Source organism: Schistosoma haematobium, chromosome 2 (genome assembly GCF_000699445.3).
Source record: "Schistosoma haematobium chromosome 2, whole genome shotgun sequence".
Taxonomy (NCBI): Eukaryota; Metazoa; Platyhelminthes; class Trematoda; order Strigeidida; family Schistosomatidae; genus Schistosoma; species Schistosoma haematobium.
This window is the reverse complement of record NC_067197.1, coordinates 4,662-76,750: the sequence shown is the minus strand read 5'-3', so window position 1 is coordinate 76,750 and position 72,089 is coordinate 4,662. Positions and strand designations below refer to the sequence as shown.

The 72,089-nt window shown below is 38.0% G+C and overlaps 3 protein-coding genes across 3 annotated transcripts; 2 read left to right on the top strand and 1 right to left on the bottom strand.

The window, feature by feature from the left end:
- The first annotated feature begins 12,443 nt into the window (after positions 1-12,443).
- MS3_00005977 (uncharacterized protein) lies at positions 12,444-26,024 on the top strand. The gene is made up of 4 exons (XM_051214059.1): positions 12,444-12,596; positions 14,658-17,508; positions 18,173-18,396; positions 21,124-26,024. The coding sequence occupies exons 3-4, from the start codon at positions 18,181-18,183 to the stop codon at positions 21,715-21,717; spliced, it is 810 nt and encodes a 269-aa protein (XP_051067180.1). The 5' UTR covers positions 12,444-12,596; positions 14,658-17,508; positions 18,173-18,180; the 3' UTR covers positions 21,718-26,024.
- A 5,453-nt stretch (positions 26,025-31,477) lies between these two features.
- Positions 31,478-42,996, bottom strand: MS3_00005976 (uncharacterized protein). The gene is made up of 5 exons (XM_051214058.1): positions 41,597-42,996; positions 41,347-41,553; positions 41,054-41,312; positions 40,110-40,225; positions 31,478-32,386 (listed from the first exon to the last, which is right to left on the bottom strand). The coding sequence occupies exons 1-5, from the start codon at positions 41,810-41,812 to the stop codon at positions 32,024-32,026; spliced, it is 1,161 nt and encodes a 386-aa protein (XP_051067179.1). The 5' UTR covers positions 41,813-42,996; the 3' UTR covers positions 31,478-32,023.
- Positions 42,997-52,933: 9,937 nt separating this feature from the next.
- On the top strand, positions 52,934-63,417 carry MS3_00005975 (uncharacterized protein). Its single transcript, XM_051214057.1, has 5 exons — positions 52,934-53,182; positions 60,839-60,951; positions 61,007-61,286; positions 61,356-61,511; positions 61,569-63,417. The coding sequence occupies exons 1-5, from the start codon at positions 53,089-53,091 to the stop codon at positions 61,715-61,717; spliced, it is 792 nt and encodes a 263-aa protein (XP_051067178.1). The 5' UTR covers positions 52,934-53,088; the 3' UTR covers positions 61,718-63,417.
- The last annotated feature ends 8,672 nt before the right edge of the window (positions 63,418-72,089 follow it).

Sequence of the window (72,089 nt, the reverse complement as noted above, 5' to 3'; positions counted from 1 at the left end):
ACTGGGATTGGTTCTGAATCATTAAATGGTTTTTCGTTAGTTAGTGAGAAACAAAAGTGTTCATTAAATAATTCTGTGATAAGTTTGGGATCTTCGTATACTTGTTTGCCTTTAAGGAATATACTCCCTCTCAATTCAGAGCGTTTAAGTTTATTTTGGAGTAGTATGGTGAGTGCAGGGGGGTTATTATTAAGTTCAACTGCACGTTTTTCCTGTGCTACTGCTTTTTGTTTACTTATTGCCTCTGTTCGGACAAGTATTTCTGTCATCGTTACTAAAGAGGAAAAGTCATTTAAGTTGTGGAATCGAGTACAATGTCTTTGAAGACGTCTCCTTGTACTGACCGGTATATAGAGATCTTTGGAGAACGTAGGTTTCCAGTATTCTAAAGGTGCGATGTTGTTGATGATACTTTTGATGTTGTGATAAAATATATTGGTTAATGTGTCGGTATTGTTTGAGGTGAAGAAAGTTCTCCAATCAGTGCTTCTTAGGTAATTGTGGAAGTTATTGTGAAGACTTATTTAGGTAAATATATCTTGAAGCACTACATCACTTATAATGGCGGTACACAAGCTTAATTGATTGACAAAACTCTTATGGGTTTATGCAATAGTGGGTAATGGCGGTTGTGATACTTTTTACAATACACACAGCACGTCCTTTACAATCCACTGATCTGTGGCCTCTTCTAAGACAAGAAAAACAAAGGCCTTTTCTCTAACCTTCGCTCACCTTTTGTCAACTGCCAACGTTGAGGATTGGGCGTATTAATCAATTATGTGACTTTCTCCGCATATAGCACATAATGACTTGACACCAAATTTACTGAACAACAGCTCCTGAGTGAACGAGGTTACCAGGCTCGAAATTTATTTGCTACTTGTTCCGATTTACCCGAAAGTACTGAATAATATTCCTGAGGTAGATTATATGAGTTCTGTTTTCTTGATAAATGTAGGCTCTTTACCACCTGCCGTCACCATTTCGACCATTTCAGCTCATTCCATCTGTAACGACGAAAGCACCTTCTTTACCACGCTTCCTAATGTTCCCGGAGAGCTGTGATCCGCTGAGTAATCCATTTGTTCTTAGGCTATGAAATATTTTATTTTTATTGCTGCTCTAAACAGAGTTCCTCCGTCATTGTTCCCTAAATTGGAACCTTCAGTCCAGGCGAGGTTAACTTCATGTAGTTCTTCATTTCAGTATATCTCATGTTTACGATAACCGTACGATGGTGTAGGCGTGATGCATTCTTCTGTGGCCTCTCGAGCCCTCCTCTTACGATGATGTAACAAGAATTAGAGCTGCTGACCAGCATCTTAGACCCTGGATGCAACATAAAACTCAGCCTGTCCGACAAATATCCAGTACTTTACTGGTTGACCATCAAAACTACTCGGTTCTAACTTCTAGAAATCAAAATCCACACTAAGCGATGAAAAGGTCACTTCTCTATTCTTTCTTCCTGGATAGTCGAACGCCTATGAATTTTCTTGAGCGAACTTCTCTCCAAGGTCATGATAAGAATGGTCAAAGAACGGCAAACATTTTCATGCTGTCCATCATCACAAGTGAAGGCAGAAGACACTTCACCGCTCGTGTTTTCGTTTAGCCTCAAATACCCAAGGTATTTGTTTACTCTGTCCGCCCTTCAACTCTAATTTCTAACATTTGCCTTTCTTGCAACTCTGCTAAGGTGATCCTAGAACGGACTCTGATATATAGATTAACTAAACTAACATTAGAGACGTGACATGAAAATGCATCAAAAGGGACTTGACGTATGTCTGGAGGTGTATCTGATTTCATTTTGTCTCGATCCATTACCGACATTACGGTGATCTTGCCGCGCTTGTCAGACATTCCGATGTTTATCAGCTGGTGGTTATTGCTCGTTTGGGAACTGTTAAAACTGAAATACCAGCATTCGGTTTGAAGGCAGAACTAACGAATCAAGGTTTATTCAACTATGCCAGACTACGTTCTTCTATATAGCGTGCGAAGCGTTTTTGAGTTACTTTTAAATTAAGCAATTTATGTTTTCAAATAGTTTGATATGTGTCCTTTCGTTTACAACTCCTGTCTTGCTTTCACTCTTTCAAACTCTAGCCTTAGAATTCCCTGAATTACGGCCAGTCAGTCTACTGCTCTGTAGCGTGATGAATGCCGGTTTTAGAAATCCATCTGCCTTGCAAAGCATGCAATCATTTATGGTCATAACATCACAACCGCTAGATTACTACCAAACTCAATTAAACTAGTGCAGTCGAGTCGCTATATTATCCATATTGCTTGTGCGGTTATTTGTATAGATTGAACGATAAACCTAATCATATGTGTGATTGAATCACGAAGTAACATGACAGAATGACATACGCTACTGTATAAAACTTCTCTGAACTTTGGATGTTTCCCTGTTACTTTGTTAAGGTGTATGTATACGTGTCTATCTCCATTGTATGTTTCATTCCTTGTTTGTTTTCATGTATGCTTGAGAGTAAACAAAGATAAGGGACAAAGTGGCTTTGTAATTCTTTGACAATAGTGCTAACTTTATTAGTTTTGCTCTACACGCCCCCAGCCACAGACGCTCGACTGATGCGTCGTGCTGCACACCCACAAATTCCAATCGGCTAAGATCATTTGTAAATGGACACAGTAATACATCTACAAGTGTATCCTTACATCTCTCCATTCCAAATTTCCGATTTGATTGACTTCGGGATAATATGTAAAAAGATATTTCAAACAGTAGGTTTATCTGACAGAGAATGTTTGCGATCTCATTTATCAATGGGGCCAGACGTATTAAAAACATGCAATCCTGTTTAAAATAGCACTTGAACTCGAAACTGAAGGGCTATTGGGCTAGTGAAATGCCATTGAGCTCTAGCCAAGTCATCCATCAGGCCGAAGAGAGTCTTCCTTACGCAGCGACGACAACATTTAGGACATGTAATACAAAACCATCAGGGTGAAATATGACTAACGCTGATTAATTAGTTATATACCATAGAGTTAACTTCATGACATTGGCTTCACTCTGTACTTCTGTGGTAGTTTCTTGCAATCCACTACTCCGTTAAGATTTCCTTCGCTCTATTGAGTTGCGAATATAGCATCAGTACATGAATACCATAGCACGGTAATCCTGTGGTGGACGTGAAATTGAGTGGTGACAACCAATTTATTGTTTGGTGCAAAATTACAGAATGCTTTAAAAATATGAAAGTCATACATCAAATACTTTATTTTCAAGTCCCGCGGCAACTGTCTGTAACAAACTTCATCGTTCCTCCATTCCTGTCATTATCATAGTTGTTCTGTGTTTGCATTCATGTCCACTTCAGTTGAACCTTCACAAACTTTAGGGTTTTTGATTTTGGTGGTTTATTTACCAATACAGATCACTCTATTACTGGTGGGGTAGTGAAGACCCTAAGACGTGGCCAGCCAGAAGTTTGGACCCGACGACTTTAACGTTGGTAAACACTTTTTGTGGCCAGCTACGTCTAGCAGACTCTAGTTGACTTTATGGAGCACTGCGGTACAATATGGCAATGAAATAATTCGATTCACCGTGAACGTCGTCCTTCTTTTCCGGCTATCCTGGAAAAAGAATATGTGGGAGATTGTTGAATTATACTCGTACGCGCCTAACGACACAAAAATGAAAATAAAAATAAGCTTATAACAGGAGTTTCGTAAACTTGCAATAGCGTCAAAACTATTTTCGCAAAATGTAGCCGTTTTTCATTCTTGAAAAAATAACAGTATTCACAGATAGGCAAGCATATCAGGAATAAAAATATTCTGTTTTTGTGGAATGAAAAAGATATATATATTAAAAATAGATTGTTTGTATTTCTTGACAAAATAATACAAAAACGTCGGTATGAAGCAACATGTTGTTTAAGCGTTATTTTCAGTTGCTTGTCAGATACAAACAAAGCATCATTGAGGTTGTTGATTATGAGAATCGTGTTATTCTATTGTACCAAAGAAAAATTGACGTGAATGGAATTTCCTTCTAAGTACGCTGCTTTGATGCGGTCGATGCTGTTGCTATCGTTAGTTCGTGCAGCAATTCTTAAGGCGAAATGTATGGGCAAACATTTGTAGAGACCGAAAGGAGTTGTGATTCCAGAAATTCAACGATGACGTTTTCCGAGGTCTCAACTTCGTACATGCGTATGTTGATGACAAGTCCGGACAGTGAATCTCATCTCCAGCATTTAAACATTGTCTTCGAACGACTGTAAACACACTGCATTACTACAAACGATCAGAAATATCAAATCGATACCGACTCTCTACGTTTTCCCTAGCATACTACTGATACTCAAAGCATTCGACATCTTAGAAGCAAAGTGGTGGTCATTCTGGATTGCTGAGAACCGACCACCATTAAGCATTTACGCACGTTTAACGGCCCTGTTAGTTTCTATAGACGGTCCATACCGAAATGAGCGTCCCTTATGAAGCCTCAAACTGACCAACTTCGTGTACATGCGAAATCCATTAATTTGGACGATATCGCGAGGAAAGCGTTCTCAAAAGTTAAAGAACTAATCACAAAAGCAATCATGCTTGCACATCAGGACACCGAGGCACTCATTAGTGTCGTGGTAGACGCACAAGATATGGCAATCGGGACAGTCTTACAACAATGGGTAGACCACATCTGACAATCATTAGCATTCCTCTCGAAACGATTGTAAGAGACTGAACTGAGTTATATCACTTTTGGTTGGGAATTCTTAGTCCCACATTTTGCAATATGACAACTAGACTATATTTTACAGTTTACTTCAGGTATATAACACCTTTACTGAACACGCAATGTGGTTATAGATGTTCTGTTTCGTATAATCTGCTTGAACAATTTCCAGGGAATCAAGTTTCTCAAATTCACCCAGCTTCAAAAAGTAGAAAATGATTTTCAGTATGACTTATCTTTGACTACCCTGAAACTGCGAACTGAATAGATGGGAAAAGGTGAGGAAACTTTACTGTGTAATACTATTTTAAGTAGGGGTCGTCCAATAGTGTCACACCAAAGTCAACGCAGCGTCTTTATTATGTGGCACAATCCTTCTCATATGGGTGTTCGAGTAACTATCAAGCTATTTGCAGGACGATTTCACTGGCCTGGTGCGAATAAAGATGTGGAGGAGTGGGCACGCTCCTGTGCAAGTTGATAAAAATCTGGGGCGATTAGACATAAAAAATGTACAAATATATTATTTATTTATAAATGTACCTTACGCTCTTTCACAACTCTCGATTCTTGCTTTGAACATGTTCATCTGGATTAAGTAGTATTCTTACCAGATTCACATGGATACTCCTATCTCTTAACTTGCGCTGACCGTTTCATGTGATGGTCAGAAGCAGCACCCATCAAGGATATTATTGATGGAGTAGTGGCCCGCGCGTTCGTTGAACGGTAGGTAGCAAACTTTGGTTGACCTCTACAGACCACTACAGACCGTGGACGCCAGTTCGAATTTACACTGTTCCGTTGTCTGACTACACTATTAGGAATCACACGATTTCAAACTACCTCCTACCACCCACAAACAAACGGGTTGGTGGAAAGCATTCACCGACAGCTTGTGGCCTCACTCCCATCTGCAAACGTTTCACAGTAGGCAGACGCTCTTTCACTCGTCTTACGAGTTATTTGCAACGCAGTAAAAGCTAACATTGGATACACTGCTGGCCAACTGGTTTACGGAACGAACCTCCGATATTCTGGGAGAATTTTTCGATTCTCCATCTTGTTTGATGAATATAGATCTAACCCTAACACGAGCAGGCTTACAAACTCAGTGCATTCAGTTAAATTTGTTTCCACTCGACCGCATTCAACTGATATTTTCGTTCAACCTGACAAACAATATAGTACACACGTCTTTGTACGTCGAGAATCACATCGGCGGCCTCTAGGATCACCATAAAAAGGACTCTTCAAAGTTCTTCGGCGCGAATTTCAAATACTATATAGTCAATAAGAACGGAACTAGCGATAGAAATAGCATCGACCGCATGAAAGCATCGTACTTAGAAGGAAATTCCATTCATGTTGATTTTTCTTCAGTACAATCTGATAAGTCTTGCGAATTGAACGCTGTATTCGTTTCCTAAGCTATTCTGGAAACCCGCATGCTAGAACTACACAGCGACCTGAACACCAGAGAGAAGACGCAAAGTATGAGAGAAATACTTTTTTCCAAGATTCGTTTTTGTACAGAAAACATGGGTATTTATAGATGTTAGCGTTTGTTAAATCAACATCATATTTCGGCCAATCCGTTAACGACATATTATGCTACTGACCAATAGTAGCACGCCACGTTGGAATTGTAGAATGCTCCACCGTCTTCCTTGTCCGAGGCTTCTTTTCAGTGTTTTCGGGTATGTGTGTCATTGGTGTATCTAAGATCAACTCTAACGAAAAATTCGGCAGGTTTTTTCGAGTCTGCATCGTTCTTTTATCCTTAAGGATTTGATTTGTGTGTCGTATACACGTTCCAAAAGTACCGCGGACTCGGTACAGAAATCTTACCAATTTTGCACAAAATCTCCCGGCTCCCATCGATTCTTCCCGATGTAGGATTTAATGGAAACTTTGTCACCAACATTAAAGTCCCGGATACTTGGATTGTAACCGCGCTCATCCACCAATTTTGATGGCAACACGGCGCTGAAGACGGTTCGAATACATCTTCCGAACATGGTTTCCGCAGGAGACTTCCCGTCTGGAACATTCTGGTTCGGAGTGGATTTGTAGGATGTTAAAAATTTTGTGATTACCTGCCCAGTCGTTCCTTCGCCTCCCCCTTTCAGTAATGCTCGTTTAAAGGTGTCCACAAAGCATTCTGCTTGTCCGTTTGGTTGCGGATGATAGGGTAGAGAACAAAGATGAATTATCTCGTTTGCTCTACAGAAATGCTTAAACGATTCTGCGGCGAATTGCCAGCTGTTATCCGTTACTAAGATCTCTGGTGCTCCGAAACAGCTAGACAGGGTAGACAACTTGTGGATTGTTTCTGATGTTGTACAATTTGGCATGGTATATGCTTCCGGCCATTTGGTAAATGCATCTACGGTAATTAGAAACATTTTTCCTTGGATTGGACCAGCAAAATCTGCGTGAAGTATTACCCAGAGTCCTGCAGGCGTAGGCCAATACTGAGGTTCGCATTTCAATGGATTTTTAGCGGCTTGAATGCACGGTGGACAGTTACGGCATTTATTCTCTATATCTTTGTCCATTGACGGTCAATAAGCATAACTACGAGTCAACGATTTCATTTTATTAATTCCAGGATAGCCACTGTGAAACTGCTTGAGAACCTTGTGACGTAAAAACTTCGGAATAACAATTCGACCACCGAACATAATACACGAGTCAACAACCATTAGTGAGTCCCGTCGACGAAAATATTGTAAACGTTCTCCGTCAAGGCGATTGTTTGGCCATTTTGTCGAGAGATAGCATTTAACTGTGCTCAATGTCCTATCACTTTCAGTGATCTTCTTGACATTTTCAAAGCAAAGGTTACTGAGAGTCCATTGATTGCATCATTCAATGCGCGATGAACTTCTTTCTCAGTTTTTATATTTGCTGCAAGAGTCTCCCCTGTGGTTTTTGATTGGGAGCCTATTAATCTTGACAATGCATCAGCTTGCCCGAAGGCGGTAGTAGACTGATACTTGATCTTGAAGTCGTAACCCAGAAGTGTGGTTGTCCATCGTTGGAGTCGATTAGCTGTATGAACAGGGATTCCTTTCTTTGACCCAAAAATGACTAGTAATGGTTTATGGTCAGTTGATAGTGTGAACTGACGCCTAGATATCATCTCGTGAAATTTCGTTACAGCGAAGATAATCGACAATGCTTCCTTCTCGATCTGACTGTAGTTACGTTCTGCTGACGTTAACGATCTGGCTGCATGTGATATCGCCTTCTCAGATCCATCTGGCATGATGTGAGAAATAATTGCTCCAATGCCGTAGTTTGAAGCGTTTGATGCTACTACAATGGGTAAAGATGAATCGCAATGGGTGAGCAGCAGATCCGAGACTAGTACTTTCTTGATTTCATCGAAAGCAGCTTGGCAAGTTGCAGACCAATTCCATTTTACATTCTTCGATAGAAGGTTATTTAAGAGGGCACGTAATTGATGAAGGTTCGGAATAAATGCTCCATAATGGCTAACTAGTCCCGAAAAAGATCGTAGTGCGAGGACCTCCGTCGATCTGGGCATAGTTTTCACTGCCTGGGTTTTCTCCGGATCTGGTCTTCTGCCATCTTTGTCAATTATAAACCCAAGGTAGCGTACTTTTTGCATACAGAAGTCACATTTCTCTGGACGAAGTCGAAGTCCATATTCAGCTATTCGCACCAGCATCTGGTCGAGCTTCTTTTCTAAATCTATTCTATCTACTCCCATAATTATTATATCATCTAGATAGGCTGCAGCACCTGTAACATCCTGTAGCATAGTATCCATTATTTGCTGAAATATGGATGGCGCCGTCCTGACTCCGAAGGGTAGTCGATTATACCGGAATAGACCCTCGTGTGTGTTTATGGTGAGCAGGGTTTTAGACTCGTCAGCAACAGGGATTTGTAAATAAGCTTCGGATAAATCCAACTTTGCGAAAAGCTTACCTCCGTTCAGTTTAGCAAAAAGATCTTCAGGTAAGGGTAATGGATAGTGATGAGTTTCTAAGGCTTCATTTAACCCAGTTGAGTAATCGGTACATAAACGAACGCTACCATTAGTCTTCTTTACTACTACTATCGGTGCGGCCCATTCTGAGAAATTCACTGGTTCAGTGACACCTAGTTTCTGAAGTCGTTCCACCTCTTGTTCAACCACTGGGAGAGCAGCATATGGTACGGGTCTTCTAGGTCGAAAAACGGGAGTAGCTGCAGGCTTTAAAGCTAACGATGCTTTGGTCTTTGTGCATTCCCCCAATCCTGTTTTAAACACTTGACTATATCTTTCTAATACAACCCCCTTCAGATCCTTTTCCGCTGGTTTATTGATTCTCACTGCGCTGCATATGTGGGGTGATTTGCTAATTGTAGTGTGTCTATTAAGTCTAGACTCAATAAATCTAGTCCTGGGTTCTCTGTGAGATATAAAGTTGCATTGGTCTTCGTTTTTCCTTTCGAAACTGTACAGCAGACTTCTCCAACAATATTTAGTTTTCCTCCAGATGCACTATGAGCTAACTGGGTTGTTGAGAGCACCTGTGGTTTTCCGATAAACTTCCAGGTTCTTCGACTAATAAGTGTGACGTCGGGCTGCAGTCGGGTGCGCTTTTTATTTATATTTAAGTTTACATACTTTCTTTGGCGATAAATTTGTGCCCGATTATGTGATACCAATACTTTGTTAGTTAGAGCACTATACCTGTATTTCTTTGAGTAAGGTTTCAAGGAATGTCGTTTGTGGTTTCTTTTCCTGCAGAGGTTTTTTTTATGCCCCTACCGATGACATTTGCTACAACAATGTTCTTTACATGGGCAGAACGTCTTATAGTGTCAACCTCCACATTCCCAGCATGGAGATGATTCGGCGCTGTTATTATGATAATTATGCGTGCTGGAACCGTGAGAGACTTTTCTCTTGACTGCATTGACGTTAGCGAAACAGTTACTGTTCTCTACCATTGAGGTATCATGCTTCAAGTTCACTGATTTTTGGCACTCGGTAGTTACTTCCTGCAGGGTCATGTTAGGGCAGTGTTCGAGTTTGCTTAGGATTCTGGTTCGGATATCAGCATCCTCGGAAGAACGAAGGCTGCAGATAAATACTAGCATTCAAACTGGTCTTCAGATATGAAGGACAGTTTGAACCACTCACATTCTCGGTTCACAATTCCTGCATGTTTCACCCAGTCATCTCCTGATTCTTTCGTTAACTTTGAACACTGGTAACGGATATTAAATAGATGATAGTTCTCCAAAGATTTGAGCCAGGGTTTTAACCGTTTCATCAAAACTAAAGTCTCGTGAATTCTTCGGAAGAATGAAGTTGCTGTTGCATTCATGTTCCATAGTTCCAAGTTTTCTCGGGAGTATTCTGACTTTTGATGCGTCATCCAGTTTGCAAAGATCAATATACAACAAATCTTCATACTTTTTAAACCAAGACTCAAAAGTTACACCTGCTACACCATCAAAATTAAATTCATGGATGGCGTTAATGACTGGATCAGTGTGAGATACTTGTGATTCACCAAAAGCAGGGTTTTACTGGAACAGGTAGAATTTTTGCATCAGGGCTTCCACGATTCTGATTTGGGACTCTTCAAACCTCTTTTCTTGACGCTCAGTATAAGCTTCTAGCTGCTCCAAAGAAATATTCATTGTAGTTTTCCCGTCGCCACTGATAAGTCTTGCGAATTGAACGCTGTATTCGTTTCCTAAGCTATTCTGGAAACCCGCATGCTAGAACTACACAGCGACCTGAACACCAGAGAGAAGACGCAAAGTATGAGAGAAATACTTTTTTCCAAGATTCGTTTTTGTACAGAAAACATGGGTATTTATAGATGTTAGCGTTTGTTAAATCAACATCATATTTCGGCCAATCCGTTAACGACATATTATGCTACTGACCAATAGTAGCACGCCACGTTGGAATTGTAGAATGCTCAACCGTGCTCTGATTGGCTGGGGCTCTTCGGCTCCTTTTGGGCCTCTGGAGGCTCCTTTGAAGTTCTCCGAAAGCCAAATCAACACAATCGAAAACGCAACTTCTGTTCCTACGATACCCCATCCGATAGCCAACACTCACGATGATACTTTGGGAGTATCTGAAAACAGACAAAAAACAACGGGTTCTGGAAGAAATTAAGTTTTTCAGAGCATTCGAAGGATTACTGCACGTAAGACACTAGTTAACATTTTGTTTCCATCTCAGTTTTCCTTTGTATTATATATAATATAAAAATCAGGTTCAATATGCTTATATTTATATATTTATTCCGAAAGAAACAAAATTTTTACTAATATGCTCGCCTTCATATGTATATTAAAAAACGTCTTTTAAAAAACAACAAAAAATGATTCAGTAAATATCTATTTTTAGGCTGTCGCATGTGCATTAGTTTATTATCCTTCTTTTGCCCATTTTATTTCTACGCACGTTCAAGTGTACTTCAACATGCACTTACATATCCTTTTTTCCTTTCCAGGATGGCTAGAAAAGCCAGAAAAGAACAATGAATCTAAATTTTTATTGTACTCTGTTTATTTAATAATATTTTGTACTACATGGTCCCTTACAGTAAGGAAAGATGACTAGACGCTGCTAAACATGGCACGCTATCAGAAGAGTGTTTACCAGTGACAAACTCGCTTGGTTTAAACTTCTGGCTGACCACGTCTTAGGGTCGTAGCTTCCCCACTAGAGGGAAAGTGATCTGTATCCGCACAAGGTCACTAGTCGGAGCGCAATGTTCAACATACCCTAGCAAGCCAGTCTAGACCAGTCGGTCCTCGATATATTGATAACCTGTCAAATATGTCCTCGAACCTTCTCGCTTCTGTCTTCTGGTTTCACTTATACTAGAAGGTGTTACTGGTTAAAGCGTTGTCAAATTCAAAATACCTGTGGCATCTTCAAGGTCAGCATTAGTGCAGAAAACTTATGGAGCTTTATTTTGGAGGACTTATTTACCTCTACTGGGATTTGTTTACCGCTACATATTTGTTAATTGTTCACTGATAGTTTTCAATATTTTTTAGCCGTTCTCACCTCAAGTATCTCTATCATCCAAACTATAGTCGTCATGGAGGAAGAATGTATTTGTAAAATCTCAGCGAAATAATTATTGATCATATTGATTAAATTTTCCTTGAAAAAGCTTGATTGCCAGATTGCCAGATTGCCAGGCGAAACGTTGGATTTACTTCAAATTCTTTAGCTGAGATTTTACAGCTACATTTTTCCCCTTTAATGTCTTACATTGACTCGGAGCCCAAATATTATGAAACTATTCGTTCAAATTTAGACGAAAGTTCTTACATGCATATTCACATATTATTCATCTTAAACATATATTCACCAAATAGATTATTGCAGTTCCTTCTGGATCCATTAGATTTACTTATTCGCCAAGAATGCCTGGAATATTCATGACCTAAATACAACGAGTATTCGGATTTTTCCTACATTCCGTAAACGTTGTTAATCGGCAAAAGACAGGCTGTTGTGTAGGATATATATATTTTATTAACGCCATTGTCGTCCGATCGTAATGGAGTCAAAAACGGTCACCAAAGATGATATCGAGCACCCAGAACCGTACTTTTACATCAAGAAGTGAGTTATAAAAAATTGGTCGGTCTATATTAGGCCGCTAAAAAGATATTGGATATTGAGCAAATTTGACCTTAAAGGGCAGTTACTGAAAAGACATACTTAAGGGGCTAAGTTCAAAGTTCCGCGCTGGCCTAGGGATCGAAGTGGGTTTTATGCTACCTGCTGCGGGTTACGTTCTCAAGATTGTCTTGATCGAAAGCTGTCGATTTCGGCAATTGTTTTTTTCTTGTAATAAATGTGAGTACATTGTGTGTACATGCTGTGTGGTCGATCCATTTTTCAGATTTCGGATTCAGATTTGTGTAGTAAGAATAGAAAACCTACGGTCTATATTATTCCTTTACTAGTATGCTTCTGTGAGCGTCTAGTCTTCTCTTGAATGAGCCGATTGAAGATGCGGACACTGCCGCTTCGGGTAGCATGTTCCAAGTATTGATGACTAGGTATGAAAACATATGCCATGGGTATTTTGTTCGTCCTTGGCATTTCTACTCGCCTGCTATGTCCTCTGTGATTTCCCGATCTAGTCGGTAGAGAAGAAAATATATATTTGGTCCAGATTTGTTTGGCATTCTATACATCAAAATCAGACAACCCCTCAATCTTTTGTAAGACAGAGTAAGGAGGTCTAGATTTTCAAGCCACTCTTTGTACGATAAACCCTGGAGTTCTGGAATTGCATAGGTAGCTGCTCTCCGTACGCTTTCCAGGATATCTGAGTCACCTCCTAGACAGGGGTTTTCAGCCTGAACTCAGTTCTCAAGCTTAATTCTCACTAAGATTGTGTATACTGTGGTGAACATGGTAGTATCTAATTTGGTGAGTGTCCGTTTTAGAGCCCAGAGGATTCTAAACCTCTTAGATGAAACCTCTCGGCAGTTGGCCGTGGTCTTAAGATCACGACTCACTGTCACCCCAAGATATTTGTGAGACCATATCACGGATACGGGCACTTCCCTTATGCTGTACCTATTTATCTTTGTATTCCTAAAGTGCATGTAGACACACTTGGCAATGTTGATAGACATCAGCAACTTTTTAGACCAGCTAATCAGAATATGAAAGTCTGTCTGAAGTGCACATGCATGTTATTTCTCGCCAGATATTTACACCAGCAGTGTATAGTAAGTAGCATTGGGGACTCAACCATACTTGAGAGTTCATTTATATACTATATGAAAAATATAGGACCTAGAACAGAACCTTGCGGTACCCCACTAAGTACTGGTTTCCAGGTGGAGCACTTGGAATTTGTTCTTACTCTCTGTCTACGACCTGCCAGGAAATCATTGGTCCATTTAAGAAGACGTCGGGCAATGACTATGTTTTCCAGCTTTGATAGTAGTCTATTTATTGGTACCCTATCAAATGCTGTGCTGAAGTTTATGTAAACAACATCTAGTTTACCATTTTTCAGGGTGTCTATGTAATGTTCTCTTGCTGTAAGGAGATTCGTTGTACAAGGTTAACCATGTTGTTCACTGCTTACCAAATTGTTGGTTTCCATGAATGTCATTATGGCCTTTTCGATTAACCCTTCCAGTATTTGAACCACGACATTGGTGAAGCTGTCAGGTCTGTAATTTGATGGAAGTTGTCTTGATCCTGTTTTATGTATCGGGGTGACAATTGCTTCCTTCCAGTCCGTAGGTAACTCAGCTTGGTCAGGTGACAATATTGTATATTATAGTCAATGGAGCTGCAATATATTATGCAATTAGTCTCAGGACTTTGATATATAGTTCATCCGGTCCTGTTGATTTTTCCGTGTCTAAAGTGCTGAGCGCTTTAAGTACTTCGTCTTGATCAAAGTCCACGGTGAGTAGGCAGTTTGTTGACTTTGTATTTGGGTCTATTTTTCCCCCCAGAAGAGGCTCCTGAGTGAAAACTGCCCCGAAATAGTTTACCATAGCCTCTGCTTTTTCCTGATCATCCTCTATGATTTTAGACCCGCTTCCTTAATTGGGTTGGGAATCCAATGCTGCATCCTTGTTCTGTGATTTGTGCATGAAAATAGTCTCTTAGAGTGCTTGATTACAGATTGCGCCAACCTTATATTTCCACTGAGCATCGTGGATTTTAATTATAAACTTATTTCGTCCCATAGTACTTACTGTGTCAAGGCTAATGGCAACGTTCTGACATTTCTTTCGTGTTAGTAAATGTCGAATATCCTGGCCTATCCAGGTATTGTCATGCTTCGTATTTGGGACTGTCCAGGGTATATATGGATGAGTTACCCAATTATATAAGTGACTGAAATAAGTCCATGCTTCTTTCTTTTGTTCTCTTTTACAGCCTTCCTCATTCGGTTTCAGTTTGGAAAGGACAGTAGGCTAGATGGCCTGTGTTAGTCCTGGTAGTGGTCTCAGTTGGTTCAACTTTCTTTTGAAAGTGTCGACAGATGAAGCTTCAACCACGTGTTGAGGTAATGAATTCCACTCGTTGATGATTCAATGGGAAAGTCGATGCTCAAGTAATTTGTTCTGGGCTTGTGAACTTTTTTGGAGTGTCCTCGTAAACTCTGTATTTTGGAAGTCACGAAAAATTAGGGCTATATCAGATCCGAATTTCTCTTTAAGTAATTTGAAGATTGTAATCAAGTCACCTCTGGTCCTTCGATATGACGATGGGAATAGGTTTAGTTTAGCCAGTCGAAAATGATACGGAAGCTTCGCTATTCCGGGAATCAGCTTAGTTACTGTTCTCTGAACCTTTTCCAAAAGCTCAATGTCTTTTTTTAAACAGGGGCTAGCCGCTTGTATGCAGTACTGAAGTCTAGGACGCACGAATACTGTGTACAAAGTCAGGAAAGTTTCATTGTCGATATGGTTAAAGGCCCTACGTACTGATCCCATAGGGTTGTAAAACCTTCGGCGGCTATTGCACGGCAGTGTGCAGTAGTTTTTAAGTCTTGGCTGACGATGACTCCTAAGTTATTTTGTGTCTGGATAACAGGTAGCTCAATGTTATTCATCATGCATGTATCTGTACCTTAATGACCAATATGCGTCACAATACACTTAGAAGTATTTGTCGGCAACTGCCAAATTTGAGACCGTCCAGATAATTTCTTCAGGTCATTCTGAAGCTCTAAGCTTTCACCTTTACTTTTTATTGCTCTTCACATCTTGACATCGTCAGCATATAGCAAAACCGGTGATGATAGGATACTGGGAAGGTCATTTACATACGAGAGGAATAATATTCGTCCCAAAACTGTACCCTGAGGCACTCCGTTAAGCACATTTCTCAGCAAGACAACTCCAATTTCAGCCGTACTCTTTTTTGATGGCTAACTAGGAAGTATTTTATCCACATTAATAGGTTGCCTCCAACCCCAACATTTCTTAACTTATATAACAGCAGGTTGTGAGGAACTTTGTCAAAAGCTTTGCTGAAGTTAATGTAGGCTATGTCTATAGGTAACTTTTGGTCTTTAAGACAGCACTAACTTTCATGAGCCGCTAATAAGTTAGTGAGGCAGGAATAATTTGCATGCGCCAGTAGTACACAAAGTACCTTCTGGCCAGACGTGATTTGCCACAGTACTGTAACGGATTCAAAGTCTTATCCTGTTGACTTCCAGTTTCGGTTTCCGACTGTCTTGACTACCCTTGTGCTGTGGCCATTTGTTGTGGGTCACTTTCACTACTAAATGTAAGTTCCGGCTCACCTATCTTTTCTCCTAAATTTCCCTGTTAGGGTTTCGGATTACAGTACTTATGTTGTCCTCAGTGATGCCAATCGAAGTTTCTGTACACATTATTTTGAAGCCCAATCTAATCAGTCATACATCTTAAGAATGTTATAAAATTTCTTGGATATTAATAGACAATTAGTGAGGTTTTGTAGGAAAACACCACATCTTTTAAGTAACCCTGGGAAGATGAACAAGTTCAGGGATTAGGAAAGTTGAAGACTTAACTACTCTTGCAAAGTTGAATGTATGTCTTTAATCCACTTGCTCTTGTTTACCTTTCGCTCTGTAGCCGATGTGGGTAAGCAAATATTCAGTACATCTACTCTAACCCGAAGATCTTCACTTTCTCACAGCCCACTCTAGAAGTTGTGGCTCCACAGATTGATAGTTCATCTTAGTTTGACAGCTTGGGTTTTGTGTTTCCTGTTATAACAACTAGAATAACACGTAGTGGTAGGGGCTACCTGTAAATGTGAATCAGATGTCTTAAATGGTCGAGATATTGAAAGTTTGATACTACATCAGTCGATTTTATTTTATATTTTATTTGAACACATAAATATTGTTACAAGAGGGCGCCGAATATGTATGCGTCACACATTTTCATTATCATTATATTTGTGTAGGCTATGATACTGCCGTAGCAGGTGGTTTTCTTAGGGCGCCACATCCCGAGCCTTTGACCTAAAGATCTGACGCACAAGGCAGTGGAGCATCGTGAGGAGATGCGATCCCATGGTAGCCGGTGGCCAAAAATTGGTTCATACGCCATTTGTTCTCGCAGGATACTGGAGCCCATGTACACCATTGGTTTGAGATCCGGTTAAAGCGCCGGACATTCGCTTTTCGTCCTCTCACTTTCGTAAACAACACCCTCGCCACGAGAAGGCAGTGAGTAGGACTTCCCTGTCAGAGGCTGTATACGCGTGGCCATGTGATAGCATTTGGAGAGAGAAAGTGGACTCTCCCCACTCTCGGCCATACCAGGGCATTTGGGGGCAACATCAGTCGATTTGCTACCTTTACCTCTGGCTCTTTGTCTAAAACCATTAATACTCCACTAGTCTGCTTCGGTTTGGGCACCCGGGCAGTATCACAGCCCTCACACATATCAAATAAGATTTGTGTGGCGCATGTATTTGGTGCCTCCTTGTACCAATATCTGTGTTAAAATAAAATAATACTCCACTAGGGGTCCCAACAAACGTAAATAATTCTTTGAAACACATGTGGTCGAAAATCGGTAAGGTACGTGGTGTTTTTGTTTGAAGAGTTGTATTTTTCCGTTATTAGAAAGCTTAGCGGACTGTGCTTTGTATGAAGTTCTACCTGCCTCTGTCCTTTAGAAAGTGAGGACGTTGTGTGTTTTTTTGAACCAGACGGTTATAAATCTGCTAACCTATGAAAGCTAAGCGGAAATGACAGACACTACGAGAACTATTACAAGTAATTATTTTTAATTTGATAGATTTGCTAGGTGTATATTATCCCGTGATCCGTTTTAATTTTATTTCCATTTCTCGTAAATACACCTACACAACCGTTTAACTGTAATATTACGTCGATATAACAAAATTATGATGTACGTTTGGACGAAATTGTTCACCAAAAAGAAGGGATAAGGATTAATTTGGAAGCAACTATGCAAGGTTATTTATTTTTGATTCATGAGTAATCTTTTGTCTAAGGAAATATTCAATGAGAAGTATTATATATATCTGATTAGAATACGTGGATCTGTATAGTCTAACAGGTGATAATGTCGCATAATCTATATTGTAGTAAAGGACATATAGATTCAAGTTTTGAAGTTAATACTGTATAATATTGTTTATATATATATATATATATATTCTGGAATTGCTATGATCTAAATAGGCTTATTATTTTATCGGTAATTTTCACAATCCTCGCTTCAGACTACCCTTTTCCCTCTTAAAGGAGCCCATGGTTTCCGTGCATTACATCTGTAGATTGGTAGTATTGTTTCAGAGTATATTAAAAGCTTATTGACCCTTCCTAAATGTCATTGAAGAATTACTTCTTAAAATAAACATGTGACTTCATAACTATCAATAAATATATGCTCACTTTTCGTCTCTCGTTTTAGATTCTTGAATGACTCTAGAAGAATCTCGTAACTTACATCAGTCACTGCCATCAGCAAGTTTTAGTGGTAGTTACCTGACCAATACCAATCAGATTAACAGTTCATATCATCAAAACAGTCAAAATCCTACGAATTATCCTCCATTATTCCATCCTGCAGCTGTAGCAGCTGTTGCCGCTGCAGCTGCAGCGGCTGGGTACACACAACAGTTCAATCCAGGTGTTGTAAGTATAACTTTTTATAAATTGTTGTATTCCGGTTTGATTAATGAGGAAATTATAGGGTATTGTTGTTTCTGAAGTCATCTAAGAAGGCTAGGGATTGGTGGTCACTAGGATGATGCAACGAAATCGCAGAGCAGGACTTCAATACGAAAATGTTTGCATTTGAATTCGTGTAACTTGGTTTGTATATGGTGATTTCTACAATATGCAGTATCTGACATAACAAAGCTACTGTAATTACATCATAATAGATCGACACTAACCAGTAACAGGTTATCTGTAAAGTGTGCTCCACAAATGAAAACTACGCGTTACAAATGACACCCTAGCTAAAAACAACAAGAAGTTATGCCTAACTGTAGCAGCTTTCCTTAAGGCTGGTCTTTCAACACGTAGACTGCCTTTAGGGACTGAATTGACTGGGCTTGTAAAATTTCTCGGATTCAGAAAGATCACTTAGTTATTACCAATTTACGTTTCTTTGTGATATGAGCGGTTTTTTCGTCTGACTATTAAAAGGTGACTATACTGCGTAACAGTTTGCTTTGTATTACTTAATGGCAAACATGGTTCATAAAAGTAGGAGCCATCTGTAGGACGCATGTCTTTGATCATAGGTGTCTTCGAAGCACTAATCCTGTACTGTAAAACAACTAATTGGGTAATTCCAAAGTTAAGCAGATGACAAGACTTTTGGTGAAATTATATGTCTTAACCGACTAATATGTCTGAGATATTTGACTAACTGTCGCTCACTTCGTTGAGGAACATTGGGTGGAGCAGGTATATGTTTAAGGACAACTGGTGATTGCCGAACATATTACGTATCGTCATTAACTGATGGACTGAGCTGTTTCCACGCGATAACCGCGATCAGTGACTAGATACGATGGTTGAAATGACTCAGAATCGGTCGTTTTGGTGCAGATGCATCCATTCATACATTTTGACCGTAAATATTATTTCGTGCTTGTTATTGTTGGAATTCATACCTTTATAAGCTATTCTGTACAATGTTAGTTTTTCTCATTATCATTCACATCGGTATTACTTCGACTCTTACTATTCATGTTAGTTTCGTCTCGTATTGTTGATTTGGTAATGAAAGATTGTGCTAACGCACACATATGTTAGACCATTTGGATTGGGCATGAGGTTAGCGACCCCATCCCGTAGAAAACGAACTCACTAAAAAACGCTAACCGGAAAAATAATTCAAACCGTTTATCCTCTGCCCTGGGAGTTAGAAGGTTTTCATTTAGAAGAGTTATGACGCCTCATAGTGAAGGCCGAGTTCCTTCGGAAGTCACGAGGCAGACGCTCCTTCTAACAACCAGAGCAACAATTTTTATAGGTACATGGAACGTCCGAACAATGTGGGAGACCGGGAAGACCAGTCAAATTCCAACGGAAATGAGGAGATACAATTTGGCAGTACTGGGAATCAGCGAAACGTACTGGACCCAAGCTGGACAACAAAGGCTAAATACGGAAGAGATGCTGCTATACTCCGGCCACGAAGAAGAAAATGCTCCACACACTCAGGGAGTCGCTCTAGTGCGGTCCAAAGTAGCACGAAATGCACTTGTAGAATGGGAATCTCACGGATCCGGAATCATCAAAGCATCATTCAAAACAAAGAAGGAGGGGATCTTAATGAATATTATCCAATGTTATGCACCCACCAATTATTGCAATGACGACAATAAAGATCAGTTCCATGAGAATCTGCAATCAATCATAGCGAAGTGCCCAAGAGAGGACCTCACCATTCTGATGGGAGATCTAAACGCCAAAGTCGGAATAGACATTACCGGATATGAAGGTATCATGGGACGACATAGACTAGGAGAGAGAAACGAAAATGAGGAAATGTTTAAAACTCTATGTGCATTCAAAAATTGGTTATAGGAGACACAGTATTTCCACACGAGGGTATACACAAAGCTACATGGATCTCATCGGACCAAACAATCTTCAATACGAACGTAAAGACAGTTCTATCGTAAGGAGCTGAAACGTGGAGAACTACTACAACTGTCATCAAAAATGTACAAGTATTTATAAGCAATATTATGTACAAGATATTGAATGTCCGTTGGTCCGATACCATCAGCAACAGCCTAGTGTGGGAGAAAACAAGCCAGCTTCTATTTGAAGAGGAAATTAGGAGAAAAACGATAGGGGTGGATATGACTTACATTGCGGAATTCATTAAACTGCATCACGATGCAAGCGCTAACTTGGAATTGCCCAGGACAGAGCCGGATTGAGAATCCTGATGGGTGGTCTTTGCTATTTTACGAACAGTAACAGGTGTAAGTTAGTCAGTTGACTTTATCGGAATGGTATATTTAAGTGATTTAAAGCAATTTTCATGTCCAGGGTAATGTCATACTGTTTCGGTTTAAGGATGATGTCTCTTAACCATATTCTCTTATAGACCTAGGAGGGATTCTGAGACGATCAACATTATCATACATATTTCTAGTGCCATCGGTTTGCTTTTGAATTTGTGTAGTTTAAATAACCAAGTAATCAAGTTATGCTTTCGGTTCTACCCTCATTTACTAGATTTATAGAGCTTTAAATTCTAATCACATTTAATTCTTACCTCTAATCTGAAATAATATGTTTTGCGATTAATATCAGCTGTTGTGAAAACCATCCATCTGATTGACGAGCTAAATCGTTTGTATTACACAATTCGTTCTTTCTTATTTACAGATAAGTCGTCCACTCAACCTGACTGCTAATCCAAATGGTTCGAATCCATATTTCTCTTCTGCAGACACAAGCAGAGCTTATTATGCCAGCTTTGCATTACAACAGTCTGGATTTTATCCTGGATCCCATACTTTCAATAATTTGGGAGGTATGAATATTCCTCAGGATTTTTCATTTCCGAATCCCACTACCTCCATTCATTTATCCAGCACTGGAGTAGAATTCCCTTCATGTTTATCAACTAGTACAGCGGAGTCTGAAAATGGTTCAAAGTTACAACGAGTTGCTGCCTCAACTAGGAATTCCAAAACTTCCACTAGTAGTATAAAAACACATACAAAATCGTCAGGCGTCCGTGGCAGGAAATCGATTTCGTCTGATGAGATGGCAAATCGCAAACGCCAGGAATTTAATGAACTTGTTAAAGCCCGCACTGAGAAGCTTATGTCCGATGGTCCCATCGCAAATGCAAGTATTTTATTTTTGCTCCACATTAATAATTTCTCATTAATAGCGCTTTCTTGCACCATAATGTTCTATGTCCTTATAGTTACTTTTATGCTTACTTCACACTTTCGAATTTCGTTGATATAAAGTGTTGCCTTGCTGTCCTGGGTTGCGCGTCAGCTCAGTCATTTTGTTGTTTCGAAAGTTTCCTACAGTACTAAGCAACCCCATTTTCATTTTTGGATCCCTATTAAAATTATTATTTCGATAATACAATGAGAAGACGAAGTTTATCCTCTCATTGCATTATCGAAATTTATCAAAAGGACTAATTGTTTTAAAACTATTATTCATAAACATATGTGGTGATTGTGTTCACGAGAATAATACGGTGACTTTTACTTGTTATGTTTCAGTAATTCATTTTGAGTGGTGTATAGGTAAAATCCTGAATGGTAAATGAAATGTACCCAGGTGATAGATACTCCTGTGACCGAAATATTGATGTAGCTCTTCAATAAGCTGATATCAAAAACCAAGACAACTGCCCACTAGAAGAGATATTTTTTTAAATAAAATAACACGTTGATGTACAAAGTATTGCCAGAAAAATAAGTATAATTCAATACTATAGGCGAGTAGAGTAAATCCATTTTGAAGGTGTTTAACTCTACAACGTATATAAGACCTTCCCTATCATATCAATACTCTTCAGAAATACACCTTACTCTTACATCTTTTCAACTTCTCTGCAAATCAAGTTTTCATCATGATTGATGTAGTGTTATCTGGTTTACTAAATATTATATTATGATTAGAAACAATCTGTAATCTTCACCAATCTTCTTCTATTAAACAACATAAATTCTTTCAGTATTTCCCCTAATTTTTAAACAGAATGATTCATCAAAACTATAACCACAACTATCGTAATACTTTTTCATTAATAATTAAATATTCATTTTATATTAAAAATGTACTGTATTCAGATTCAACGGAAATGTTTATTTACCACATTCATAGTCTTTTTAATGACACAATAGTATAGTCCATATTATTATTTTGACAACTGTTTCACAATGTTTTAGAAATTCTGTAGCGTTGCCAACTTCATTGATGTTTGTTCTGGGTACACTACTCGAAAACCGATACCATGCAGATAATATAATATAGTCATGTTAAACAGAAATTTAATTCTTCCGTACGGTCTACATGGTAATCCGAAAATATCTGGGCGATATCTTATACATCTAAACTCAGAATACTACTGCCTTGCAACTTGTTTATCTCAATGGTTAGGTCGACAGTTGCCAGTAAAGTTGAGTGTGTGTGTGTGTGTGTAGTTTTCGTCACTTGTGTTAAAAGTCTGTGCAACTTTGGTTATTTCATAGGTGGTGAAATCTTGTTATCGATTTCATTTTCATCAAGTTGATTCATCTTTCCCACAAGTGCTTGTAAAAAACAAAAACAGGTGTGCTGTTCAGTGTTTTGATCTGTACTGCATTACTAGTGTAGGGTGTTTTCTTGGAAGGTAAACTATGTTTGCATTACAAGAATCTGGTCAAAATTATCGTGAAATCACTACCCGCGCATGTTGGAACCACTGAAGTAGTTTCAAAGTTAAGCATACAATTCTAATAGGGTTTCCGAACTTCATCTACTGGGTTGGTTGAATTGTATGTTACCTATATCCTTATAATCGTGCGCGAAATCCCTGCTAGACCAGAATTTAAGGTGTGAAAAAGGTGAGACAGCGACTTACTGAGTAGGTTTTTTTTACGTTATTAGCGTGGATGATGTTCGAACACTACAGGTATTCAACCTGACAGAAACCACAACTTTTACAATGGAAGTTGTACTATTATCTCAGTTTGATAGATAAGTTACTTGTTACGCATGGAGTGTCATAATATTTTCCGGCTAATCAAATATGACATATGATTATTGTAATGAGATGAAAGATATGGTTATAGTAAAAGATTTAAATAATTTTGTTTGATGTTTTTATTTTTGTTTTATAGTCTTCAACAAATTCTGGTCCTTTATCATCTTCAAGTTCAGCTGGTTCTATAGGACCAGAATCTGGATCACCAAACTATCGCAAATTGATTCATGCTGTATTAGATGCTAAAAAGTCAGCTCTTCTTAGATCTCCATCTGTTATCCAATTCTTAGTTAGTCAACAGCGTTCACTAACTGAATATAAACGTCAAACAGAATTATTTTGTGTTACGATGAACAGATGAAAAAAACTAGTCTTATTTTTCTACTTATTCATGTTAATGTTTTTTACTATTCGATTATATATATATTTGTATTACAAGTTGTAAGTAGTCGATGAGAATGAAATGAAATAAAATGAGTTCATGTATATCCTGTTCAATTGTTTATTCTTGCTCTATATGTACATAGTCCTCTTAAAAATAAATTAGATCTCTCTTCATTAACTATTCCAAGCTAAGTCGATATATGTACTCATACAGTATGATATATGAGGGATAAATGATTTAAGAGATATGACTCAAAATCAATCAGTGAGTTACTTTCTCTAAATCTCAAATACATTATTTGTTTCATCTTCTTTATCTATTCAACCTAATTTTGTGTGTGCATAAGGTGTATTTACAAGTTTTATCTTCTACCTCATTGTCATTCAATCTTTCACCTTTAACTGATATATATCTTTATATTGATAGGAGTTACTATTGTAATGAACGAGAACACAATTGAGGATAATCGAATGTATCTGAACACAAAATTACAGATCAACATAGAACCATAGTGTAAATATATAATTTAAATAATGTCAATCAATGATTGTTCCTTTTGCAAATATCAATCTATCGTCTCAGACTTCATTGTTCTTTCGTTTCCATACCAATCATTGTTTGTTCTCGTTTTCTTTTCTTTAATCTCAACTTTCTGCCTCTAGGTATTTCATTTTCGATTGTTGGTACATACTACTTATATCTGTCGACATCTGTAGTACACACCACATTACTACTGATACTGTTACTACTTTTATGACTATGGGATGTGTTTTGATAATTTTATCTCGCTGGGCTAATGTGGTATGACAACTTGGACTGACATACTTGCGTCAAGTTCTTTGCTGCATTTGACTACGACGATGAGTCATCGTTATTATTGAAACACTACTTCTTACTATGTGTAGTCTGCCTTATCATTGGTTGTTTCACTTTTGCCTCATTTATATCCTAACTATGTAGCTTTCGCTTTAACCACTTATTTTGTGTTGTACGTTCGTTTGGCTGCTTACTGGCTGTTGTTGTAATCTCTGGATTACTGATTTGTATACTCAGGTACCAGACATTGTAAAATAGTTGCTTAACAGTCATAATTTCCTCGCAAAACTGATTTACATCACGAAAAACGAATGCATTGTACAATCTTACGGAGTTTCAAGCCAGGATGAAATATGCATCTGTTGCATTAATAATCAGAAGCCCATGTAAAAATATGTTATGCGAAGAAAATATTTATTGTAACTTAAATCATGAATTGGATTGGGAATAGAACTTGTATGTGTACAAAATATTTTTACGGATGCTGTTCCCGATCATTGCGTAGGTTTATCACCAGCCTGCGCTTAAGCTGAATCTGCTCTTTGTCATGTTCAGAGCCAGGTGGAGTGAGTTTTCGAGCATCTATCAGTGCGGTAGGTGCTGCTGAGATCCAGTGTTTCTCCCTAAACATGGTTTACTTTACTAGCATATACCACCACTGTTTTCACAGCTTTTCTGATGTCATTCCTCTCTGCCTCGGGGTGAGCATCACTTACATAGCTGCCTAATTGTATTCCTGGTTGTTCCTGAAGTATATTCTTAGCTTGACTATCACTAAGTAGAACCCTAACAGGCTTTCTTGCAGCATCTTTCCTACGTCCAGTAAGACGCATACAAATATGTGCTCGCACTAGAGCATGATGTGAATGCAAGCGTCAGTCTTCTATTGAGCCCCTCCATCGATGGCTGATAGCGATGGGATTTAGTTCGGTCCAACGTTGGGATGAATTCGGGGGTTGCCGTGTCAAAAGATGTTTTTCCTTATGTTTAAAGTTAGTATTTGCAAGAAACAAGTGGTTATCTGAGCATAGCTGCAACAGACGGTCGCCGTTATCTGTTCTCTGTGCCGTAACACCATAAGATCCACCCAGGTGTCTTTCCATTTCTTTTAGTTCAGCTAATTGGGCATTAAAGTCACGAGCCACTATTACTACATCACAGCGCCTAACTTTTTGGAGGAGGCCAGAAAGCTTTCTGCAAAACTCATCTTTTACATCATCTGAGCTGCAGTCAGTGGGAGAATAGGCAGAGATGACGAAGAGGCAACGACGAGTGTCCCTATCTTTCCGAGTCCTTATTGTTCCGTTTAGTTGGACTGTCTACTGGGATCCAGTCTAAGAGAGCTAGTTCTGCCCAAGGACTTAATGCTATACCTACAACAGCAAGACAATGTGGAGTAGCACAAGGGCTTCTAGAAACTCTAAGCATGAATCCACATGCTTTATCTTGATATGGTGAGGTCAAATAACGGAAACTACTCAGATCCTCTATGCTCGTCTCGGTGACGAAGTATACAAAGACGGCGCGATATTCTAAGGTCCTTACTTACTTACGCCTGTTACTCCTCGTGAAGGAGCATAGACCGCTCACCAGCATTCTCCATCCAACCCTGTCCTGGACAATCCTTTCTAGCTCCGTCCAGTTGTAATTCATCGTTTTCATATCTGCTTCTATTATCCGACGCAATGTGTTCTTTGGCCTTCCTCTTTTCCGCTTCCCTTCAGGATTCCAAGTTAGGGGTTGCCTCGTGATGCAGTTTGACGGTTTGCGTAATGTATGTCCTATCCATTTCCATCGTCTTTTCTTAATTTCTTCTTCAGCTGGAATTTGGTTTGTTCTCTCCCACAGAAGGCTATTGCTGATGGTATCCGGCCAATGGATGTTGAGTATCTTGCGTAGACAGCCATTTATAAATACTTGTACTTTCTTGATTGTGGTTGTTGTAGTTCTACAAGTTTCCGCTCCATACAGTAGAACTGTGTTGACGTTCGTATTGAAGATTCTTACTTTGATATTGGTTGAAAGTTGTTTTGAGTTCCATATGTTCTCCAATTGTAGGAATGCTGTCCTTGCTTTGCCAATCCTTGCCTTTACGTCTGCATCTGATCCTCCTTGTTCATCGATGATGCTTCCCAGGTATGCGAAGGATTCTACGTCTTCCAGAGTTTCGCCATCAACAGTGATTGGATTACTGTTCTCCGTGTTGTATTTGAGGACCTTGGTTTTCTCCTTGTGTTTGTTGAGGTCTACTGATGCAGAGACTGCTGCTACACTGGCTGTCTTTATCTGCATCTGTTCGTGTGTATGTGATAGGATGGCTGGGTCATCTGTGAATTCCAAACCACCTAATTAATCCTGAGTTGTGCATTGTATGCCGTGTTTTCCTTCAGATGTCGAGGTCTTCATAATCCAGTCGACCACCAGAAGAAAGAGGAAGGGAGAGAGTAAACAGCCTTGTCTGACTCCAGTCCTTACTTGGAATGCGTCTGTCATCTGTCCATCATACACGACTTTGCACTGCAGTCCGTCGTATGAGTTCCGGATAATATTGGCAATCTTCTCAGGAACTCCGTAGTGTGGAAGAAGTTCCCATAATATCCTCCTGTCTACACTATCAAACGCCTTTTCGTAATCAATGAAGTTGATGTATAGTGACGAGTTCCACTCAACTGATTGTTCGACGATGATCCGTAGTGTCGCAATTAGGTCTGTGCACGACCGATCCTTACGGAATCCAGTTTGTTGATCTCGAAGTTGGGCGTCTACTGCATCCTTCATCCGGTTCAACAACACCCTGTTGAAGACTTTCCCTGGTATTGACAGTAGTGTAATGCCTCTGTAGTTTTCACATTTGCTCAGATCTCTCTTCTTTGGAATCTTGACGAGGTGCCCTTCTTTCCAGTCCATCGGCACTTGTTCCTCTTCCCAAATCTTTTTGAATAGAAGGTAAAGCATGCTTGTGGTTGCTTCGATGTCTGATTTCAGTGCTTCAGCTGGTATGTTGTCGGGTCCTGCTGCTTTCTCGTTCTTGATTCGTCTGATGGCCATTCTGATTTCTTCCGTCGTTGGTGGATTGACATCTATAGAAGATCTGTGTGTGCTGCTTTGATGTCCGGTGGATTCATTGGAGCCGGCCTATTCAGGAGTTCCTCGAAGTATTCTACCCATCTGTTCCACTGTTGTTGAATTTCAGTGATTGGCTTGCCTTCTTTGTCCTTGACCGATCTTTCTGGTTTACTGTATTTCCCCGCTAATTTCTTCGTTGTATCGTAAAATGGCTTCATATTTCCTTCCCTGCCAGCTTTTTCCGCCGTCGTTGCTAGTTCTTCCACGTATAGCTTCTTGTCGGCTCTAATGCTACTCTTCACTTACTTGTTTGCTTCCATGTATTCAGCTTGTGCTTGGACTTTCTCTGTTCGTGTTCGGCTGTTGTTTATTGCTGCCTTCTTGTTCTTCCTTTCTTTGATCTTGTCCAATGTTTCTCTAGAGATCCATTCCTTATGATGGTGTTTCTTTAGGCCCAGAACTTCTTGACATATTGAAGTCAATGCTTCTTTGATACCTTTCCAGTTGTCCTCCATACTAGTTTGTTCTTCCTTCAGTAGATCTTGTAAGGCTTGGAACCTGTTGTTGAGAGCTATCTTGAATTCATTGAGTTTGTCAGTATCTCGAAGGAAGGCTGTATTAAACCTTTGTATTGCTGTTTGTCCAGTTCCTTTTTTAGCTTCAGTTTTAAATTGTCTACAACTAGGTGGTGATCTGAAGCTACGTCAGCACCTCTCCTGGTTCTCACATCTTCCATTGTCCTTCGGAATTTTTTGTTGATGCAAATATGATCTATTTGGTTCTCTGTAGTGTGGTCCGGTGAGATCCATGTAGCTTTGTGTATACCCTCGTGTGGAAATACTGTGTCTCCTATAACCAATTTTTGAATGCACATAGAGTTTTAAACATTTCCTCATTTTCGTTTCTCTCTCCTAGTCTATGTCGTCCCATGATACCTTCATATCCGGTAATGTCTATTCCGACTTTGGCGTTTAGATCTCCCATCAGAATGGTGAGGTCCTCTCTTGGGCACTTCGCTATGATTGATTGCAGATTCTCATGGAACTGATCTTTATTGTCGTCATTGCAATAATTGGTGGGTGCATAACATTGGATAATATTCATTAAGATCCCCTCCTTCTTTGTTTTGAATGATGCTTTGATGATTCCGGATCCGTGAGATTCCCATTCTACAAGTGCATTTCGTGCTACTTTGGACCGCACTAGAGCGACTCCCTGAGTGTGTGGAGCATTTTCTTCTTCGTGGCCGGAGTATAGCAGCATCTCTTCCGTATTTAGCCTTTGTTGTCCAGCTTGGGTCCAGTACGTTTCGCTGATTCCCAGTACTGCCAAATTGTATCTCCTCATTTCCGTTGGAATTTGACTGGTCTTCCCGGTCTCCCACATTGTTCGGACGTTCCATGTACCTATAAAAATTGTTGCTCTGGTTGTTAGAAGGAGCGTCTGCCTCGTGACTTCCGAAGGAACTCGGCCTTCACTATGAGGCGTCATAACTCTTCTAAATGAAAACCTTCTAACTCCCAGGGCAGAGGATAAACGGTTTGAATTATTTTTCCGGTTAGCGTTTTTTAGTGAGTTCGTTTTCTACGGGATGGGGTCGCTAACTCCATGCCCAACCCTCCTCCTTTTCCCGGGCTTGGCACCGGCAGTAACTTTAGAAGAGCTACAGGCGGAATTATTCTAAGGTACTAGCTAAGGAAATCTGTTGTCGAAATTTGTCCAGTACTCAACCCTTAAAATTACATCATGCAGTTTCGAGGGTAGCATCAACTAAACGTGGATAACATTCCGCGACCTCGAATCCTTTAACAAGAGACGACGGGTGATAAATCAGCGTGAGCAGGGTCAGCAGAAAAAACAAGAGTGTAAATAGATGTAGGACAAAGATGCATATGAGTGGAACAAAGTTAGTTTAAAGTGAAAAAAATGTTGAGACTGGTGAATTAGTTTTGTGCGTTTACTATCACTTTTGTTGTGGTTGAGTGGTGTAAGGCATTGGATCTGTGCTTCAGTGTTAATGGGCGTCGGATTGAGTCCCACTCACATCATAGCTGTTGACAGTCACTCGAGTCACACCATAACCACTAGGTGACACTGTGCATATTCTCACAGCGTTCCGTGTCACTTGAACACTTAGTGCAGTGCACAACACCGACCAGTGACAGTGGCTTACCTAGTCCCATTCACAGACAACATGGTCTCACAGTATGGAACTACTGTGATGCATGGTGATGAGTGATTAAGTGAGACAGTGAATGGATGAGTGAGTTAGTGAGTGATTGAGAGGGAGATGTTTTGGATCAGGTGTTGTTAGTGTGTGATCTGATTCCATGTTGATAGTGTGTACGCATATGCGAGTGTGTCTTTGTAGATTGCGTATAGTTTCAGTAAGCCCACTCAACTATGGTATTATTTGTCTACCCATTGTTATTTAGACACTTAATCCGCTAGGTAAACTTCTGTGTGAGTCTGATTGTGCGCGTGTCTGCACATCAACCTTCAATCTATTCTCCCATTGGTTGTAAGACACAGTTAATCAATAATTTACCCATATTGTATTAACACTCATTAATATATATGGATTTTTAACAGTCCTACTCATTTGGTTTCTCCGTGTGGATTGTATTTTGCTGATGTTTAATAATAAACTATATCTATAACTAACTGATGTTGTTCAGGCTTTTAAATAATCATCTTGAGTGAATTGATAATTCTACTATAAGATTTAGTCTGGATTAAATATTAAATTAACGGGATGATATTATTATTTATTGGGATCAGATTTAAAGGAAATTAGCTTGAACAAAGTTGGTTGATGAGCAGCAGCCAGATTTGTCTACAAAGTCTGCATATTTAAAGCCAAAATGACAGTTTTGTTATTCGGTGAGTCTCATATACGTATTTTTTGTTGTTATTTGTTAATTCCTCATATTGTATATTTCAATGCTGAGCTTATTGTTATTGGTGTTGTTATTATTTCTTTGTATCATGTTATTTGATAATTCACAAGTGATTGTAGAAAAAACAAGTGTTCTGTTCAGTGTTCCGATCTGTACTGCATTACTAGTGTAGGGTGTTTTCTTGGAAGGCAAACTATGTTTGCATTACAAGAATCTGGTCAAAATTATCGTGAAAACACTACCCGCGCATGTTGGAAACACTGAAGTAGTTTCGAAGTTAAGCAGATGCCACTGATGTTTCCACAGCTTTTCTAATATCACTCTATGCTGCCTCGGGGTGAGCATCACTTACATGGCTGCCTAATTGTTTTCACGAAAAGCGAATGTAGTGCACAATCTTACGGGGCTTCAAGCTAGGATGAAATAGGCATCTGTCGCATTAATAATCAGAAGCCCATGTGAAAATATGTTGTGCGAAAAAGATATTAAGTGTAACTTGAGTCATAAATTGGATTATGAATAGAACTTGTAAGTGAACAAACTATTTTTACGGATGCTGGATTAAAGCCTTGTACAAAACATCTATCAAAGTATCTTCTAAGCTTCCAAACTTCTGCTGAAGAACAGAATGTTGTTGAAGTACTTATTGTGAAATCCAAATCACTCTCTGATGTTGGACTTTCAATTTTTTCTTTATAAGACAAATCTTTTTCGATGTCAACAGATGACTGTTGTCTAAAGTTGATCTCTTTAAGATGTTCAGTTTGTATACATGTAGGCATGATTATTTTATATATTTGTCCAATGAAATGGTATATAACATAAACGTTGTAATAAGAGCAAGAAATAAACGTCTAAAAAGACAAAAACCCATTCTATTTAGTAGTAATGAACACATTCAGTGAGATAAAACCCACGGGCGCAGAAAAATTATACAATATACAATAAAACTACATAGCGCGGAGAAAAATAATAAACTACACTATCAGTTAACCAAAAGGAACATAATCATAAATGAATCTTTTCAAAGTTATTGCTTTTATTATCGTATCTAGAAATTGAAACTAACATCAATATTTAGGAAAGTAAAACAATTAACCGCACAAAAATAATATAGATAACTACAAAACTGATATCACAACGTTTAATGGTGTAAAAAATGTCAGGCTGAAGAGCGTATATTCGCAGAGGAGAGAGAGAAATAATATAATGGAGTACTTACATACAAATTCATTTCATTGTTTATCATTTCTAAAAAGAAAGTAACTAAAGAACATCAAACGATAACCTGTTATTCATTAAAAGTAAGTCACTCCAGTGGTAACGCATATTAATCCACGGTAATTTTTAAAATGTTAGCATCACAGAAAACAGCAGAGACATATCACAGTTACGTATACTTTACGATAAATTAATTACACCATGTTGTACAGAAGGTTCCTGCTTATTACCGTAATATCCATCCATCTCACCTTGTTCTCGAATATTATTTATTTCATACCGACGTTGTTCATCCTCCATATGTGCACAATATGAGTAGATGCCATACAACACGCGTAATACAGCACTGCTATCGCCTGCAACAATTTCTTCAGGTTTTGCTGGAGGTTCAACCATACCAGCTGCTTGAATAAGTTCAAAGGCTAGTTTAACATTTGATGTACACAATTCTTCTGTTGTTGGTGTTGGATGATATGCATGAAATGGTACAAAATAGCCATCAATAAGACCCATTAATAGGATAAGTAAGACACCATCTCTAAACTAATGATCGAAGAATGAATAAAATGGGAACATTTCCATCAGTTAATTATAAAACTAAAGAAAATAGATTTTACAAAACGGTGTAATTCGAAAACTAGCCAGAGGGTCGTACAATACACTCCCGACACACGTCGTTGCCTTTTTGTCGTTTCTGTCTACGCTCCCACCGACTGAAGCTCAGATGAAGTGAAAGATGAATTTTACAGAAAGCTATCTGAACTTCTTCAGAAAGCTAAACGTTCAGACATAGTACTCGTAGCAGGTGACTTTAATGCCCAGATAGGTAGTTTAAACCAAACAGAAAGGCATTTAGGTGGGTATTTTAGTATTCCGACACAACGAACAGATAATGGCGATCGTCTGCTGCAACTGTGCTCAGACAATCGTTTATTTTTAGCAAACACAAATTTTAGGCATAAGGATAGACATCGTCTAACATGGCGACCCCCTACACCAAACCAACGATGGACTCAAATAGACCATATTTCCATCATTCATCGTTGGAGAGGGTCGGTAGAAGATTGTCGCTCATTCTGGAGTACCTGCTTGAACTCCGACCATGCCCTATTACGGGCACGCATCTGCTCGCGTCTCAGTGGACGCAAAAAGGCCACACAAAAAGGATCCATTAGGACTGAATTGAGTAACGAGAAAACCAAAAGTAGGTTCCAGGAACAACTGTCACACATAGGTAGTTCTGAAAACGAGGCTGACCCAGATGTTGCTTGGAAAGCTATACAAACAGCAGTGACATCTATCAGTGATTTAAGCCACAGGGTTATTTATTTATTTAAATTTATTTATTTAAACATAAACATTGGTACAAGGAGGCACCAAATAGATATGCGCCACATAAATCATTCGATTTGTGTGAGGGATGGGATACTGCTCGGGTGCCCAGACCGAAGCAGGTGGTTTTCTTGGGGGACCACACCCCGAGCCTTCGACCTAAAGGTCTAACCCACAAGGCAGTGGAGCATCGTAAGGAGATGCAGCCCCATGGAAGCCGGTGACCGACGATTGGTTCATACGCCATTTGTTCCCGCAGGATACTGGAGCCCATGTGCACCATTGATTTGGAATCCGGTTAAAGCGCCGGACATTCGCTTTGCGTCCTCTCAATTTCGTAAACAACACAAAGAACCAACGGATTTCTTCAAGGTCTATTGCACTGATGGATTCTCGCAAACTCATCCCATCAGGTTCTGAACACGATGAAGAGCGACAACAAATCAGATCTAGGTTAAGCAAAAGTCTAAGGAACAACCGTGAGGAGTGGTGGGCAACGAAAGCAAAAGAGATGGAAAAGGTGGCGGCTATAGGGAACACAAGACAGCTCTAAAGACTAATAAAAGAAACTGGAATTAATAAGTCAAGTGTAAGTCAAACTATTTCGGAAAAAGAGGACACCCTCATCTGCTCCCAGTCCAGACGTTTAGAACGATGGGCGGAACATTTCAGAGAACAGTCCAAATGGCCTTCAGCTACTCTACAAATACCCTCCATCCCCAGACAGTGTGAATGGAACATTGAAGTAGATCCCCCAACTCTAGCAGAAGTTCAAAAGGCTATAGCTAATCTGAAACGAGGAAGGGCAGTTGGTCCAGATGGATTGACTCCAGAGGTTTTTAAGGATGGTGGTCCAATTTTAGCGATTAGGTCGACTAATATTTTAGCTAAGATCTGGGAGTTAGACGTTATCCCATCTGACTGGTCGCAATCACTTATCGTCCCAATATATAAGAAAGGGTCAAAATCATCCTGTGACAACCACAGAGGGATTAGTTTAACAAATATAGTATCTAAAATACTAGCCTCGATAATTATCAGACGCCTAACTAAGACTAGTGAACTGCAAACACGAGAGAACCAAGCTGGCTTCAGACCTGGTCGTGGCTGCATCGACCACATATTCACCATTCGTCAGGTTCTAGAACATAGGCATACTTATCGGCATCCGACAATGGTGGTCTTTCTTGACTTAAAAGCAGCATTTGACTCCGTAGACTGCGAGATTCTGTGGCAGTGTCTATCATTGAAAGGCGTACCTCAGAAGTACATAAGCCTTGTGAAGGCTCTTTACTCGAACAATACCAGTCAAGTCAGAGCTTATGGCGAACTGTCATCTGCTTTTGCAACCTCAAGTGGTGTCCATCAAGGCTGTCCACTTTCCCCATTTTTGTTTAACTTCATCATAGATCTACTGATGGAAATAACTTTCTCCTCGACTGAGTTCTCGGGTATTGATCTCCACCCAGGAGGTCCACTTATCGACTTAGAATACGCAGATGACATAGTCCTGTTTGGTGAAGACGCTGACAAAATGCAGAGTCTTCTGATAGCACTGAGCAACAATGCCAGAATGTTTGGAATGCGCTTCTCTCCCTCTAAATGCAAGCTGCTGCTTCAGGACTGGTCTGCGTCAACACCTGAACTAAGGATAGGGAGTGAAGTAGTCGAACGCGTTGACAACTTTACTTATCTTAGAAGTCTGATCAGTCCTAATGGTTGGTGTCTGACGAAATCTCAGCACGGATTCGAAAAGCTCGTTTTGCTTTTGCTAACTTACGTCACCTATGGTGAAGGCGAGATATCCGTCTATCATTAAAAGGACGAGTATACTGCGCGGCAGTCCGTTCTGTTTTACTTTACGGCAGCGAAACATGGCCATTAAGAGTAGAAGACACTCGTAAGCTACTAGTATTTGACCACAGATGCCTTAGAAATATTGCTGGCGTCTGCTGGGATCACAGGGTAAGTAATAGTGAGGTTAGACGCAGGGTATTAGGGAATGATGGTAAATCAGTTGATGAGGTTGTGAATCTTCATCGACTGAGATGGTTGGGCCACGTGTTACGTATGCTTGAACACCGATTACTACGACGTGCAATGCTAACCGGTGTTTGAGATGGTTTGAAGAAAGTTAGAGGCAGCCAAACCAAAACGTGGCATCAGTGCTTGAAGTCACTAACTTTTGGTGTGAGCCATGTTGGTGGATGCAGACTACTTGTTTGGGGTCCGCGTGACTATCGTAACCGATGGTTGGAGACTCTTGGTGACATGGCTCAGAATCGATCACAATGGCGTCGGTGTATACACCCTATCTTCCCTTAAACTAAGAGATTAAAATCGCTTCATATCTTTCTTTCTACGAACTAATTCTTTCTTCCTGTACTATAGCCTTATTGCAATCTTTCTTTTATATATTACCACCTCTGAATTAAACTCCGCCTGGAGTCCCTCCGGGGGCTACTGCCGGTCCCAAGCCCGGATAAAGGAGGAGGGTTGGGCATGGGGTTAGCGTCCCCATCCCGTAGAAAACTAACTCGCTAAAAAAACGCTAACCAGAAAAATTATTCAAACCTTTTAAACTCTGCCCTGGGAGTCAGAAGGTCTTCGTTTAGAAGAATTATGACGCCTCATGATGAAAGCCGGATTCCTTCGGAATTTACGAGGCCGATGCCCCTTCTGACAACCAGAGCAACCATTTATTTAGGCACATGGAATGTTCGTACAATGTGGGATACCGGAAGAGCCTTCCAAATTGCTGCAGAAATGAGAAGATACAACCTAGAGCTACTTGGGATCAGTGAAACACATTGAACACATGTTGGACAACAACGACTAACTACAGGAGAGCTCCTGTTATACTCCGGCCATGAAGAAGAAAATGCACCACATACACAAGGATTTGCATTGATGCTGTCCAAACAAGCACAAAATGTGCTTATAGGATGGGAATCTCATGGACCAAGGATCATCAAAGCCTCGTTCAAAACAAAGAAAGAGGGTATTTCAATGAACATCATCCAATGCTATGCGCCTACCAAAGACTACAATGAAGACGCTAAAGATCAATTCTACAATAGGCTGCAGTCAATCGTAGAGAAGTGCCCAACAAAGGACCTGACAATTCTCATGGGAGATTTCAATGCCAAGGTTGGAATGGACAACACTAGATATGAAGACATCATGGGACGACAAGGATTGGGAGAAAGGAACCAAAATGGTGAGTGATTTGCAAACCTATGTGCCTTCAATAAACTGGTCATAGGCGGCACCATATTCCCACATAAACGCATACACAAATCCACATGGACTTCACCGGATCACACCACGCAAAACCAAATCGACCATATTTGCATCAACAAAACATTCAGGAGGACTATAGAGGACGTGAGAACCAAGAGAGGAGCTGATATAGCATCAGATCATCACTTGCTGGTCGCCAAGATGAAATTGAAACTCAAGAAGCACTGGATAACGGAGCGGACAATATCACAAAAGGTCAATACGGCCTTTCTTCAGGATACTATCAAACTCAACAAATTCAAGATGGACCTCAGCAACAAGTTCCAGACCTTTCATGATCTACTCAATGGAGAAGGAACTACTGTGGAGAGCAACTGGAAGGGGATCAAAGAGGCAATCACTTCAACATGTCATGAGGTCCTGGGTCACAAGAAGCACCATCACAAGGAATGGGTCACTGTTGATACACTGGATAAGATTCAAGAAAGGAGGAACAAGAAGGCAGCAATCAATACCAGTCGAACAAGAGCAGAAAAAGCCAAGGCACAAGCTGAATACACAGAAGTAAACAAGCAAGTGAAGAGGAGCATCAGAACCGACAAACGTAAATATGTGGAAGATTTAGCAACGACGGCGGAAAAGGCTGCAAGAGAAGGAAACATGAGACAATTGTATGACACGACAAAGAAACTCTCTGGAAATCGCCGCAAACCAGAACGACCAGTGAAAAGCAAGGAAGGCGAGGTAATCACCAACATTGAAGAGCAACAAAACAGGTGGGTAGAACACTTCAAAGAACTCTTGAATCGACCAGCTCCACTGAACCCACCCAACATCGAAGCAGCACCCACGGACCTCCCAATCAATGTTGACCCACCAACAATTGAAGAAATCAGTATGGCCATCAGACAAATCAAGATTGGCAAAGCAGCAGAACCGGACAACATTCCAGCAGAGGCACTAAAGGCAGACGTAGCGGCAGCTGCAAGGATACTCCACATTCTCTTCAATAAGATTTGGGATGAGGAACAAGTACCAACAGACTGGAAAGAAGAACTTCTGATCAAAATACCGAAAGGCGATCTCAGCAAGTGTGATAACTACAGGGGCATCACTCTTCTCTCAATACCGGGAAAAGTTTTCAACAGGATATTGTTAAACAGGATGAAGGACTGCGTAGACGCCCAACTTCGTGACCAACAGGCAGGATTCTGTAAGGATAGATCGTGTACAGACCAAATCGCAACTCTACGGACCATTGTGGAACAATCAATTGAATGGAATTCATCACTCTACATCAACTTCATTGACTACGAAAAGGCATTTGATAGCGTGGACAGAACAATACTATGGAAACTTCTTGGACACTACGGCGTGCCTCAGAAGATAGTCAATATCATACAGAACTCATATGACGGATTACACTGCAAAATTGTGCATGGAGGACAGTTGACAAACTCGTTCGAAGTGAAGACCGGTGTTAGGCAAGGTTGCTTACTCTCACCCTTTCTCTTTCTCCTGGTGATCGACTGGATCATGAAGACGTCAACGTCTGAAGGGAAGCACGGGATACAATGGACATCTAGGATGCATTTGGACGATCTGGACTTTGCAGATGATCTGGCCCTTCTATCTCAAACGCAACAACAAATGCAGGAGAAGACGACCGGTGTAGCAGCAGCCTCAGCAGCAGGTCTCAATATACACAAAGGGAAAAGCGGGATTCTCCGATACAACACAGAATGTACCAATACCATCAAAATTGACGAAGATTTGGAAGATGTAAAAACCTTTACGTATTTGGGCAGCATCATTGATGAACAGGGTGTACCTGATGCAGATGTGAAGGCGCGGATCGGCAAAGCAAGAGCAGCATATTTACAACTGAAGAACATCCGGAACTCAAAACAACTGTCAAACAACATCAAAGTCAGAAGTTTCAATACAAATGCCAAAACAGTTCTACTGTATGGGGCGGAAAGTTGGAGAACTACGAAAGCCATCATCCAGAAAATACAGGGGTTTATCAACAGTTGTCTACGCAAAATACTTCAGATCCATTGGCCGGACACTATTAGCAACAACGTACTGTGGGAGAGAACAAACCAGATTCCAGCGGAGGAAGAAATCAGGAAGAAGCGCTGGAAGTGGATAGGACACACATTGAGGAAAGCACCCAACTGCGTCACAAGACAAGCCCTCACATGGAATCCTCAAGGCGAAAGGAAAAGAGGAAGACCAAAGAACACATTACGCCGGGAAATGGAGATAGACATGAGAAAAATGAACAAGAATTGGATGGAACTAGAAAAGAAGGCCCAGGACAGAGTGGGTTGGAGAATGCTGGTCAGCGACCTATGCTCTATTGGGAGTAACAGGCGTAAGTAAGTAAGTAAGTAACCTCTGAATTAACTACTTTTATGAATCCGATGTCCATCTTTGTTGTGTTAATGAGGTATGGCAATCTGGACCGATGCATATATGTGCCTGGTCCTACGTTGTACTGACTGACTGACAATACACTAAGTTAAATTTATTAGACCGGAGATACATGTATTATCTGTATTAAAAAAAACTTTGGTGTGAACCAATAACATCGGTCAGTTACAAAGTAGGACCAGGCACATATATGCATCGATCCAAGTTGCCATACCGCATTAGCACAGCACATTGCTTACTCCGTGGTTGCAAAGCGAAATACACGAACAATGCTTCGTAGACACCTATAACCAAATGTCAGTGACCCACAAATATCCACTACTCTTAATGGCAACGTTTCACATCCACAAACTATAACGGAGCAAACTGCTGCGCAGTGAACCCGCCCTTTGGTTGGAAGACGGATATTTCACCTACACCTGAATCCGTACCGAGATTTCGTCAGATATTAAACCGTCAGTACTGATGAGACTTCCAAGAAAAGTGGGGAAGTCAATACGTCCAACTACTATTCGGGTGATGACACAAGCCGATCCTGAAATAACATTTTACATTTAAAGTGAGAACGGGACCCCTAACATCCTGGGATTGTTGCCTAAAGGTGGTCAGAAAACTGCATTTTGTCAGTGTCTTCTGCGAACAGAATTATATTATCTCCGTATTCTAATTCAACAAGCGAATCTCCTGGTAAAAGATAAACCTCTGAAAAGTCAGACGATGAAAGTATCCTCTCTAAAAGCATGTCTGTCAAAGTTAAATTACAATGGGAAAAGCGGACAACTCAGACGAACACCATTTGAAGTAATTAGTTCCGATGACAGTTCGCCATTAGCAATGACTCGGCCAGTAGTGTCCGACTTAAGAACCAGTACAAGATTAATGTACTTCATTGATACATCTTTTAATGACAGACACTACCATAAAACCTCACGGTCAACAGAGTCGAATGCTGCCTTATGGTCAAGGAATACAACTATAGTAGGACGTCGGAAAGTATGTCTGTTTTCGACAATCTCCTGAGGAGTGGATATTTGGTCTATACATCTACGTTCATGTCTGAAACCAGCCCGGTGTTCTCAGACTGGCTTTTCACGAGCCCTAGTTGAACTTTGAACTATTAATGAGGTTAATATTTTATACACTATATTAGTTGAACTGACTCCTCTGTGATTGTCACCCAAACTGATACTATTTCAATGAAATGAATTAAAATACGAAAAGATATGAGCAGTAATTTACGCAAAAAACTTACATCTTTGGAGAGATCATTAACATGAAGGCCAACTTGTTCCAAATGTGTATTGATAAAAGTAAGAACTGCTTGCAAAACCATATGATGTTCTGATATGGCGTCAAAAGGACTGCCAGCTTGAAGTGTAAAACAGTAATTTATTAATAAACTTATATTAGTCGAAGACAGTCGTTCAGAATGGAAAGTGGGGGGTGAGGCGGAGAAGGCGAGTGAGCCAACTCCATTTGAAAAAAATGTGACTCAACATTCATAACCAAGCAAAAGTAAACCAAAGATATGCGATGAGTAGGGTAAGTAATACACATACACAACCCTAACCCTATAAACAATTAATTTACAAGAGCAAAATTTGACTCAAGCAGAACACATTAACTGGTCTGTCGGGAAGCTAGAATAACCCATGTGTGTGTGACAGTGCTAGACGTTAAAATGCTCGGACCAGGTAACACTATTTGCGTGAGGGCTAATAATGTTACTGAACTACCTGAATAGAAACGGAGTAGGCTCTGAACCTGTGGCCTAACAGTTAAAAGTTAAGTGATGTAACCATTACTGAGAGCACAAATCGAACTATACAATGAATTTCTCAACATTCAAACTCCGTTTACAACACGGCCCTTAATTTTCGAATAATCCATGACAAAAGCTTGCACATTAACATCTCGCTTATAAGGAGGAATGGAAATTCGTTAAATAAATCGTTTGTTTTGGAAACACAATATGGTAAAAGTGATTTATTCTAAAGATTCACCAAAATATCCATTGTAACTCGAACACATGTTGGCAGTTGCTTCTATGTTAATTTCTGAACAATTAGATGAGATCATTATCATTAAATTCTCTAACATATTATTATTCTATATTCATTTCAAAAGATGCTAACAGTTGACAAAGTGAAATTTCATCTATAGCTAATGAATACAATGTAATATGAAACAACTAACCGGGCAATGTTTCTGTGACTTCAGTGATGTATTCCCTTTCGTAACGATACTCCAATTTACCATTTAATTTGCGAGCGATTATGACGGTAAGAAAAATACCTGCTTGAAAACGCATTTCTGGTTTAAATTGACGAGCAATAACAACTAGTAGGCGCAGAATAGCAACCAAGTCTTTCTGATGAATACGTTCGGCAGTCCATCGTTGACTGGCCCAAGTTTCTGATACATGAAGTACTTCGTTGACAGTTTGTAATACACCCTAAAACTCAGTTAGTTATTATTGTTAAAGTTACACGCAGGCGTTGAAGTTGTCCAATTTCAGACAGCGTTAACTCAGGATGATCGAGCTTTATCTTCGCTAGTTTTTCAACTAACTTTTGCAGAAGTTGACCGTCATATAAGTCTTCTTGAATATCTCTCACGAGAATTCGATGTTCTGATAGTTCGTTGTTAATCCATGTCAATAATTTGTCCACTAAATTCTTAACACCTTCAGAATTCTATGAAAGTTTTAGAATGATTTAAGTAAGACAATAAGCATACTTGGGACGACTTCTCAATAAAAGAACGCTCTTGTCCTTCTTCCAATTGATATTGTTTGGGGTCGTCAGTTGTTAAAGCACTAACTGCCATTTCGATGGCTTGACGACTTTCTTTATTGAGTTCTTCAACTTCCAGGCGAGCTTTTCTCTTACGCTTGAAAGTGTCCAACTTTGAAAGAATAGAATCGTGACTTTTTAATCCTGCCATAGTAGTCATTATAATTTAAGCTGAATTCACCAAAGCATAAAGCAAAATGATGAATAATTTTGATGGGCAACAAATTAACTGAAAATATTACTTCATTGCAGAAACACAACAATTGTATGACCTAGGTAAAGACAAATCTCTAGCACATCTTTTTTGCAATGAATCTTGAAAATTTAATATGTTAAAGACACATATCATAACACCAAACAGGGATAGAATAGAGGCTTTTACAAAAAGCGTACTGAGAAGTAGTTGGTCATGTACGACATGGAACCTGACACACTCCATTAGGCCGTTAAGGTAGCTACACTATCAGAAGCAGAAAAACTGCGTATACGAAAATTTGAGATTTTGAGACTTAGTTTCTAAATGATATGAAGAGTAGACGCGCCCATGCCATTACAAACCAGCCTGAGTAGCGTCACTTAGAGCCTTTAATCACTAGTTACGATAATCATGGAGACCACAGTCAGGTAGCCCACACCTATTTACATGGCTTTGTCTAAGAGTTCTCAAGTGGTTGTTCCTCGGGCTCTGCAGCTACGCCTACAAGTTCCGAAGTCCACTACTAATCCAGTCCCAAGCTCCCAATTTTGGGGGAATATGACCCATTCTGGGAAAGCCGCCATAGTAAACTTTGGGGAAATGGCACGAAAACCCCAATGTTTCCCCAGAATCTTATTACACTTTGGGGAAGTCGGCTTATATTTATTAATAAAACCTCGACATTTTTCACAATTTTGGGGAAATTTCGCGTTCTACCCAGAAATTTCCCGTGACTTTAGGGATGTATTATTACATGGGGGGATTTCCTCGAAATTTCCCCAAAGTTGGGAGCTTGGGATGTATTATATCAGGATGTACGTTAACGTGCACTCTGATATATTAATTAACAAGCGCTGTTGTATAGCTAATTAAAATACTACTGGTGTATTCACGAAGCAGTAAGGCTTGAAACAAAAATGTAAAAACAGGGTTGAAGCAGCAGACTGACAATAAAAACATCATATATGTAACCCATTAAGTTCAGTTCTTCGTAAATTCGAATCTACTCTGAGAGTAACTTGTGAGTGGTAATGTGAAAATCTGGAACAGAAAAAAAACTACAAATAAGCTGAGAACTAGGCAATCACAACCAATCTATTAACCAGGAATAGGTGGCGTTAATACTTGAAGGAGTCACGAATCAAGTTCAGTGTCAAATGGTTCAAATGGTTGTGGACGGAATAGAAGAAGCTTTCGCCTAACGGGCTTCTGTGTCTACTGGAAGTGGACCACCAATACTTCCAGGCAGGAAACTATGTATATTAACGATAATACAGGAAAAAGAAATTGCCGAATCATAGATATCCTCAGTCCTCAATAATAGGTCAGTCTTCAGTAATAAGGATAGTTGGTTGGTGAACCTGTATTAATCCTGACACATTGCTTTCCAGTGAAGGTTCGGCTTCTCCTTGAAAGTATTCACTGATGGGGTTGATTTCTAAGCCCCACTCTCGAGCCCATCTAACTCCAGATTTTTACATCATCCGCAAAACAATAATGTCGACGACCTAAGCAACAGTGGTAACTCATTAACGTGGGGAAGGAAGAGCAGAGGGTTTAAGATGTTGCCTTGGGGTACACCTTGTCAAATGCTTTGCTAAGATCTATGAATATCACATCGACAGACAGACCGTTATCTAGGACTGCTGTTCAATCCTCCCTCGCATTAAGCAAGTTAGTCAAGCATGAACGCTTGTTACGAAATCCGTGTTGCTCAGGAGCTAACAGATTGTGTGAATCTATGTGGCTTAGCAACCTAACCCGAATTATCTTTTCAAGCAACTTAACGACAATACTAGTTAGACTGACAGGCCGTAGTCAGATGCGATCTGTCTCTGACCATCCTTAAATGTAGGACTGACTATAGCGTCCTTCCAATCTGTAGGGAGTTGAGCGAGTGAAAGGGACATGTTGAAGAGTGTCGCAAGCGGTTTTGAAATAATGTCCGCAATAGATGACAGCAACCGTGGATGTAACCCGTCAGGGCCCGGTATCTTACCAGGTTTGAGGTTAGTTATCAACGGAAGGACAGTTTCCTCAGTCACCTGTACAGATTCAATGGTTGGTATCTCGGTGTGAGTGGGACAAGTATTTGTTACGATAAACGTAGAGTAGACTTCGCTAAAATATGTTGAAAAAGTCTCAGCTTTTGCTCGATCTGATTCAGCTAGTAAATCTGAATGTCGTATAACAGTAACGGGGGAATACAATCACCACGTTTCATTCGCCGTTTAACATACGAAAACAATCGTTTCGGACAAGTACGGCCATTATATACCAACTGTCGTTCGTAAGTGGTACGGGATTTGGCTATGGTTTTCTTACAGATATTACGGAATTTTTGGTACTCACGCTTAAATGATGCATGACCTGTCAACAAGAATAAGTCCCAGAAATGTTTTCTACACTTTAACAGCTTCCGGGTTTCCTTATTAATCCATGGAGGGCAATGTGATAGCTTACGTGCTGACCATGGGGTAAACGGCGACGTTACGGACTCGAACGTAGCCCTAAACTTTTTCCATTCATCTTCGATCAATCCATCCGCGTCGACCGACCAATCAGTCGAGATAGCACAGTTTCTGATTGCCGGAATATCTACTCGTCAGATATTGGGACGGGGTGGAGCAGATACGAATTGTATACCATGTGTCCCAAACTTAAAGTGAATTACGACGTGATCACTGTCCACTAGTAGGGGAAGGTGCTGAATATCAAAGACATCCTCACGGTGGTGGGTGATGGCGAGGTCCGGCAGCGATGGATCATGTTGCAAATCAATATGTGTGGGTTTTGTGATACATTGTACAAGTGCACACGGTAGAAAAACGTTCGCCATCAAAACCTCAACCAGGAGCTGTAATCTCTAACCAGTTGTTGTACGGTGCGTTGAAATCTCCAATGATGAGACGACATTCTGGCATACTCCAGGAATAGATGTGGCTTAGGATAAAGTCGTCAGCAAGACAAAACGGACTACGGTATATTTCTCCTATAGTCACTAACCCATTTCTAGACTTAATCTTACAACATGCAACCTCATATTTGCCACTGATATGAGCCCCCGATATGGTTGATTGTATACAAAAGTGATCCCTAATGTGTAAAATTATGTCTCCCCACTTGCGACTTGAAACTCTATCACTTCTAATACAGATATAGCCTGCAATGGACGGAGAACAGTCTATATCTACGGTGAACCAAGTTTCTGTAACAACAATTACATCCGGGCGTAATTCGTTCACCATCAGACTTAGCTCGTACGCTTTATTTCTCAGACTACGGGTGTTCGTGTAGCACACACTTAAAGAGTTTTGGCAATCAATCGTTCTACCCACACAGGCCTCGGAAGCATTGGCTTCCAAGACTGGACTGCCCGAAAATCCTTAATGGTAAGGTTGGTTTCGTCATTCACTTGCGAGTTCTCAACTCAGTAAGCGCATTCTTTCACTTGATTCGATCCCCAAGCGGCCAATTTGGTCGGATAGGAATATTTCAATCACGGATTTTTTGTGCGTTTTTCAATACTATATATATATCTCTCTTTGACGAGGCTATAAGTTGGGACTTTGGCGGAGTGGTCTGAGAGTCCACCAATGACTTATCAAGTAAACGGTCACTAGTTTTAGCTGTCTTTCCTACTCTTATGCGTTTCCGTGTCATCCATATTCCATCAGTCGTAGCATCCACATTAGAACCACTCAGGATAGTAATTGTTTTATCTGGGTCACCGGTTGCTGCCGTAGCAGCATGGCTATCGATATCTAATGAGGTGTCACCCATTGACTGTTTCGGGGTCGAGGGTTTAATAGCGGGTTGCACAGTTAGATGTCTGGCTTGTGCCGTGACATCACTTACGACACTAACGCAATCTTCGCCATCAGTAACAATATTACCAGTACAGCCCTCATCAACCTTCTTATTAGCCAACATCAGGAGACTAATTGCTTCCTGGATGAGTAATGTTTTGCTCGAGCAACAAGAACTACAAAGCCAATGAGAGTTGGGCTTTGAGCACCTTTTATATGCAGTGGGGCTTAATCGGGTTCACATCTTATGGAACCACTTATTGCACTCATTACACTGCATCTCTTCCTCCACGGGGAATAAGCAATACGGTTGTCCACACTTATGAGCAGAGCTGGCCAGCTTGAAAATCAACTACAATAGTGGCACAAATACGATATGTAAAAGAATTCGCAAACCTTAACTAAATAAATCAAGTAAAAGTCGACCAAGTATGCTTCGATGCAATAAATACACAAAAGCGAAATCGAAACACTCAATAGAATATCACTTTAACTGGAGTAGATGTAGTTAAAGTGTAAACAGTAGTTTTGATGCGTAATTTACGATCAAAACAGTTAATTAACTCAACGAGAAACAATACCACTGTCCTTTTAAGTAGAGCTTCAAGTTGCCTTTTAAAGGACTCCTGGGAAGTCTCTTGAACTAGTTCAGCCGGCAGCGAATATCAGTATTTTACAACTCACAAGGAGTAGAAGTTGTGTCTATAACCTCTTCTACAATGTTGTGTCTCCAGTTTCTGGGTGTTAACTTTCAGGTTTGTGTTGGAGCTAAACTTAAGTAGGTGTTTAAAGGGATGTCCAGAAGTGTTACGGATACTGTAATCCATCAGAAGGTCACCTCTAAGACGCCTATACTCTAATGGGTAAAGTTTGCAGCGGTAAATATATCCCCAAAATAAATAGCTCTGTAAGTTTTCGACATTGGATGTTGAACACATTAGTTTTAATGGACTCACCTAGCTTAAGACGCCCGGTCATGCAACCGCACCAGATCACGAGTGGGAACGTCGTGCTTAACATCCCCTGTAATCGCTAGCCAGATTAGATCAGTCGATCCTCGATATATTGATAGCTTATTAAATATATCTTCGAACTTCTCCGCTTCTATCTTTTGATTTCACTTGGTGGGTAAGCTTCATATAAAAAGTGTTACTGGTTAAAGCGTTGCCAAACTCTGAATACCTGTGGCATCTTCAAGATTAATTGATTGGAGGCCCTCTTCATAAGGTTGAAATTTGAGTCCTCGAACTCATTTTGTGGCTCGCCGTTGGATACGCTCTAGAGTGTCCTTATTCCTTATGACAATTTGTATCTCTTCATTTTCGTAGTTATTTGGCTGATCCTTCCGGTATTCCGCATTATCCGGATATTCCACGTACTTATATTATTTAAGGCTTTTTGTCGTTAGAAGGGGCATCAGCCTCGTGATTTCTGAAGGATCTCGGCTTTCACCACGAGGCGTAATAATTCTCCTAAATACAGATCCTTCAGCTCTCAGGGCAGAGTATAAATGGTTTGAATTTCTTAATGATAAGTGTATATTCAGCAAAGTCGTTTTCAGCGGGATGCAGTTGCTGATTCCATGTTAAACCCTCCTCGCTTATCCCGTCTTGGGATTGGCAGTACCTCAAGTATAGCTTTGACTGAAGTTACTCACTAGAAATACTACACCGTTTACCGTCATTGATTACATATCCCATGAGTGGGGCAAGTGAATTAGTTGGTTGTTGCCTGAAACGCAAAGAGCAAGAGCTGGTGATTGTTTTGGTCTACCTCACTTCAAGCTGTGAGGTGAATGAAGTCTTGCTAGATGGTCACAACACTTGGTCATAAAGTGGTCGATGTTTAATCCTAGGAGACTTTAACGCACTCACGATAGACTGGAAAAATCTGAGGATTGAATCATCAAAAAAGTCTTTGGAGCAGGAACTAGTTGACGTGGTTATCACATGTGCCCTAGTGCAACATGGGAAAGAAGCAACTAGGTACGACCCACACTCCGAATCTTCCTTAATATATCTTATTTTGATCCATTATGAGGATGACGTCACAAACCTTGATTATATGCCATACTCAGGTAAAATTGATCATGCAGTTCTAATCTTTTATTTCCATATAGTCGTCAATAACGAGCATGTGTCAGCCCAACCTAGACCTAACATCTGGAAAGCAAATATAGATATTAAACAATCAGCATCCGCAATAAATTGGATAATAGAGCCAGAGCCCCCGATTGAAACTGTTTTCTATGTACATGAGAATTTGTACTGCATCACACATTCCTTTTACTACATCAAGGGTTCCGAGAAAATTCTTATCATCGTTCAATAATGAGACTTGAACTTTACTCCTTTAAAGAAGAAGGATATGTGCGAGATTTAAGTTAATGATACTGACGAGTTAACGTGTAATATCGCGAAATCGAAATAGTTATGTCTTGACCCTCAGCAAGTCCAGAAGTTTGTACGAATGAAGGCTTATTAAAGAATCTATGGCACACCGTAAACGTTTAAACTCGCGCGTAAACCAAAGGGTTATGAGAAGAGGAATTATTTCAGCATTATGCGTAGACAGTAGCACTTCATAATAAGTGAAGAACGGCTGTGGTAAGGTCAAGATATCCTCAAACTAATTTAGCAGTTTATAAGCCGTAGAGACATCCTTATCTTCAGTTTGTAGCGGTAAATAAATCCCCAAAATAAATAGCTCCCTCATACACACACACTGAAAACTGTGACCATCAAAGAACTCAATGTCTCTGATCTGTTAAACAAGCTTGATATAGAAAAGTCCACGGGACCCGATGGGATGCATCATAGACAACTAAAGGAACTAGATAATTTCGTCTCAAACCCCTTGAGCATATGTATCAATCTATCCGTAACCCGGGGTCGATTACTAAAAAACACTAGAAGAACAATGTACTAGGTCCTGTTCTGCTTCTCGGCACTCCGAGCTAAGATCATGTGTTAAAAACAGGTACGAAACATAAATGTGAGAGCTATAGACCTGATAGTCTAAACAACGTGGTTGTTAAACTTCGGAAAAGACTATTCGGGAGGAGCTGTTTACGTATCTTGATGAAAACCGAATTTTTCGGAAAAGCAGAATGGTTATAGAACAAGTTACTTCTGTCTCACTAAATTATTAGCGGCTCATGAAAGTTAGTGCTGTCTTAAAGACCAAAAGTTACCTATAGACATAGCCTACATTAACTTCAGCAAAGCTTTTGACAAAGTTCCTCACAACCTGCTGTTATATAAGTTAAGAAATGTTGGGGTTGGAGGCAACCTATTAATGTGGATAAAATACTTCCTAGTTAGCCATCAAAAAAGAGTACGGCTGAAATTGGAGTTGTCTTGCTGAGAAATGTGCTTAACGGAGTGCCTCAGGGTACAGTTTTGGGACGAATATTATTCCTCTCGTATGTAAATGACCTTCCCAGTATCCTATCATCACCGGTTTTGCTATATGCTGACGATGTCAAGATGTGAAGAGCAATAAAAAGTAAAGGTGAAAGCTTATGCTCCACGTTGCAACCGGATATTTAGATCAAATTACCCAGAGGCGAGATGTTGATCGGTCATTGACAACTCCGTACATCCATTTTAGTAGGGCTTTCGATAGTGTCTCATGCAAGCGTCCTTTCCTAAACTGTCTTCATTTGGAATATAGAATCTCCTTTGATCTTGACCGAAATGTTTTTTGGAAGAACGTAGACAAATCGTCCGCTTGTGAATGTAACCAGTGGGTTTATTCAAGGAAGTGTGGCTGGTCCATTAGTCTTTCTCCTTTTTATCAGTGAGGTGTGTTTCCTCTTTCAATTTGGCGAACCCTTCCATTCTACCGATGACCAAAAGGTGGTTTGTTCATTTTTTTTCCTACCGAAAAAGCTATATTTCAGCGGTAATCCAAGAAGAAATAAACAAGTTGCACGAATGGACCGTTTCCTGGAATTCGCCACCTAATGTTGATAAAATTGGATTTATTCGCATTAGCCGATGCACTAACCTAAATCCAGCTATGCACACACATACACTGAAACCTCTCAACACTGTTTGTGAATTGGGTTTAAGATAGAGCGACATTTTGAACTTTTCTGAGCATCTCAAGTATCCAAAGCTAGAAAGCTCATCGGATTCATAATGATAAACTTCAATAATATCGAAACAAGATTATTATTATGCGGAAAATGTGTCTTACCGATTATTGAATATTGTATTTTAGTTTACAGTAATTGCAGGCATAATGACCTGAAGGTTCACCAATGCTGTCACGGGTTATTCCGACAACAAAATCTATCACCAAAGGTGTCAACGACTCAAATTAGAATTTCTCTAGACCAGATGTATCAAATTAAACCTTGTCTTTATCTACCAGCTTATTAACTATATTTTCTACTCTTCGGTAACCAGCCTTCCATACTCTACGATATCATCCCACAATCCATGCAATAAGAAAAATATTCTAGCTATTCCAAGAACCTACACAAACGTACGCCAGACATTTTTTCGTTACTCGCTACTCAACCATATGGAACGGACTGCTAGTGAACCTCCGTTGTAGTGAAACTAAAATCCCGTTCAGAAGTCCCCTCGATGATTTTCTTTCTGAAAGTGGATTGCGTCACCTATTGAATATCAGCGTGTTTAATAATAATTTACACAAAAGCGTCATACAATGTGATATTTGGTGTTTTGCACATAGTTGAGACTTTCATGGCATCACCCCAAACTATGGCTGCACAAACACTTATTCTAACGTCACATCTTACTGCAATAACAAGTTATTTTTCTTAATTATTTTTTTAAATTTTATTTTTGTTACTAATTCGGCGATACATGCATAGTCGTTAGTTCTAGTTCTGTGATCATAAACACGCATATTAAACAATCTACGGATTTCATGTTTCCCTTATTTCTTTTCCTTTTTATTCTCCCTTTCCTTCTTAAAAGTCAATTCAAAATTCTCCTCAGTTACACAGAACTTGATATATTATTACTGTTCTATTGTCATTATTTTCTTTTTTATCATTTTTCCATATATGTCAAACGGTGGATGCCTTGGGCATCAATGGTATGTCGGAGAAAATGTAGGTAGTTAGCTCTGATCTGACATTTCTGAATGTTTACAGTAATTTTGTGCTTTTAGAGTCGTTTAAATGCAAGGCTCAGATTCTGGAGATGAGACATAATCGATAAATTTGTGAAATTATGAAACATTTTTCAACTCGAAAGGCATGAAAAAGATTCGTTGGATCCGTAGGGGGTGCCGATAGGCGTCTGAGGAGTGTCGTCAGCAGACATGGGAATTCGGTCATATGCTTTAACCAAGTCGATTTTCTCAAAAACAGTCGTGCCTTTTAAGGTGGCTGTCAAATCATGAATGTAAGGTGACGGTCAACGATTAGGAGTGGTTTACGTATCCAGTCATCGATAATCACCAGTTTGACACCAACTGTTGCTGATAGACGCTCATGAGCTGTTTGGCGGCGGAATATTTACCAAGTTCATCACGTTATGGAATTCGATGCTGATCAACCTTAGATTTACGGGAGCTAGTGGGCGAGCTCTCGAAAATTCAGGTGATCATGTAGTCGCGGTGTGACATTACTGCGTATACACGGTAATTTTGTTCGCGTTTCGCACAGTTCGATAATTTGCCGAGTATCCGTTGATAGTACAAATCAATCGTGTGCCTTAATGTGACTAGAGATAATCTACAACCGGATAAACAAGTTACATAAACAAATAGTTTAGTATTTCCGTCTACTAACCTCCGCTTGTACATGTTGACTAGATTATGATGTTTTGGTGGGTCTATATCATTGATTGGTATAGAAACATCTGTAGCAACGAAGATCCAGTGCATGAGTTTGCGTAAACCCGTGTTAGAGTACACATATCTCCTACCGTATGTGGCTATCGGTTTCTCATTTACCACTTGCAAGTTGAAAACTGGTTCGTACAGTCGGTCGTTACGATTTGTAGAAACAACACTTATTTCTGCGCGTGTCGACCAGATGGCGAACGTTCGTCAACATATCTGCTACTCGTGGTCTGGAGGCAGACCCTCTCCTTGTCGAATTCCTTCGGGTTCGGGGGTGTCTACGAGTATTATGGATACTAAGACGACGGATCAGAGTGTGACAGAGGACTGTGACGTCGTTTTCTGATGTTTTAGGCTTTTGTTTGATTGAATGAATCCCAGTGATGGAGGTTCTGGTGATCTTTAAAATCCGGTCAGTAGATGCAGGTAGATCGTCAACAGCGTTGTTTCGAAAGAAGACAAGCACTGCTTGCACTCATTGGGGAATTTTAGACAAGAAGAGCCGTCTGAGCAGGCCCTCGTCAAAGATCCAGTAACGAATAACCTCTTGCATTCGTAGCAACATGTTTTCCGCTGAGCTATGTTTCAGCTCGGTGTTGTGGAAAAGTTGGTGTAACCATTTTCGGTCGGTTAGGTCTCCGCGCTTAAGAATAGCCTTCCTCAAAACGGCGTAAGGTTCCGAAACATCGCTAGTGAACATACTAGGTATAGCGTACCAGATGGATTCGCTCGATAGTGCCTTCATCACTGCGAGGAACTGTGCACGTGTGTTTGTCACTGTGCACGTGGAAGTCAGTATGGCATTAACTGAAATGCGGAAGACGAAAGCGTCTTGATCTTAAATAATTTAAGAGTCTGTTCGGTCATCATGAATATAAAGTATAGCAGTGAACGAGAAAAAGTATCTAAAAATATGAAAAAATCACAATATGTAGTATATGAAGTTCCGAAAAGGAATAGACTCACAGTTTATTGTTTGGTGTACCAGATCACGTCTGCCTCACCACTGAAGAGCCCATGAGTCTCCGGACTTTGACGACACCTTAACCAATAACACCTTTTATAATCGAAACGGGACAACCCAGTGAAATCAGAATCAAAGAGACTCGGAGATATATTTGATAGAATATAGACATACCAAGAAGTGAATAATCTAAGATGACTAGCGGTTGTAGGAAAAGTGAATCACGGCGTACTCATTCGTGATCTGATGTGGATACTTGACCGAACGTCTTCAGCTAGGTGAGTCAATTAAAAGTAATTAGGTCAGCATTAGTGAAGATTTACAGAACTATTTATTTAGGGAACTTATTTACCACTACACGATTGCAATGAGCTATCATAATGGTACTTCTTTTTTGCCTCTTAGGTGAAGGCTCAATTTTCGCTTTACCTTCTTCGGTAGTAAGAGAGACAACATAATTGACTTTTAAATCACTTCTCATACGGTTAATCAATTTTTTGTCTATCAACATTAGGAAAGGAATAATAGCCTTGCTTTTTTGTCATAAGACTGTAACAAATAAAGTATAAACCATTCGTTTTATCATTTATGGTTATCGGAATCGCCTGTTATTAATTTGTTTAGCTACACCAGGAGACATGTACTGGTTTGTGCAGGCTTTCGTATTTGGCGAAATGAACATAGGCGTTCAAATGGCTCATCACACGGTTTTCATCGTTGCAGTGCTGCTTTGTAAGTCCCTTGAACGCATCCGTTATCGATTTTCAACTAAATTCTGTTTTCTCTCACGTTTGAGTTATATGGTTATGATGTCAAATGACACATTTTGAAGATCGAGTTTTTATATCCCGTGAAACTCTGCTATAGTTATCTTTAATTGCTTAATTTTGTTCTGCATCTTGTAAATGTACGACCTTTTCCAAGGAATTAAAGATTAGTGATTTTATCCGTGTGATCAAAGAACGTTTTTAATTACTGCTTATTCAATACATATGTATATGCATATATACATATTCATGGAGGTGCGCACTTGACAACACAATTAAAGAAATGTTCTAAAACTTTCTTAGTGTGTCTCTTACGTCGTTAGTGTTTAATAATCATGGTTCTGCACTTATGATTTGTTGTATGTTGGAAGGTACGTTATTTACACAAGTATACTCGTCTGGTCAAGTCACTTCATTGGCTGTATACAGTCTACCAAGCTTGGGAGACTAAATAGAAGCGCACACGACATTTCCTTTGGCCAGGTCAGTCAAATTCATACAAAGTCGTTCTGTGCTTTCTCAATCTACAGGCGTGCACATGTTGAAATTCAACAATGCTTGTGTCTGTCAGTAAACATACGATAAATTTTTTCAAGGAAAAGAAGTTAGCGAACAGCTGCTGCATGCGAAACTGAACGGAAAATTTCGCCCTAATTCATCAGGAAATTCAAATGTCGGCCAGCGTTGTGAAGTTTATTCCAGAGATTTCAGACGTTCACAAACCGACAATGAGTACAGCCAGCCTACATATGATCTTCATGGTAGAACAGATAGTGAAGGTTTTTCCAACGTTCCTGGTGCATTCACAATGTCAAATCTTCCCTACCTCATCGAGGTGTCGTAGTTTATATTTTCTTGGAAATCCTTACTCAAGCAGGACTTGCTCACTGACTTCACGTACTAATGCCATAACTTAAACCCTAGATCTATTTCTCACATATCGCTGCTACGTTTAGTTGAGCTATTCTGCTGTGCACAAGTAAAACAAACTCAATCTCTCTTTATTCAGTTAACATTAGGCCTACATATGTAGTTTCTATCACCTTTAATGACATTATACAGTTGTGTGAGTTTGAAATTATATCGCTTTTTGCACTTAGTTCTTTCCATTTAGCTCTTCGATTGTAATGAACGGAAGTTAATACTCTTTATTCTTAGTATTGTGAAGATCTTGTATTCCTTTGAATGTATCAAAATAGGATTAAGATGCTACGTTTTATGATTGAGGACCTTAGTAGTTCACTACATAGTGCTAGAAAGTCAACTTCAAAAGTGAACGATCCGACCTTAGTTTTGGAACTGTTAGAAGGTGTCCTCTTAGATAATCGTTCACATTATGTAAATTCGCAGTACTGTTTAAGCTTTTCAATACTTGAAGTAGGTAGTAAGTATCTAGAGTCTATGCTAACCATTATTTACTAAGTAGAGTTACGTTAAAATATTTGTTTCAGCTTCTTGGATTCGTTTGGCATATACTATCATGAGAAACTTTATGTTTCCTTTTTATGTGAAAGGCTGCTAAATGACGTGGCTTGTAACTAATTTATGGAATAGATGACTAAGTTGAGTAATAGTCTATTGACAAATTTCATTCGAGTTAAACCCGCACGAGACATTGTGTGACAAGACTAAGTTCTTGAAAATAGTTTGGACAGTCACTATCGGACTACAGATTTTCTCAACAATCTATGTAAGATCTTGTACGAATAATATAACAATAAATCCTTCAATGAGTTATGTGAAACCGATGATTTGATTGGTATTCCCCCCATAACATTTTTTTCTTACCTCTTTGGTCAAAATTAATTCCAAACTTTCATTTTTCATCTAATAGTATTTCATTCTAATAATTTGAACCGTTATAATCTTTTACTAAATAATTCGTTCACAAAGGATACTTGAGCAAATTTTGATAACCTATTCTGTCATAATCTGTCTTTTAGAATGTCTGTATATAATTATGGCTTTAGGTGTACCGAAATGTTTTTCACATGTTTTTTATTTCCACCCGGACTAGCCAAAAGTTCATTTAATACATTTCAGAGTATTGCGTATTTCTATGTGTAAACAAAAAATGTTCCAATTTATGTCCTAGTTTAATATTGAAAATAGTTTACCAGACTTATGTCATTTTGAATAACATATCTCATATGATTTATGTGAAAGAAAACTCTACTCATCATTTATCACGTAAGATTGACTAACCACCATTGTTTGATTCCTGGTTAAAAATGCCCGCCACTCTGAAGTAAGTAGGCAGTCACAGGGATATGCTCTATTATTTTTACTCCGTTTGATTTTTTCATGAATTTCTACAATTAGATCGATAGGTAAAGTGCTGAAATTTTATCTATTCTAATTTTGTAATAGCTACTACTGTTTAACAATATTATGTGTTTTCACATTTATGTACATGGATAAGGTTACTAACAAGAGTCCCTTAGAGTGTTCTGAGTTGTGTCTGTATGTTCAACTCCTTGAATGAATATCTGAAACTGAATTTGGCCTCGAAGTCTAGTATATGTTTTTAGGTTATTCCCTGACTGTGCTTACTTGTTTTGATAGTTACGAAGGTCAGTGGTCACCGCATAAATTACCTTTATGGTTTTCTCATTGCAGTTGACAAACCACAGCTCTAAAATTAAAATTCTAATCAACTCATAAAACGGGAAAATAATTACTAAATGTGCTTGTTACCTATTTGTTTTTAATAAGTCAAGCAAATCAGATAGAAGGCTTAGTTGACCATGAAACCTAATATGTGGACGGAAAAGCTGTAATAATCCAATTAATGAGGTTTTAAGGTTTCATAAAGTTGATTGGCTATTATTTACAAAACATGTACTAAGCATTGCGTAAATTAGTTTGCGGTGCTTGGTTGAATATGAACAGGTGGAAGGTGACCAAAAAAACATGACATCTGCTCACAAAGTACTCCCTTGGTTTTCCGAAATGTGTTGACAATGGTGGACCATCATATTAGAAGAAAAAAGTTAACTTGTAATCAGAAATTATTTTAATATAGCTCGAAGTTTCAGTCATGCAGACTTACTTATTTTTTCTACTTCTCCATATTTGAGTTTGTCTCATTTCATGCCTGCTGGTCGTTTTAATTGTTTCTTCTAAATATTTACTTTCCATGTTTTTCCTGAAATGTCACTAAACTTATGATTCTTTAAACCCTTATTTTTCATTTTGTTTATTTATCGCCTCTGAATTGATGCAAATTGTGGCAATTTAGATAGATGCACATTTTGTATTAAATGTCGATCAATTTATAACTGACTGGCTGACTAGCTTAGACAGTCAAAGTGAAGAGAACCTAACAATACGTGAGGCTTTCTAACTTTTGGTTCTGGTTTGTTGTAAGTTTTTACATAGAAAAGATTACATTTGTGGTAGTCATATTGCATACAAATAGTCACTTTCACTGATGTGCCTAATTTCTCTAAGTGTTACCTAATTATGATTGTAACATGCTAGTATTTTCTTGAAGCCCTTAGACGATATACAATGCATTCGATCTGAGTAACTCACTTTATTTACTATTTACTCTTATTACTTGGATTTAGTGCTGTCATCATTTTAACTGCATAACTATCGTCCTGTAAATCTCCCTAAATCATCTATTTTTCAATACACATTAGAAAGTAGTAGTGATCTTAATTATTTAAGATTGTATGATTATAGGCTTATAAACATGTCATATCACTGTATTTTATGCTGGTTTTTGAATACCATGTAAGAATGATAGATTTTTTTTATCGACTATGAATAGAGATACTGTTGTTGTTATCATATAGTGTCAACAATATGTGCTTAAGAATGTTTTCACTGGCTAATAAAATGTCTAGCACAAACGCGTGATGTGTATTGTTTTATTTGTAATAATTTGACACATTATTACGCGATTTAATCCGACTAAATCGTTTTATAGATTATAATTTGTATTTAGCAACAGATCAGTTGTTTTTCTAGTTAAGATATTTTTGTGTATGTGTAAGTCTATTAACATTAAAATAGCAGAATATATATAGTCAACTGACATAATTCGGAAGTCACGTTTCCTATATTCTGATACTGAGAGAATCTTATTTTAACCTGAATCATTGTTGAAGCATACAAAAACTAACCCTACTACAACGAGCATGGCCTTGATGTAATCTATATTAATGAAAATGAAATTAAAATCACACCATGATACATCAGTTATTCTCAAAACATTCTAGTCAAATGTGTAGCTTTTAGAGTCACATAGTACGTAGTTATCAATCGGTAGTTAACTGTTATGTAATTGTTATCATAGTGTTCAGAGAATGTAAGGAATATTTTACCTACAAGATGACAAGTTTAAAGAATCTGTTCAGCCCTGTTTCTGTTGATAAGTCTCCATATATTTTTTAAAGCTTTCATTTGTATCCTCTATAAACAATAATTTCGATACGCATGGTTGCTATTTGGATAAACCATTAACTTGGTGATTTTACTGAAATATAGCTTATTGTTTGACACTTTATGTTATTCATTATCCTTCGTATTTAGCTAACTTTATTAAGACTCACCAAGCCGCTCATTCTCTCGTCAGTTACTCAAGGTTTATTAGTGTCTTAATTTTAGGGAATTCAAAACTATAAAAAAGGATGAGAAACGAAATAAAAAATAAAGTAACATGATTAAGTAGCTAACTGTGAAGTAAGTGAAGTCAAGGGGCAATTAAATGGACAGAAAAAAAAGATATTTGATGTGTCGTGTTCTCAACAGAGAATTTATTCTTAAAGTCATAAATTAGCAAGCGGAATTTGTGGATATGATTACACATTCGTTTTTACATAATTGCGCAGACACTAAAGTAGAACTAATGTCGTCCTGCAATTACAAGTGGATAAGTGTTAAGATATGGAAATATCAAGCGAATTATACGTTCCTTATCTGCTCTGAAAGTTCCGTCATGTCTTAAGACAAAAGTTTATGATCGATTAATGATCATTGACTATTTTTAAAACCAGACTAGTCTTAACGGGTACATTTTTTTCTCGAATTCCTGATTGTCGGCTGAGTAACGGACGTTTGGATTACTAAAAAGCATCCATCTCCTTTTTATTCCTTGTTATTGAGATTTCAAACCCAGTTTAATGACAAACATAACATTTGGTTATATAGGTTTCTGATAACTACCCCTGAAATTCGAACAAATTTTCTACTATTGGCTGTAGTTTTTGTCAAAGTATTTTCCTTGAACGTTTTGTTTCCAATAATTCTTCTCTTGCTTGTACAGTTCACCTTAGTTAATTCGGATGGTGAAGTCACATGTAGTTAATTTTATATTCAGTGGTCTAGTTTACCGAATATCTACAGAAAAATACAATCTCTCGGATAGTTTTTCTCAACTATTTTTTAAAACGAAATGGTTCACTTAATTATCTCTGATTTAAAATTCATTGTCTTGAGTAAGTGTTTAAATTACTAAATGGTTAAGAAGTTTTATATCGGCCAATTGATTAAATTTTAAATTGATTTATTGAGTTCCATAATTTGGCAGCTACAACATCAATGATTGCTTTATTTACAAAGTTGAAAATTCCATAGTTATGTTACACAGGTAGTAGTTTTTACCCTTAAGTTTTAGCTCAAATTTGTGATTTACCTGTTACATGATATAAACAGAATGATTTTGAACATAAATAAGTCTTTAAAATAAATAGAACGATGACCGAGACTTACACGAGTGTTGGTAATTTTATTTTGTAAGTAACATGGTTTCTAAATAAATGTCAAGTTCGATTCCCATGAAACACGGAAAAATGACAGGTTTTTCCCACCTTTTTTTCCAAGATGAATACTGATTTGTATGATATCTGCGTTGGTTTTCTCAATATTGGAAACTTTTGTGAGACCTGACAGTTTGCTGTGTATGATAACACGTATTTGTTATAACTTGTGACTGTGGATTAGACGGCAGTAAATTGTCGATCGGACCAAAGACGCGTAAACACGTAAAAACGGCCTAGAGTTCTAGTTGGTCCCACCTCCCTGTCTAGCCCAGCCAGTTGAGTCCAGAACGCAAGTCTCAGCCTCTGAGATATAAATCATTATATTTCAAGCATACTGAGTTTATATACCAAACAAACCGACCACAACTTACCAATAGAATATGAAACAACATTTGTACGAGAGTTAGCCAGATGTGGCTGTGAATGAGGGAGGTAGCGATTAACAGACAGGGAATAATTCATGAATGGTAAATCGTATAATAATAATTCATAGGTCAAAATATAGCTCACAATAAGAGGGACACGAATATGAACAGTTCAGTTACATAACAATTATACGATAAAAATATACTAATAACATTGGTCCATAAATGGATCCCAAAAATTACCGTTGATTATTCTTATCGGGATACAGCAGTAATTATCCAAATGCAGTTATGAAAGATAGTTTTGTATCAACGTTGTTAAGTGTGGAAAATGCTCGTGATGACACAAATTGGTTTGATTCAGTATTTTTGAGAGTTTTAAGTACAGTTGTAATTCTAAGGCTGTGTTTGTCTGAATTAACAACTGAGAATTGCGATATTTTAAGTAGATTGGTCTACATTCGGTTTGAAGATCATAATTTTAAGTCTGTAAGCTACCTAATGCGATTTTAAAGCGTTCTTATTTTATGCTCGAAATTTTTGTAGAATGTTTTGGGTTATACCGATAGAGAACTGATTGTTCTTCTTAACCTGGACATTACTTAGACTTGGTTGCTAGAAAAACTATGCAAATAGCATTAAGCTTACAAAATTGACCATTTCCTAAGAATGAAACCCAGCCATGAAAGTAAAATTCAATATTTTATTGTGATATATTGTATTAATATCAGACCACCATGATGGTTTATCTTCAACTGACTCATTATCTTAACCATTGAAATATATTATATTATTGAATTAAAATGACAAGTGACATGTTTAGAATTCTCTTAACCTCTCTATCACTAATAAATGTAATTAGCATTGGTTGCTGATTAAGTAAAATCGGTAAATTAATTAATGCAGTTGGGATATTTGATATTTAACAAAAGTAATCAAACATTATGCGTAGTGAAATGGGAGTAGGTTTTAGAAAGGCTAAGGGTAACTAGACCGGATGTTAATGATTGGTGAACACATTTACTGTTAGTTAGCATCGTTTCAGAATGTGTCAACTCACTATTTGAGGTCCATGAAGTAATTTTTAGATCAAGATTGACCGCACCAGTGAAGATATATTAATTATTTTTTTTCCTTTGAAAACAGCATAATTGTCCATTGTTCGCTATTCATTTTGCGTCATTTACATGTTTCTAGATTTCAACCACTGTCTGTATTATCATTTTTTCTTCCATACTTTTCTTGTTATTGTCTTCTCCTTATGCTAATGTGAAGTGTGGGAAGTTCAACTATTGAGAACTTTTATAAAGTCCTACTTTACTTTTATTTTTCTTTATCCAATTTTGTTTGAATGTACATTGTCCTCTGAATATGTTGTTTTCTAAAATTTCGATGTTGGTTGTCTTCCAGTATGTGTACCATACGTTATGTTGATTTTTAATATGGATGCAGTTATCTTACGATTATTATTGTTGTATCTCACAGGTTGTGTCTGTTTGACAGTTTCATCAAATGGGAAAGTATCCGTCATTGATCTACCTTACGTTTCCGGAGAATGGTATTGGAAACTGCGTTTCTTTTATCCAGTCAGTAAAAGCGTGAGCATCTGTTTTTTAAAATGATACCATCAAAATTATTTTATTGTAAATGTAGGTGGATGGAAATGTTGGTGAACTACAGAACTATACGTTTATTCCGAAGACAACCTCATCTAATGTACATACAAATGAAACTATAAAATCAGATAACCAACTAATTAGTATTAATTTGGTTATGTCCACAGAAGGTTCCAAACTACAGAAATGTGTTTTGTTGTTAACAGTAGAACAGGATGAGGAATACTTTGCATGGACAAATATGACATTAATATATCAGTTCGCTGAGCCTTTATCCACTTTATCACAATCTGAATTACCTACTTCTGAAGCCAAAAGTATGTATGGAACAGTTAAATTGAACATAACGTCTACTTAACCGATTCCTTTATTTTCTACAAATATAGTTTCCACTTCGCCTGATCAAAAATTTTTAACTCGTACTGATGAAGTGTATGTGTGTGATACAGAAATACCAATTAAATTTGGTCACAATGTTGAGATTATCTTTAATTCAATGACATTTCAAGCATTTAAAGCTGAAGAAACAATTAGACCAGATCGTAAGGATACTGTTATTCTTGTTATACGTCATTCAATTATATTCTAATATTTTCTAGGTTTACGAGAAGTTTGTCCACGTGACTTCAAGAGTAACATACCAATTACAGCGTTGACTGGCGTTTCATTGCTTGTTGTGGTAGTACTTATTGTTTCAGTATTTGGAATAAATGCTTATTTGGCTCATCGTAAACGGAAGCAGCACTAAACGAATTTGTTTTATTTATTGTACATGAGTAACTCATCTAAGTAAATATAAGCTTATTGTATCGTCTACAGAATCTTCATAAGATTCACTGCTTTTCAAATATCGAACTTTTATGCACGTTGTTAACACTTATTCTGTCGAGCATCACTATTGTTAATAAATTTATTGTATGCAATGCTCTTTATTTGTGATTAGCAGTTTTAGTTCTTAATTTTTAAAAAAAATTTAATTATATATTCATTATTTGTTAATTTTTCATGCCTTGGTGCATGTACATGATCTTCAATGTTTATTGTACACTAATTTGTTGTAACAGAAGTGAAATACCTTTAGTGTTCCCTTATTTTTACTCTCTCTCTCCATATATATATATATATAATTTAAAAATAAAAGATATGAGATGAAGTAAATGAATGACTATAGAGAATAAAATGTTTTTATGGATTAATGCTTTTTATTTTTTTTATATTTTGTTCAACTACGAAAAATCAAACTTCTGTCATGTTTCATATTTATATCCATGTGAATTATTATTGTTAAAGTTGTTAGTATCTATGTGATTGTAAAGTTGTAATAAACTTGTTAAATTAATTATATTACAGTAATATTATTTATGAAAATAATAATTCAATAAATATTCGATTTTTTAAAAAAAAAGTTGTATAGTCTACTAAATGTTCAGTGGTTGTGCTTCGAATTGCTATCAAAGAGCATTGTATTACACTGGCCAATATAAACTAACATTTATAGACCTTTAAACGAATGCACATAAATATTATTGTTTTTTTTTATAATTTTGTTAGTTTTAGTATTCTTTTTTGTTATTTTTGCTTATCAATGATTACAGAATGATAATTCATCGTTATCAACTTCCTTTCTTCTAACATAGTGTCTGTTCGAGCCTAATACTGCATAGATGGCTTATGGGCTAAAATAGTTCAGTTTTACCCAATAATTCTCAAGTTCGAACCCTACTCCATCTTTTTTAACTTAAACAAGCGAGTAATGTCACAGGTGGTCATAAAAGTGGTATGGTTCAAAAGGGATTACATATTCTCGGTAGAAAAATCACTTTTCAGTGCATTATTCTCATGGAGTGTAGGACTTTTGAGGCTATCTATTTTCATTTCACTTGAATATATTGCAACACGCGGACTATCATTTAACGAAAAAGACTCTTACTCTGTTGAGTATTAAGAAATAAAAAATATTTTCTTGGAAAATATCGCCAACTAATTATCGGTGTCATTATGGGCTACAATGTTTGTCCACCATTGAGAATAATAATTCGATATTTGGTTTATTCTATGTATTGGTAGAAATACGAAATCTTATATTTGATTAATGTGAAATTTCGGATAGTTTCATTTCATATAACAAATTTCCATGAAGATATCAATGAACATAACTAAAACAATTGGTGTTTCATTGTCATCTAGACGAGAATAATTTGCAAAGGGAATCTAGTCAAATTTATATATTTTACAAATCTTTGATCAAGTTACTGGTTATATGATATATGTGTGATTAACAGAAGAATCTGACAGATTATAATGCTCTGTCTACATATGTGTCAGTGATAGACTTATGAAATTGGATCCAAATTTGAATGCAAATGTTTTGTTCGACTGTTATTTTCAGCACGCAAAAAAAATTCAAAGTTTAAAAGTTTTAGTTTTACCATATTATTATAAACTGAGTTAGTATAAAATTACTGGCATAATGCTCATTTTTATCTTGAATTTTTTCGTTTTAATAATCCATTGTCATATCTGAAAGTAGTCTTTTTAATTAAAGAAAAACTAGGTATATGATGTTAAGTATATTTGGAACTTTAAGATAATAGACAGTTGTTGTGTGTAGTGTATCACTATTACCATAATATAGTTATGAATGTAAAGTGTGTCTAGTTAAGTCAGCGATTTCTAATTTTCATTGAAAAGTCGTTAAAATAAAATGGTTTCCCTTTATTTATTGTTATGGTTTTTTGTTAATGTTCGTTTACAAAGTTAATAACCTAAATAATAAAGGGTTTTGATGATAGTTCCGTATTTATTTTAAACCATTTTAGATGATCTTTACCGTCTACTGCTTTAGTCCAACTCTTCAAATGAAAAAGTCAGCACCTTGAATTCATATATCATTTAGCCATGTCCTAAATAATTTTTCTGTTTATCGTTATGTCACTTCATTGAAAATTAGGTTTGGACAAAAATTTTTCACATCAGAATTTTTTGCTTTATCAACTTTTTATCAAACAGTGCTTCCAGGTTTTCCATGGTGGTCTAGCTTTAATTGACTCATGAACTCAACTAATAAGTAGTTTTCTCACTATACTGAAGTGAACTATGTATTGATCAAGGTAATTCATTAACTAATTCGATTAGATTACATAATTTCCGATTTGTTTCAACTATAGTATAAAATGAATAACTAGCGTTACTCATAGTTATTTACGACTTATTGAGATTAAGCTGAAGTTTTCGGATGTTAATTGTTAGTGAATATGTGAAAAATCATTTGAATTTGTATATTTTTGGTCACCGACTGATATTATTTACGTTATCATAAGAAACATTACAATCACCATAATATATTACGAACTAATTGGAGTTGGATATATGGGATGTATCTGACTTCCTAGTGTAAAGATGATCCACTCGTCTTAAGGTCTTAATGTTCTTAGGTTCGTTAACATACACTGGTGATTCGTCTGTCTAGAGGTGCCTCATTTTCTTTATTTTCCTGGTAGATACCAATTCATGACAAATTCATCTTAGAAATAATTTTTAGCCTAAATATCCATACTTGCTTTAACTGTATCTCAAAATCCTCAGTGTAACAGACTGAACTTTATGTATTATAATATTTGGTATTTTGGCATTATTTATGAGATAAATCAGCTAACAAATGAGGTATAATTATTCTTTAATCAAAATTAAGTATTTTTAGCCATTGAAGTAATTTGGATGTTTATAGATGAATCTTGTTATTTTCATTTGATGAAGACTATAACTTTTGTCTTATTTGTATTTACTTAACATTTTATGGTGGGTATTTTTGGATAAGAATCTAATGAGACTTTTTTTATATGTTGTATACACAAGAGTATTTTTACTTTTAATTGACTTTTGAGTAGTCTGTAATTTTCTGTGGCTAGAAACATAACTGATGATATCAATATATAATGTTTGTAATCGGTCTACTGCAATTAAACCACACTGTTATGTTATAACACTTATCTTCGACTTAATATGAATTTATCATTTACTTGATATTTAAACAAGAGTTACTTATTCTGATTGAGGTTGAGTTTCGTTAAGCACGTAGACTATTCTGAAAACGTTCGATATTAGGTTGGAAAAGTGCTTCAATCAAATTTGCCAATTCGAAAATTTGCTTGTCTATGGATAGTAGATATTTCAAATTTACTTCCCTTCACTTAGAGTTAGCTTTGGAATGCTCGTTCGAAGAGTAATTAGCCTTTAGTGCATATAGTGATTTCCTCACGCGGACAATTTCTTGGGATTTTATCACACTGGGTCACATAATCTAGAAGCTATTCACGGAGAAGAATTGTTTCTACCACCATATTTTGATGAATCCAGGCACAATGATTAGTGTCACGTTAATAATGTTCAGTCGTAATTGACAGAAAGCCTAATGGCAATGAATTCGAAGAATAAGCAATATATTGTTTAATCTTTTTATAAATAGTTTATTTTTTACTTACTCAGTTAAATCAACACTTCAGTATCAACAAGAGTTGAAGAATAATCAACAAACTACTGCAAAAGACTCAGACTCTTTTAATTCAGTTAATGTAACTGAGTGTATTGAATTGAAGGATGCTAATTTGAACTTCAATAATCAACAAAGTGGAACAATGAATTCAAGTTCAAGAAATTCACATTTACCACCATTAAATAGACTTACCGTTATCTCTCAAGATGACTTTCATCAGTTATGTGCTCTTCTGGAGTTTCGCGGTTATTTTCTTATTACATATACAAACAATCGTTCGAAAGAGGTAACTTTTATTTTTTATAGCTTAACTGAAAATTATTTAAAGTATAGTTTCATGCGTATTTAGTTTTACCGTGTTCAAGGTTTCTGTTATTCTGTACTTCTATGTTTATTCTGAAAATATGGCGCTTGTAATTTAAAAATCATATTTCATTTCCACTTACGAATCATGACCATTAACTTCAAATTTAAAGAAGGTATATATGTGACATATGGTAACGAATTTAAGATGTGATTGGTCACTGAACATGAACACATAAGCTCAAAAGGAAATAAGGCGAAGCATAGTGACGTTAACTTGATAGAAGGAAGAAAACACTCAACTGACATCAGAAGAAGAAAAAGCCTCAAAGAAAATAAAAACTAGAGATATTGTCATAGTTCCAGCGGACAAACGACTCACTACAGTAATTATGGACAAAGAAGAATGTATCAGGAAAGCCGGGGGTTCGCTTGAGGATAAAACGTGTATAAATTAATGAACACAAATCCAATCAAAAGGTTAGACAACCAAATTTCAAGGACATAAACAAGCTTATAAAAAGATGACAAATATTAATTCAAGATCAATGGAAAATAAAATCCAGTAAAGCAGTACTCTCTCGATTCTACGGTAGTTCGAAAATACACATCCAAACATTTTACTATGTCCAACTGTATCACTCCCATACAACATACAATTTATCGAGAGAAATTTAAAGAATATTGAAGCATTTAGCGGATTCATTCAATCAATCCATCAAATCTATCATGCAGTTCTTGTATAAGGTTAAGGAGATTCAAATCAACAACGATGATTTTATGATATCCCTCAATGTAATAGCCCTATTCATTTCAATTAAACCAAACCTAGGAAAATAAATTTGATCCCTGCTCCTTAACAAAGACACATATCTTCCAAAGTACACAAAGCTTCAAAGTCAAAGTTTACTAGAACTCATCGATTTATGCCTAACAACATACTATCAATTCAACAACAAAATCTACGAACAAACGAAAGGAACACCGGTGGAATCATCAATATCAGGACTTATTGCGGGAGCAGCAATGCAGAGACTTAAAGCCTCGATCTAACCAAAGATCAAGCCGAAAATGCCGATTCTTTATGTGGTCGACGCATCATCATCAAAAAGACGAAATGTAAAACACTAACAATCTGATCTGAGCAACAACCCAAGAACTCACAAAATGGTTTGTGTACAACACTTATTCAGGAGGTTGGGAATACACTGCAGCACACCTGGAGTGCGGGAAAATAAAGAAAAGTATCTAGTGACTATCTTTCAAAAGAACACCTACCCATTCGAATTCACCAAAAAGTATCAACTCAACTCGTCATCAGAAACAAAGTCAAGTACAGAAAACAACCAATGGATCATCCTATCATATATAAAAGGTATGTCAGAAATTAAGAGATAATTAAAGCCGTTAGGAATAGGTGTAGCAAACAAACCAGCGAAATCACTCCAAACAATTCTATGTAAAACAAAGGGTGGTATGATAAAAGAAGATAAACCGAACATCACCTATAAAATAAACTGTTACGACTAAGAAAAATACTATATTCGATAAATTGGGCGCCCACTTCATCTTCTCCTGCACTAACATTTTTAGCGGTCAAAAGCCGTGACATATCCTCCCTCATATCAATGCGTGTGAGCAACTACGGACACGCTTTTGACTGGAAAAATGTTGAGATATTAGATAGAGGGAATACCGAAAGCATCAGGGGATTTTTAGAAGCTTAGTACTTAGGTGAATCAACAAACACATTGGAATCGAGCCAATCTATCAATCAATCAAAAAACATGCAGAGATATAGTACTAAGAATCAAATCAAAGAGAGATACAATCAAAATAATGTTAGGCAATGATAGGTTAAAGGTCAACAATAACCAATGAACATCGAGGTTGACAGGACAAGCTGTGAGTCAGATGTGGAGAAATTCAAACACTTTACTTCTACTTGATGTTTGTGCTGATGATATTGTTCAGAAGAGCAATGAAAGCTCACCAACCAAACCATCCAGCTCAGATAACAAAACTACCTAACGCACATCCTACGGACTATTAAATATGTGATTTCCTTTCCTCTCATTAGTTTCTACTCTGGACTTACTGGGTGTAACTGTTTGTGATTTTGTTGGATAAAGTATTACCTAGTGTTAATCTGGTCCTCTATTCTGGGCCATGAATCATGGATCTAATATAGCGTGACTAGTCTCTCTATCACCGGAGTCAAATAAGGCTGTCTACTCTCCCCCTTCCTCTTTCTTTTGGTGGTTGACTGGATTATGAAGACCTCCACATCTGAGGGAAAGCACGGAATAAAATGGGCAGTTCAGAACCAATTAGACGATTTGAACTTCGCAGATGATCTAGCCCTCCCATCCCATACATACGAACAAAGTCAGATAAAGACAATTAGTGTAGCAGCAACCTCTGCATCAATAGGCCTCAAGATACACAAAGGAAAAAGCAAGATACTCAAATATAACACAGGGAACACCAACTTAATCACACTTAATGGCGAAACTCTGGAAGATGTGAAATCCTTCACATACCTAGGAAGCATCATCGATGAACATGGAGGATGCGATACAGACGTAAAAGCGAGGATTGGCAAAGCAAGGGCCGCATTCCTACAATTAAAGAACATATGGAACTCAGAAAAACTTTAAACCAATAAAAAACCAAAATCTTCAATACGAACGCCAAGACAGTTCGAGTGTACTGAGCTGAAACTTTGAGAACTACCACAACCATCATCAAGACGGTTCAAGTATTTATAAATAATTGTCTACATAAGATACTCAACATCCATTGGGCGGATATCGTCAGCAACAGCCTTCTGTGGGAAAGAACAAACCAGCTGAAGAGGAAATTAGGAAAAAACGTTGAAAGTAGATAGGACAAACATTGAGGAAACCACCAAACTGCATCAAGAGACAAGCAGTAACTTGGAATCCTGAAGGGAAGTGGAAAAGAGGAAGGCCGAAAAACACATTACGTCGGGAAATAGAAGTAGATATGTAAAGGATGAATAACAACTGGCAAGAGTTGGAAATGATTGCTCAGGGCGGGATTCGATGGAGAGTGCTGGTGGGCGGCCCATGCTCCTCCACGAGGAGTAACAAGCGTAAGTAAGTTTCACTATCATATTAACATATTATCGCTGTATACCTATGTTCCGGCGATCCAGAAAATTCCTTGAAAAAAGTCAAAAAGGTTCTGAAGACTCTGAGAAACATCTTATCAAATCAATATCCAATAGAAGTTTTGCCAGAAACATCTAGAAAGTGACAAGTCACATTTCGCGTTTCTGATTTGATTATCAGCTATGCTGTTACTATGTTTAGTAGTGTTCCTGAAATTTCCGAAAGCCCAAGACCATTTAACATACTATAGATACCCTGAATTTTCTGTACACAAACGAATTTTGGAGTGAAGCGTTCTTTCTATATTTCGCGCCTTTTCTCTCGGGTTCAAGTTGCTATGTAGATTAGCCTGAGGGGGATACTAGAGAGCTTAGGAAACAGAATCTGGAGTTCAGTTAGAAGAATTACCAACCTGAGAGAGAAAAATATATTTCAAACCATCCGTTATGTGAACATTAACTTCACCTTTACATAATATAAAGATCCATTATTATGTTTTTTAGTCAACATTTCTTCTATGATTTCAGAACCACTTAATAATTCTTATGGTGATGATTATTGTTACATTTGCCACTTATTGTGTCTGAGATTTGTTATGGACAATTATCCGCAAATAATTTCACACCGCATTCACGCTCCAATCATTGCTCGCTATGCCAGTTATATGACTGAATAAATATTTCCACAGTAGAAATCACAAGTTGATCTACACTAGAACACCACCCTGAACACAGGACTTGAACCCAGGGCCTTCGGTTCCGCGTGCGGATACCAATGAGCTGGCATCTAACGGTGTTAATATCTAACTTCAATTGATGAATGATCTTGTGCAACCCGTTATCCATTGTGCGAGATCGTGGGAATTCACTGCTGACGAGTTCCGTACTAGAACGAAATGGTCGTTCAGTGTTTCCAGATTTTCAGTAGTGATTTAGCTTAGACCGACTCATGAATTCTGCTTTGATCCACCATAATCTCCACAAATCCCCCTTAGTGGGAATAAATATTTAACAGTGAAATGTTTTTTCCACCTTTAACAATGACCCAATTGATTTCTCATGCTAGATTCTGTAACTGGAGGAAATAAAGTTTGCTGCTCAACAATTTGTAGTAGTTAATTATCTAACGGAGGCAGTAAAGTTACCAGTATTATAATTTCCTGTTATTTCACGTACTAGTTGCTACACTTATAATGAAAAGTTTCATATCGCCTTCCATGTATCCACTTTTGAGGGAAACGTAGAGGTTGTTTATTTAATTTGACACTATCTAATTACTGTAAAGTTGTAGTAAAATAGAAACAAGTGATTGATTGTAGGTTATGTCAGAGTTATGAATTTTGATAAGTGAAAAGTTTAGCCTGGATGTGAAGCCAAGGGCGGAAGATTTCATTTGTTCATGGTATGTTTTGGTCTAACTTCATTAAAACAATATTCATCTTACTGATTTACCAGAATCATTTCAAACTTTACACTGAACAGTAAGCATTGAATAGTTGAAATAAAATGTCGACTATATTTATACTTTATTTGAAAAACAGTTTTTATTGACCTGGCTTTTTACATTGACTTTAGTACATAATTTTTATGAACTGAACAACGTAGCTAGTGGTGGTTTTTATTCAGTTTCATGCTAAAAAATATCGGTATTTCACACTTGATGCACTTTTTGTTTGGCACTAATATGCATTCTCTTTTTTAAAAACTAATTATAGTATTACCACGAAATATTTGACTTTTGGTTTAAAATGTTTTAGACAACCTGTTATCGAATTCCTATCGATTTGACAGAGAAATATTCTTCGAAAGATGAGATTTCTTACATTTTGGATAAATCTTTTTTGATGAATCATAACAACACAAACAGCAACATATCGGATAATAACAGTAATAACAAATCAAAAATACCATATGGTGAGCCAGATAATTTGATAATAGTAACAACGAATTCATCATGCTGTGACAATTTTCTTCGATGTTTCTCTCTTCCACTCAATTCTAGTGGAAATGAGAACAGTTTGATAAGAGATTGGACAATTGATTTTTACTGGAACCGTACACCAGAAATGTACGAGTTTGGTGAAGAGGGTTGGAGTAGTGTTGGTTCACCTGTTGGCGCATTATCAGGTGTTTATGATCTGGTTGATGTGAAACTAAAGTATCGTTTTGATAGAAATTCTGGATTTGACTTTCTAATAAGTGGAAATGGTATGTTTAGAGGTCACTTCATTTTATTAAACTATACTATTCCCTGCAATGAAGAGGTTTACGTTTTGTTTTGCTTAAATTCACCTTAAGAAAACAGTCGTCAAATATACGCCTTTTAGTTGTGAGTGGTTGTTAGTTATTGGAAGTCTTGATGCTCGAATTCCTTCTTCTTGGTCATCATTAGCAAGTCATACCAACGATCTTTTGCTCCCTTAGTGGATACAAGCCTACATCACATAGTATTGCAGTAACAAATCGCATGATCAGTCTGCTTGAAACATGTTACAACTCCGGTAAAACTAAACTATATACGCTAATCGGTTGTTGATCGGCAACCGATCCAGCGATATCTGGTCTATAACTGCTCTAGAATGGTACATTGATAATTAACGATTATTAGAACTATTGGTGATTAGCAGTTAGTATGTTATTTCTCTTAAATGCATCTGATTTGTTGGAAGAGAGCCAATTTCTTCGAACCAACTCCTTGAAATTCTGCGATGCTGAAATCTAAGGTGAAAATATCTGTTGTTCCATCGCGTCTATACTAACTTACATAATTAATGATTTGAATTTTATATAAGATAATCGATAATTACATTTTTTTTATTAAACAGTTTCTGGTTCTCTATTGTAGCTGAATTTATTTTGTAGGTGCTACCATGTGATCACGTTTTGTAAATAAGATAATAATAATTTATTAACTTATTTTCATTGTGCATGCTTTTGTTGTTGTTTTTCACCTCTATGTGTATAAAAATACCGTTTCTACTCTGAAAAATATTTTTGAAGTAGAAGAATCATTGATAATGATGATAACGAAACAAAAAAATCGACTTGAAGATTCCATGAAGTAATTATTTATGTTTCGTCTTAACGTTTATTTAATTTCTGCAAATGTTTCGAAACCAAATAACTATCTTATTACTCTGAGTCATGAAATTAAAGTTTTAGCGTTGTTGTTAAATAGCAAAAGCAACT

Coding starts and splice junctions, on each gene's coding strand:
- MS3_00005977 (XM_051214059.1), top strand. CDS start 18,181: ATGACTCTAGAAGAATCTCGTAACTTACATCAGTCACTGCCATCAGCA. Junction 18,397..21,123: donor AACAGTTCAATCCAGGTGTT/GTAAGTATAACT, acceptor TCTTATTTACAG/ATAAGTCGTCCACTCAACCT.
- MS3_00005976 (XM_051214058.1), bottom strand. CDS start 41,812: ATGACTACTATGGCAGGATTAAAAAGTCACGATTCTATTCTTTCAAAG. Junction 41,313..41,346: donor GACAACTTCAACGCCTGCGT/GTAACTTTAACA, acceptor ACTGAGTTTTAG/GGTGTATTACAAACTGTCAA. Junction 40,226..41,053: donor AGTCACAGAAACATTGCCCG/GTTAGTTGTTTC, acceptor TTACACTTCAAG/CTGGCAGTCCTTTTGACGCC.
- MS3_00005975 (XM_051214057.1), top strand. CDS start 53,089: ATGTACTGGTTTGTGCAGGCTTTCGTATTTGGCGAAATGAACATAGGC. Junction 60,952..61,006: donor TTTATCCAGTCAGTAAAAGC/GTGAGCATCTGT, acceptor TTGTAAATGTAG/GTGGATGGAAATGTTGGTGA. Junction 61,287..61,355: donor ACCTACTTCTGAAGCCAAAA/GTATGTATGGAA, acceptor CTACAAATATAG/TTTCCACTTCGCCTGATCAA.